Here is a 66,425-nt window from a genome sequence, read left to right on the forward strand (position 1 = left end):
CTCACTGCATTGTGGTGACCAGGAGAGAACCTCAGCATGGAGCCAATCAAAAGAGGGGTTGTGCCTCTGTATCCAAGGATAACCAATTACCATCAGAAATCTAGATGAGGAAATAACTTGAAATTGGATTATCTAGTGGTGAAGAGCCCCTACGGCCATGGACAACGGAACTGTCTCATGAGTCACATGGGCAGGCTGTAGAGGTCTCCCGTCAAGAGCCTCAGTGTCACGCAGCTGCAGCGGAATCGAGTGCTGTGGTACAAAGGCAGAATCAATGAACAGGCCTGCAGCCCCAGAGTCGAATAGAGCCTGTATCTCAATGGACGACTCAGCCCAAGAAAGGGTGACCGAAACCAGAGGCTTATCCTTCTGGATAACTGGGGACGAAAAACAAGCCACCTAAGGTCTGTCCATGACAGGACCTCAAGGTTCAGGCTTTCCCTGCACGGGTAGGACAAGACTTAAAAAAGTGACCTGCCTGGCCACATAAAAGGCACAATCTCTCCCTCCTCCTAAAGGCTCTCTCATCCGCAGAGAGATGTGCGAAGCCCAAGTGCATGGGTTCGTCTTCACCGACCGACTCGGTACCAGGAGGCATGGGAAGTGAGGGAGGCACAATTGGGACTGCAAAGCTTGGAGGCAATTGTACAGGAGGCTTCCACAAGCGCTCCTTAAAAGAAAGTCTCTCTGAGTCTGGAGTCAATGAGCTCAGTGGGTATATCTCAGACTGCTATCTCATCCTTGATGGAATCCGAGAGACCATGAGAAAAAGCAGCCACGAGGGCCTCGTTGTTCCAAGCAATCTCTGCTACCAGAGTACGGAACTCAATGGCGTAGTCGGCAAGAGTTCTCATTCTCTGTTTGATGGGCATGAGGCACTTGGCAGGATAAGCGGAGCATGCGGAAACATCAAATACCCTTTTAAAGGAGGCCACAAAGTCAGGGTAACTCAAGAAAACAGGTTATTGCATCTCCCATAGACGGTTTGCCAAGGCCAAGGCTCTCTCAGAAAGCAAAGATATCACAAAACCTACTTTGCTTCTGTCCGTGGGAAACGCCTGGGGCAGCATCTCAAAGTAAATCTCAACCTGGTTGAGAAACCCACTGCATTGAACTGGATAGCCCCCAAATCGCTGGGGAAACGGGGCAGAACCAGACATATCTCTTATAGAGGGAATACTCAAAGCGGGTGCCTGCACAGAGACTGGCGCAGCAGCAGGGACGGCCTGGAACTCAGGTTGTAGCGGAGCAGCCACAGTGGGGGATTCCAGGTGAGCCGTGCGACTTGGGAGTGTTTGTAACGCCATGGCAAACTGATCCATGCGGGGATCTTGCTCATCCAATCTGGAAAAAATATTACCAAGTGGATTGACTGTATCTTCTGAATTCATGGCCTTTGTCTACTGTCAGAAACCAGGAACCAGACTGAGACAGAAGAACAGTAAAATCACACTTGTTTATCAATAAAAAGGTAAATAGAGTGCGTGTAGTCAAAGCATAGCCAGAGTCCAGTAACCGGATCAGGTAGTCAGCCAAGCCAGAGTTCCGTAGCCAGATTGGGTAATCAGCCAAGCCAGAGTTCAGTAACCAAACCGGGTAATCAGCCAGGCCAGAAGTCAGGGATCCAAGTAGTGGAACAGCAAGCAGGATAAGGAGCCAGAAGGGATGTCAGCAAAGCCAGTCTTTAAACAGGAACGCAGGAGATGGTTTCTTGTGCTATGACCCAGGCAAAGCCAGGAATGAAGTGAGCTGGAGATCTTTAAAGCGGGAGTAAACCCAGTTTCAAAAAATACTTACATTCCCAGCATGCCAGAAATGCTAACTTTCACATTGGTTGTGCTCTCAACCAAATTTTCAGACATCCAATGGCTGGTTTCATAACTGATCACATGTGCAGCATTATGGCAGTTGAAGAATCATGACTGAAAATGATAGAAGGGTTTACTACCACTTTAAGTAGACGTGACTGACGAGCAGATCCACAACAGCTGGTTAACTGTGGGGAGAGATGAGAGCTGGCAATTAGCTGACAGCTGAGGGGCCAGCTCAGAGAAGGAAGGACTGAGCCAGCCCTGACACAGTTCACCTGAAACCCAGGCACATTATTCAAAACCCAGACTGTCTGGGTGAATATGGGATAGGTGGAAACCCTACTTCCTGTACTCTGTGACTCTGAGCTGCTATCAGTTGGAATTGTTCAATGCTATCTCTGTGGACTACAATACACAATCCTGTTATGTAGAAGAGGCAAAGGTCTTATGTCATCCTAACACACTCCCTGTCCTAGGGGAACACTGCTCAGGACGATTGTCACCCGGGGACAGTAATGATGTTAAAGCGGTAGTAATGTCCACTTTGTGATTTTCACCTACAGGTAATAAAGCTTACTTGTAGGTAAAATGAATATCTCCTAAACGTGCACCATTTAGGAGATATTTACTATTTTGGCAGCCGGTGACTTCACTGGCGCATGCTTTCTGAAGGAATAGCACATCTGTGCCGTTCCTTCAGAGTGCTGGGCTGTGGGGTGCCATTGTGGCCAATCAAGGTGCCGGAGCCTGCAATAGGGTTGCCACCTGTCCGGGATTCACCTGGACAGTCCAGGTTTTAAATCACGTGTCCAGGTTTCAAGTGGACTGAATCTTGGACACATTATTCAGACTGGGCTGTTTTCCCCAAGTAACCAAGATAGTCACACACAAATCAGTTTCCGGAGCTGCAGGTGGCTGTCTGTAGGCAGGTGCAGCATGAATGGCGGGCAAGGCGATGATGTCAGCAAGAGCAATTTGGCCATGCCCACTGTTCGCTGTGACACACTATGTGCACCGCAATACTACTCACCTTTGCGGCACCCAAAGGTGTCCCAGGCTTCTAAAGTGTTCAGGTTTGGCTTGAAGAAAAGGTGGCAACCCTAGCCTGCAAGCCCAGATGAAAGACTGGGTCAAGATGAAAGTCCTGTCAACGGTGACAACGCAATGGCTGGAGGGCTTTGTTCTAAGGTAAGTCTTTCATAATGTGCTAGTATGTAATGCATACTAGCACATTATGCATTGCCTTGCACTTTTTTTTTTTTTTTTTTAATGCTGTGCTTTGCTATCACTTTCAAGGCAGGGTAACCAGAATTGATAAACTGCAATACAATTCATACATTTTTCTTGTAGGGTTTAAATGTGCTCACACTTCTATGCTTTTCAACTGACTTAGAAAAAACATGCAGCTAAGGAAAGCTGACTTTATTCCAGAAAACAAGAAGCACTTTTAGCAGGTGGTAAATCATGGCATTCACCACATCTCTTTTAGCTGAAGTTTATTGTAACTACTACTAGGAGAGTCCCTGACAGGAAGAAATGTTTGCAACATGAACGTCATGTGACGACGTCATCCCCTTCCCGTCGTTATACACTCCCCATCATGTGACACAATTACCTCAGCCCAACCATTCCCGCCCCTCTCTGTCAGCCAATCCAGGCTGCTTATTGTAGGAGGCAGTACCGAGAGCTGACTGACCCGAGGCTGAGCCAATGGCATGACGAGCACCGGAGTCAGTGAAGTCATGTGGGCGGGCTGTGTCACAGAAGCCGGAAGTGTATTGTGTGTGTTTTGTTGTTGCAGGGAATGGTGGTGACAGCCTGTGTTGATGTAGGGGAGGAGGAGGGGCGTTGTGGGAAGGTGTAAGCTGTCACCTACACACAGGTGATTAGGCATGTGATGGGTGTAGAAGGAGGTACACCCCTGATGTACTGTGTGTGTGTAATGCAGGTTTCCTGGGCACGGGATGAGATCTAATCTGGTGATATCTGTCTCTTATCTCTGAATTCACAGCATCACACAGCCTGATTTTATCTGCACATGGCCAGAACATGCTGGAAAGCCCACAAGTGATCTACAAGTAGATTCATCTGATAGAGGACAGAATCTGCCCATCATCCAACATGCCCTGTACCTGTAGGAACTGGAGAAGATGGATCCGCCCGCTGGTGGTTGTGCTGTACATTGTGGGACTTCTGGTGGCCATTCCAATATGTGTGTGGGAATTGCAGAAAATGCAGGTGAGCCTAATACACTCTTTATAAAGTTTAAAGTCTATGTAAAGAGTAACTACTTGCTGACCATGTAATGCATATGCGTAGCAGCGAGGATGGCGGTCCTTAGGCTCCGTTCACACTTGCGTGGCTCCAAAGTCGCCCGATTTCCAGCACTACTTGATACGACTTTGAGAGCGACTTTGCACTCTCTGGAACTAACTTGCATCAAAGTAGTGCACTGCAGCACCTTTTCAAATTTGCACCGATCTGAATGGGTGCCATTGAAAACAATGGGCTGCCACTTTGTGTACAAAATCGCACAAGTGTAAATGGAGCTTTAGCACTACGTGCTGCACATATGCATCCATGGCTATAGAGGTTTCTGCTGAGAGCGTGCTCAGTAACACCAAGCTGTCAAAGACAACTCCCAGTCCATGGTAAGATCAGTAGCCAGTGGGACCAGCTTTCAATCATGTGACCACTGTGGTAGCGATCACGTGATTAGGCAGTCCTTCCTGCCCCACCCCCCGGTATTAAAGCCCAGTTAAAGATATGCCAGGGCTGGATGGGAAGGTGTTAAATCAACCTATAAAATAATATATCGCAACTTGCCAATCCTTAAGCCTAGGTTTGCACCCGCACCGCAGGTGTCAATCATATGCAATGTCTGTGCATTGCAAGTTCAGCCATACAGTTGTGTGGTTGAACTCACATTAGATCCGCAGAAAAAAAAAGTGCAGGGACCCCCCCCCCCCCTCCCAAACTGAAATTTAAGTCGTATGGATGTTCTCACCTATGCGATCCGATTACTGTGCGAATTCACAGTTTGCACTGCGATCTGTGAACCGATCTGGGGGTTTCAATAACTAAAGATGAGCTCTGGCGTGTTCGCATGCTCCACGTGCAGAGCCCGCCAGGAAGTTGGCGCAACGCTGCGCTAATCACAGACCGAGAGACATTGCCCTGATGCACTGCCTGTGATTAGCACAGTGATGCGCTCACTTCCTGGTGGGCTCTGCATGTGGAGCATGCGAACACGCTGGAGCTCATCCCTATCATTAACAATGTATTGACACCCACAGTGGTTCGCAGAGGGCAGTGTGACCTGCCTGCGGGAGAGATGCGGAAACCAGCATTGTAATCTAGACTGAAGCGTTATTGATCCCTAAGCCAAAAATATATTGCAGCCTACCAATCCTTTGATGTGGTGGCTGCAATTGTTTTCTTTTCTTTGTTTTTCTTTCTGTCTTCACCTGGTGATCTGGCCAGTAACACACCTCCTGTATTACTGAGATACAACTCTGTATGAATGAATGACCCCAGGAGGCACAGCAGGCAGCGGCATTGTCAGTCACGGGGGAGGGGAGTGTTAAATGTATTAGCAGGTTTTGAACCACTAACAAATTAAAGAAAAACTCCTTTTATAATCGCTTACAGCAAACCATTTTTTTCCCCGTTTGAGATAAAGGTTCTATATTAATAAATAAAAGCTGATCATTTTAATCACCCTTGGCAGTGTTAAGTGGGTTGTCTCATCCATGTATACTGATAAATCTGCTGGAGAGCTTGTGCTTTTGAAAAGCAACACACTTAGACCCCTTTCACACTAGGGTGCTTTGCAGGGGCTACAGAGCTAAAAATAGCTCCTGCAAAGCGCCCTGAAAGAGCCGCTCCTCACACTGGAGCGGTGCACTGGTAGGAAGCTAAAATAAATCCTGCTAGCAGCATCTTTGGAGGGTTGTGTATACCGCTCCTGCCCATTGAAATGAATGGGGCAGCGCGGCTGTACCGCCGGCAAAGCACCGCTGCTGCACCCTTTCTCGGCCACTAGCAGGGGGGTAAAATACAGCCGCTAAAACAATGGTAAAGCGGCGCTAAAAATAGCACCGTTTTACTGCCGACACCCGCGCGGCACCAGTGTGAAAGGGGCCTAACTGGCATGAACACCAGATAAAAATAGAAGAACGAAAATCTAAGGCCCCTTTCACACTGAAAGTTGGGCGATTTTTTCCAGCCGGGTTTTGCCATGATTTCAGGGAATGCCTGTGTAAACTTGAGGTCTGTGGACCTCAACTCGCATCAAAGTCGGACCAAAGTAGTACAGAGACTTGTTTGATGTTGGTATGACTTGAAGTCGCACATATATGAATGATTATCATTGGGAATCGTGGGCTACAACTTGTCATGCGACTTTTATGTCCAAAGTCGCACAAGTGTGAAAAGGGTCTAAAAGGGAAACTAATACAACCATCACAGCTAAGACTTGGCAAGGCCTCTTTGACACTTGTGCGACTTGTCCTGCGATTTGGGACTGCAAAGTTGCATGACAAGTCGTTCCTCATGATTTCCAATGAGTACCATTCATATGCGTGCGACTTCAAGTTGCAGCGTCTTCAACGTAGTCCCTGCACTAGTTTGGTCCAACTTTGATGCGACTTGAGATCCATAGATTACACAGGCAGTGCTTCAAGTCGCTGCAAAATCACATAAATTGCAGCAAAATCACACGACTTTTAGGTCCCACATTTTTTACTGATTCATGAACTCCAGCTAACACGTGTGTTTAAACAATTACAGCAACAGCCCGTTTGCGATGAATAAATAAAAGCTGATCATTGTAAGCACCCCTGTCAGTGTTAAATGGTTTCCTAAACCTTCTGACTGCCATTTTTACCAAACAGCCTGGCCTGTTAAAGTAAGTTGAAAAGTAATGAAATTAATGTCTGGATCACCAGGTGAAAAAGGCATAAAGAAAGGGAATGCAGCCACCAGATATAAAAACTGGTAAACTGCAAAATATTACATATTTGTCTGTCTGTTATGGATTGGGGGTGACCCCCCAAGCCGTTCTTTTAACATTTTGCTATTACCGGCAATGGTATTGTATTGCCAGAAACTTAAATGTGATTTGACTCCTTTTTTTTCCTTAGAAATGTCAGTTTTGCTGCAGTAGGTTCTATGCTTGGGTCGGATGCACCACTTTACAGGCAGACTTAGGGGACCCCCAGGCACTATATTTACCACTTACAGACTGCCCGCCGTCACTATGGCATTTTGAAGAGGAATATCATTGTTATGGCAGCAGCTAGCTGCCATAACCCCATTATCCTCTTCTTTAGCAAGCTGTCCTCTTTCAGATAAAAGTGATCTCTGCGGCGGATTCACCACGAGATCACTTTTATTACTGGTGGGAGAGGGGACTCCTGCCATGCTCCGGTCGTCTCCGCCACTTACCTGACCGGCCGGTAGCAGCGGAGATGATCAGGTCATTTCTCCTGCTTGACTGGCTGCCGAGTGAGGGGAAGATGGCCCCCACTCGGCTCCATAGCATTGACTGGTGGTCCTTTTTAACCCCAAATCTCATATTTAAGAGGTCCTGTGATGCTTTTTTTCTATTACAAGGGATGTTTACATTCCTTGTAATAGGAATAAAAGTTACCCATTATTTATTTATTTTTTATAAAAGGGCATTGTCAAAATAAAAATATAAAGCAAAATAAATATATAATTAAAAAAAAATTTGAAGTGCCCTGTCCCGACGAGCTTGCACGCAGAAGCAAATGCATATGCGGGAAAACAGTGTTCAAACCACACGTGAGGTATTGTCGCGATCCTGTAGAAATTTTTAAACGTCGCCTATGGAGATTTTTAAGGGTAAAAGTTTGTCGCCATTCCACAAGCAGGTGCAATTTTGATGCCTGACATGTTAGGTTTCAATTTACTCAGCGTAACATTATCTTTCATAATCTAAAAAAAAAAATTGGGCTAACTTTACTGTTGTCTTATTTTTTAATCAAAAAAAGTGTATTTTTTTCCAGAAAAAAAGTGCGCTTGTAAGACCACTGTGCAAATACGGTGTAACAGAAAGTACTGCAACAACCGCCATTTTATTCTCTAAGGTGTCAAAAAAAAAAAAAAAAAATATATATATATATATATATATATATATATATATATATATATAATGTTTGGGGGTTCTAAGTAATTTTCTAGCAAAAAATGTTTTTTTACCTTGTCTGAAAAATAGGGCCAGTCCTTAATGGTTAATGACATTTCATTTATATTATTTGCAATTTATGCATCAGTAAATCACTGCTCCTTTTAATTTTAGCCTGGGATTCTCCTTAAAATCCATACTAGTTCAGAAGGGCCTGGTATGGATTAGGGGGGAGGGGGGGCCCTTACTACCATATATTATTTTTTTTTTTTCTTCACTTTTTTCATTGCTGGTGTTCTGACAAGAAAGGTCCCCCCCCCCCCTATCCGTTAGTGTCTGCCCTGTACTGCTCAGGTGCAGCGGAGGACAAAGGAGACGCTGAAAGTCTCTGAACATGAACACTACATTGTGCCACACGCTCCCAATGCTCATGCAACTCTGCAAGGGGCAGATGTATACAGAAGATGGTCAGAGCTCATACAATGGTGGATTTCTCAAAGGGGCGGATGCCATCTTCTGTATGCATCTACCCCTTGCAGAGTTGTACGAGCATCGGGAGCGTGTGGCACAATGTAGTGTTAATTGCGCGTGCGCCGTGTACAGCTCATGAACAGCTGTTCATGTTCGGAGACTTTCATCGTCTCCTTTGTCCTCCGTACCGTGCAAGCGCTGCGCCTGCGCAGTACAGGGCGGACGCTATCCGATGGGGGACAGTTTTTTCGTCAGGGCACCGGCGAAGTTTTTTATTCAGCTGTCAGCGGGGAAGCCTATTGACAGCCAATGACTCATTGTTTGTTAGGGACACAGCGTCAGGTTTTCTGGGCCCACTTTTGCCAATAATATTGTATATCTATCTGTGATGGTCCGATGTCCATAAACCTTTAGGAAGTATATATAGTGTACATTCAGTTATTAAAATGTGTCTTAGTCCATGCATGACCTTAAATGAGAAACACTTTTTTATTCAGGGTGCACAAAAGTGCATTGTGGGTATTCTATATGCCTTATCTACTGTTATTGACTCCATCTCCCTTTTAATTCTCCAATATTGTGCCTGTATGGGCAACGAGTTATTTTGATATCTTATATTATTTGGTGTATATGTGATCCATTTTGCAGTATGGTACTTTAAACAGCAACTTCAGAAGTGGAATCAATTAATTTTTTTCTTAATACTATCCAGGGGCAATGGCATCACATGGTGCCAAACTGAAAACGTGCTCCCAGCTTACCCTGTATTTTATGTATTTGAATAAGCCTAACTAGGAAACTTCTGAGTGGGCCTTCCTCCTCAGGTTGCTATAAAAAAAACAAAAAAAAACATTGTGGTGTAAATTGTTATATGATGTATAGTGATTCAATTCTGTCAATGTGGGGAATAAACACAAGATAATGTTCTTTAAGATTGCTGAAAGTGTTAAATTCAAATAGATAAAGCAGTGCAGGCATTACTGATCTTTCAGTTTCCCTTATTGAATGGTAACAGCTCAGTATAGATTGGTGCCCCTTCACATAAGGATATAGAAGTGTGACAATTGGTGGATTTTATCTTTTTTTTTTTTTTTTTTTTTTTTTTTTTTTAACCATGTCTATGTTCTCTTATATCTACATAGTAAATATAAAGGAAGTTTTTTTTTGTAATATTCAACCAGCTGGCAACCTCTGTAAAAGTGATTACTGATAACTTACAAAGACAAATACACACATGTCCTTGAGAAATAACAATGCTTTAGTTCACCAAACTTGTTGAAACGTGAAATAAAGAAACTTATCAAATTAGGAGCAATATCTTTTACACAGTTACATAGTTGGGATGGAAAAAAGACACTAGTCCATCTAGTTCAGCAAATTAAAAAACAAAAAAACAAAATAGAAAACCCATATGTATATACTATCCTATGCCCACAGATGATCCAGATGAAGGCAAAACAAAACCCCAATAAAGCATGAGCCAATTTGCTCCAGTGGTATAAATAAATCCCTCCCCGATCTGTCATGAGGCAATCAGATATTCCCTGGATCAACTACCCCTGTCGTTGTTTTTACCTCTAAATATTATTTTCCTGTTATATTTTGTGCATTTAGGAATGCATCCAGCATTTTTTAAAACAATCTACTGAGCTGCCCAAAACCAGTTCTTGATAGTCTATTCCACATTTTCACAGCTCTTACTGTGAAGAAACAATTCCGTATTTGGAGATTAAATCCCTTATCTTCCAGACATAAAGAGTGCACCTTGTCCTCTGTAATGACCTGAAAGTGAAAAACTCACAGCAAGTTTTCTATATGGGCCAATTATGTATTTTGACACGTTGATCATATCCCCCCTTAATCTCCTCTCATTAAGAGAATAAATACAGTTCAGCTAATCCTTCCTCATAGCTGAGCTCCTCCATGCCTAATATAAGTTTGGTTGCTCTTCTCCTCACTATCTCCAGTTCCTCGATATCCTTTTTGTGAACTGGTGCTCAGAATTGAACTGCATATTCCAGATGAGATCTTACTAATGATTTGTACAGGGGCAAAATGATATCTCCTTCTCTAGATCTCTTTTAATACAAGAAAGTATTTTGTTGGCTTTAGAAACTGCAGTTTGGCATTACATGCTATTATTAAGTCTATGATGTACCAGAGCACCCAGATCCTTCTCCACCTAGTACAGTATGTATGATGCATGCATGTTTTTACCCCTAAGTGCATAACTTTACATTTATCAACATTAACTAGTTCCCGATTTTGGCCATGCTACACGTAGTTACCTAGTAGGTGAGGTTGAAAAAAGACACAAGTCCATAAAGTCCAACCTATGTGTGTGATTATATGTCAGTATTACATTGTATATCCCTGTATGTTGCGGTCGTTCAGGTGCTTATCTAATAGTTTTTTGAAACTATTGATGCTCCCCGCTGAGACCACCACCTGTGGATGGGAATTCCACATCCTTGCCGCTCTTACAGTAAAGAACCCTCTATGTAGTTTAAGGTTGAACCTCTGTTCTTCTAATTTTAATATGTGGCCACGAGTCTTGTTAAACTCCTTTCTGCAAAAAAGTTTCATCCCTATTGTGGGGTCAGCAGTATGGTATTTATAAATTGAAATCATATCCCCTCTCAAGCGTCTCTTCTCAAGAGAGAATAAGTTCAGTGCTCGCAACCTTTCCTCTTATTATTATTATTATTATTATTATTATTATTATTATTATTATACAGGTTTTATATAGCGCCAACAGTTTGCTCAGCGCTTTACAACATGAGGGCAGACATTAGTTACATTACAATTTGGTACAAGAGGAATCAGAGGGCCCTTTCCTCGTTAGAGCTTGCAATCTAAAAAGGAAGGGTCAATTGATACAAAAGGTAATAGCTGTGGGTCATGAGCTGATGTAAAACAGTGTTGGTTAGAAGCAGGATAGGCTTCTTTGAAGAGAAAGGTTTTCAGGGATCGTCTAAAGATGGATAGATTAGGGGACAGTCGGACAGATTGGGGTAGGGAGTTCCAAAGGATGGGAGGAGCTCTGGAGAAATCATGGAGGCGAGCATGGGAGGAGGTGACAAGGGAGCTAGAGAGCAGGAGGTCTTGGGGTGACTGAAGAGAGCGGCTTGGTTGGTATTTTGCGACTAGGTTTGTGATGTAACTAGGGGCAGAGTTATGGATGGCTTTGTAAATTATTGTTAGTACTTTGAATTTTATTCCTTGGGCGAGTGGATAAATAATATCATAATATCCTCCAGACCCTTTTATTAGCTTAGTTGCCCTTCTTTGTACTCGCTCCATTTCCAGTACATCCTTCCTGAGGGCTGGTGCCCAGAACTGGACAGCATACTCTAGGTGCAGCCGGACCAGAGTCTTGTAGAGCAGGAGAATTATCGTTTTATCTCTGGAGTTGATCCCTTTTTAATGCATGCCAATATTCTGTTTCCTTTGTTAGTAGCATTGCTGAGCCTATCATCTACTAGGACACACAGTCCTTTTCCATCCTAGATTCCCCCTTAGGTTTTCCCCCCAGTGTATAGATTGCATTCATATTTTTGCCACCCACATGTCCAAAAGAAGGTCATCACTGTACACAGGGCATGTGTAGCATGTCCAGTCCTTCTACCTTGCCCCCTCCCAGTACACAGCAATTTGGCTCTGATTTATCAAAGCTGCATTGCTGTATACTTAAAAAATAATAATAAAAAGAAAGCAGTTGGACAATGTTTATCAACAAGCTGAAATACAAATGTAACAATGTTATTTTGTATCTTTTCTGTTCGTTCATCTGCGGGTCAAAAGGAGCTGACATGCGTGATCCAGCACAGCAGGGCCACTCTGCTGCAGTACATTTTCAGTAGGCGGACCTTGAGTGGGTAATCTGCAAATTGGTGGTAATTCTTTAAGAATCTGTTGCTGCCATATTGACCAGGTTCTTAACCACTTCAGCCCCGGAAGGATTTGCCCCTAATGACCAGGCCATTTTTTTGCGACACGGCACTGCGTCACTTTAACTGACAATTGCACGGTTGTGCGCCGCTGTACCCAAACAACATTATTATTTTATTTTTTTTCCCCCACAACTACAGCTTTTTATTTTTTGCTCTATAAACAAGAAAAGTGACAATTTTGGGGAAAAAAGCTATATTTTTTACTTAATAAATATACCCTAAAAAATATAAAAAAAACGAATTTCTTCCTCACTTTAGACTGATTATATATTCTTCTACGTATTTTTGGTAAAAAAATAAAATTAAAATTGTAATTGTATAAACGTATATTGGTTTGTGCAAAAGTTATAGTGTCTACAAAATAGGGAATAGATTTATGGTGTTTTTATTATTTATTTTATTTTTTACTAGCAATGACGGTGATCTGCGATTTTTAGCAGAACTGCGACTTGCAGCAGACAGATCAGACACTTTTGACACATTTTTGGGGCCATTGACATGTATACAGCGATCGGTGCTATAAAAATGCACTGATTGATTACTGTGTAAATGTCACTGGCAGGGAAGGGTTTAACACTAGGGGGTGATCCAGGGGTTAAATGTTTTCCCTTGTGTGTGCTCTAACTGTATGAGAATGTCCCTGACTAGAGGAGGTGCTAGATCGCTGCTCCTAGCTAGTAGGAGCAGACGATGTGTCTCCTCACCTGTCAAAATGGGGATGTGTGTGTTTGCACACACAAACATCCCTGTTCTGGCTCTCGCACCCACGATTGCACGTTACCGGCAGACATCGCGCCCGCCAGCCACGTTCATCGGGTCCCCCGCCATGCAGTGCACCCGCTATAGCTGTTTAAAGGGCCGACCTACAGCTGCGACGATTTGCGCAGGAGAGCTGACCTGCCGCAGTAGAATGACGGCGGCTGGTCGACTAGTGGTTAAAGTGCCAGTAGTTAGAACTACCTAAATTCGTTGCCCCTGTCAGTAATGATACTGAAACTGGCACAAATGCTTGCCTGAATTAGATGCAGATAATTCTCAAGGAAACTACCACCAGAAATGTGTCTTTAATGCTTTATTGAATTTCACACAATATCTTATACTCTGGCATACATGTTTTATAATACAAACCATTCTGACAATTTCAGTGTGTTCAAAGATGAGAATGGAGGGCAGGACGTACGCTCGTGGGACTCCTACTGTTTTATGCCCGCAAAGCCATAGCTCTCAGTTGGCGCAAACCAACACCCCCTCCTCTCTGCCTGTGGAAACAACTCATCAACAATACCCTACCTCTGTATAAAGACACATACGCCAATAGAGGCTGCCCCAACAAGTATGTTAAAGTCTGGTCTAAATGGTTGGCAGATCCCTCCTCTGCTTCAGTGGTCCCCTAGTAGAACCTGCACAAAATGGCTCTCAAGTGGGTACCAACTGTTCACATTGAATATAACAGTTATTACACCCTCATATACAAATGTGGACTACAGTATCTAGAGACCCGGGGAGCTGCGCTGCTGTACAAACATTCACAATCTATGATATATACCTGCTATCCATGTATGACATAACTACATGAGGTCCCCACGGGAATCCCATTGTTGCCATGTAAGACCTCTGTATGTTTAATTGTCTGTCTGGTTTTTGTTTTGTTTTTTGTTTTTGTTTTTTGTTCTGTTTATCGCAAATCAATAAAAGGAGGTTTAAAAAAAAAAAAAGATGAGAATGGAGTGCAGTAACAGACAGTTGGAATTACTTTTTATAGATTTATTATTATTATTATTATTATTATTATTATTCAGATTTGTGTTCTATAGCATTCGTGTTTCCTGAGTTCCTAATATAAATGATTAGCTCTCACTGTTCATTGTGTGAGTGTATTACTTAAACGTTTTATACCTAGCTCGTCTTTTAAAGGAAAGAAAACAAAAGAGCAAAGAGACAAAGGAAATCATGAAAAATTTAGCCTAGATCCCCACCTGCTGACTAAAATAACAATATAAAATATTAAAGTGCACAAACAAAAGAAAAACACAATGATTTTTTAGCCTGGAATTGCCTGTTACTCTCAGCACGTACATCCTCTCTGAAAGGGAAGAGACAAGCACCTCTTGTAACTGAACAAGGCGGTCAGTAATGTATGAGCAAGCACTTCTTGTAACTAGATCAAGTATTAAAGTCTAAAATTAAGTGCACTTCACGTGTGTTGGTAGTAACTAAGAACATGGATGACATTGTGATTGTAAAAAAATGAATGTTTGCTTTGCTCTGTTCCAGGTCGGAGTTCACACCAAGGCATGGTTTATTGCTGGTATTTTCGTATTGATGACCATACCAATCTCACTTTGGGGAATCTTACAGCATTTAGTTCATTATACTCAGCCCGAACTACAGAAGCCAATTATAAGGTACTTTATAGTTTATTTGTCCGAGGTTGCAAACCAGTTGTAAACATGATGATGTTCTTAGTAGTTTCTTGTTTTTCTCTCTGTCAGAATTCTGTGGATGGTGCCCATTTTCAGTGTAGACAGTGTAAGTATTGTTTCATACTTTACCAGCTTTGTATTATCAGCAAATTCCACACATTGTTTTAAGTTAAGAATCATCAATGTTGATTGTTTGAATATGCACTGGGCAAAATTCTATAAAACTATTTTTTTTTCTTGTTTTATAGATATAGGCTTTTTTTGGTTTAACACTTTTTTACGATATGTTTCTCTTGGGCACTTTGCCTATGATTCTACCCAGGCTGAGTTAGTATGCATATAGTAAATGAACATCTTATGGCTTTTAACTTGGCCCTAAATCTAAGTACTGTACATGTAAAGTATGACATATGCTACTCCCGAAGGATTTAGTAAACTGTGCAATGCCTCAATTGAACTAAGCAAAAAAAGAGCAGATAATGGACAACTCAACCGAAATGCTTACCAGCCTATGTTAGCAAAAGAGTAGTTCGGAAACCTCTCCTGCTCTAGAATTGCTATTTAGATAGAAATTAAGTCTTATATACAAATCAATGGGGGTTATTTACTAAAGGAAAATCCACTTTGCACTGCAAGTGCACTTGGAAGTAAAGTCGCTGTAGATCCGAGGGGGACATGCAAGGAAAATAAAAAAACAGCATTTTAGCTTGCACATGATTGGATGATAAAACCAGCAAAGCTTCCCCTCATTTCAGATCTACCCCTTAGATTTAGAGCAACTGCACTTCCAAGTGCACTTGCAGTGCAAAGTGGATTTGCCTTTCCTAAATAACCCCCAATGGGTTCTAGTAGACATAAGTGGGTAAGTGCTAGTACTGTTCACTATGCAAAACCTTGTAAGGATAAGCAATGCCTCCAGTTCAGGGATTGTTGAAGACAGGCCATGTAGAGATGTGATAAATGGACCTTTCAATTATTTAAAGTGATCAGTGGCCATTCACTCCTTTTACAAAGGGAACAAAGCCAACAACATATATGTGTTGCATCTATTTGCAAGCATTTTAGAGAAAAGGGAAGCCACACAGATTAAAGCCAACATTAAAATTCTACAATTGAGCTTATTGTTCAAAGCAGAGTTCCACCCAAAAGTGGAACTTCCAGTTTAAGCACTTCTTACCCCCTGACATTCCACATTTAGCATGTCATTTTTTTTGGGGGAGGGGGGGGGGTGTGTACCATTTTTTTTTTAGTGGGACTTCCTGCATCCTATCTTCGGCCGCCTAGGTGACTCCTCCCCTCATCCTGGGTTGTTCCTCCCTGCCAGCAATCTTCTGGGGCACAACTCGGGTCCCAGAAGATCAGCTGGCCAATAGGAGAGCGCAGCATCGCCGTAAGCTGTCACGGCCGGGTGCCCACAGTTACCATGAAGGCGCCGAGGAGGGGGAGAGGAGCTAGCATCCAGGCGGCTACATCGCTGGACCGTGGGGCAGGTAAGTGTCGGTTTATTAAGTCAGCCGCTATGCTTTTTGTAGCTGCTGACTTTTAATAAAATAAAAAACAGATAGAACTCGGCTTTAGTCGTAAAGAATGGAGGTTCAGGTGATTTTGCAATTTGCACCAGATGGATTAATAAACTTCCATATCGGCTTTTGTCTTAAAGTGCAACTTCCCTGTTCTCTACAATGTTTGTATGTTGAACAGAGGGTGGATGAATTGGATATCCAGCACCTACAGCTGGGAATGCACAGGCACAGAAACTATGCCAGAGCATTTGGATTATTTGATGCATCCAATTTCTGACTGAATTCCAATTTCATGAACTGGTCATGCCACATGAAATAATTTCACCAGCTGCTGTTCTCAATGACGCATCTGCCTGACTTATCAAATCCTTAGACGTCAGGCAAGTGATAAGTGATTAAATTGTATTCTTATAGACTTCCCAGTCTGATCACACAAGTTTTTGTTTGAAATGTGTAATAAATAGGCTTGTAATTCGTCAATATTGTTTACAATAAGTTAATATTTTTTATTTGTCTACCAATGATACAACAGTGGGTTGCTCTTAAGTATCCTGACATTGCAATATATGTGGATACCTGTAGAGAATGCTATGAAGCCTACGTCATCTATAACTTCATGATCTTCCTCTTGAACTATTTAACAAATCGATGTCCGAATTTAGCATTGGTTCTTGAAGCTAAAGATCAGCAAAGACATCTACCTCCACTATGCTGCTGTCCTCCATGGCCTATGGGAGAGTAAGTAATCAAACCAGATAAATTGCTATCATCAGAAACGCATGCATCATTTTTTTAGGTTATTGCATGTATTGCCTTTGTAATGTTCATCTTTGAAAAGAAATTCTACAAACCACAGAAACAAAGTACCTGTCGTATTTAGATGACAAGGCATTAATATTGTTTGAAGACTACTGGACCACTTTTTTAAAAGGGTGAAATCTGTTTTCCATTCCAGTTGAATCAAAGCTTTGAGTTAAGAGGATGGGTTGGAATCTCTGTACTTCAAAATTTAAATGTAGATCTTCTTTCTTCTTCCAAGTTCTTTGGGTCCCTGGCACTGGCATGTTTACTAAGGGAAGTCGGCTGTGACTCCTTGCAGCTTCACAGCTGGTTTCCTACTGCACATGCGCAAGCCACACTGTGCTTTGTAAATGGTCCCACAGTCGTCTTGGACATGTGATGTGTCCCAGAAGGCTGCGTGCAAAAGGGGGGAGGGAGGGGAGAAGAACTTCCCCTTTTGGATGAAGTTCCGCTTTAACCATGTCTCATGTTTCATTGTACAGAAGCAGGACAAATAGAATAATGTCATGATAACGGCCTTCATAGATAAGGGTATAGCAGACTATACACACTATTACCAAAAGTTTTGGGACACCTGCCTTTACACGCAGATGAACTTTAATGGCATCCCAGGCTTAGTTCATAGGGTTCAATATTGAGTTGGCCCACCCTTTGCAGCTTTAAAGGCTTCAACTCTTCTGGGAAGGCTCTCCACAGGGCTTAGGAGTGTGTCTATGGGAATGTTTGACCATTCTTGCAGAAGCGCATTTGTGAGGTCAGGCACTGATGTGGACAAGAAAGCCTTGCTCGCAGTCTCCGCTGTAGTTCATCCCAAAGGTGTTTTATCAGGTTGAGGTCAGGACAGTCATGTTCCTCCACCCCTAACCCACTCATCCATGTCTTTATGGACCTTGTTTGTGCACTGGTGGGCAGTCTTGTTGGAACAGGAAGGGGTCATGCCCAGAGCATGAAACCATTCAAAATGTCTTTGTATGCTGATGCCTTGAGAGTTGCCTTCACTGGAACGAAGGGGCCAAACCCAACCCCTGAAAAACAACTCCGCACCATAACCCCCCCCCCCCCCCCCCTCCACCAAATGGTTTGGACCAATGCTCAAAGCAAGGTCCATAAAAACATGGATGAGCGAGTTTGCGGTGGAGGAACTTAACTGGCCTGGCATTTCTGCTTTAAGAGATAGTTGGAGGAGTTTAAGAAGGAAGTTTGTGTAAGTAATAAAGATGGTTACCTGGGTCCCAGCAATGGCGATAAAGACACCTCAACCCTTTGTGCAGCCTCCAGAGAGATTTCTACAGCAGCCTGAACCGCCTACATTTCCCTGGGATCTATGGTATGAACAATTTTCAATCTGCTTACTAGCATCTGGCCTGGATTGCGCCTCCTCTGAGAGACAGTGGCCTTGCTGCTTAAAGTAAACCCACTCTAAGGACTTTAAATAATCCGCTCTGTCTCCTAAGAACATTTCCCCCTGTGTTTGTTTTATTAAAAAAATATGAAGTTTATACCTCATTTCTGAGCTCTGATCGGCACTCACATGACCCGCCGGCTCTCTCATCTTACCGTCTTACAGATGCAGTGGGAGGGGTTGAGATTCCCCCACTGACGTCAGTCGGGAGGGGAGAGTTGCGCGTCAAGTGATCTCCGAGCTCTGCTCTACATGAGGTATAATGGGCATTTATTTATTTATATAAAACGCGCACACACAGGGGGACATATCCTTCGGAGACAGAGAGCATTATATAAAGTATTTACAGTTATTTCAGCAGTGCGGGGGAGTGGAAGACAGGAGAGGTGCGAATTACGGAGGCGCGTAAAATGACCACGGTGTTAGGGCTCAGCAGCCATGATTAACCTTGGTCAATTTACAAAGGGGAGGGTAGAAACTGGCAGGATCAGCCAGGTATTTCAAGTGATAGGGCCAAATTACACAGCGCAAGTGCTGTGCTGTATAACATACTTTAAGGGAACGGGATCCAAATTTATTTATTTTTTTTTCGTTTAATGAACGCTTTAGGTTCAGAAGGCTATAGGGTATTCGCAACTCTGGGAGCAGATTCTTCATGCACAGATACAGTACAAGCCCTGGAACAGTCATTGAACCAGTCACATGTGCATTAGTGGCCAGAGTTCATGTTTTCAGGGCAAGGGGGATCTATTTACCACTATGTTGCTGAGCTGAAAAAGTTAGCAGTACACTGCAGATTTGAACCATTGCATGATGAAATGATTAGAGACCAGCTTATTGAAAAGGCTACAAACCTAAAACTGAGGAAAAGACTGCTAACGGAGCCAGATACTTATTTTTCTGGGGCTGTGGATTTGGGGTGCCAGATGGAAATGACCGTGCCGTAAGCCAGCTTCTGTTCAAGTACAAAAACTGTCTGACGACACAACAAACGCTTGTTGTTTTAAAGAGGAAGTAAAGGCTATTGGGGGGGGGGGGGGGAGGGGGGAGGCAACCTGCAAGGCAAAGACATAATGAGCTAGTATGCATAGCATAGTAGACAGCGGTGCCTGTCTTTTTGTAAATATCTCCTAAACCGTATAGGTTTAAGAGATATTGCTTGGACCTACAGGTAAGCCTTAATCTAGGCTTACCTGTAGGTCAAAGTGGTTTGTAAGGGTTTACAACCACTTTAACTGTGGAGGTAACCACCATATGGGAGGCATAAGGCTGTGTCCTGTACAAGGCAAACACTGTAACAACCTAAACCATTTTGCTAAATATTGCTGGCAGACAAGGAGCCTGATGACATGCAGATTTATGCAATCAGAAAGGATCAGACAAATTTTAGGCTTTGTCACTGCATAATCGCTAATGTCAAAATTCGGCTGCTGTTAGACACTGGAGAAAAAGTTTCCGTTTTGGACTCAGAAACTTACAATGGTCATTTTCATAATTACCCACTCCAAGAGGCACTAACCACCCTGGCTGGCTACTATAATACCCACATTTCAGTGATGGGTAAGGTAACCTTACCTGTCACACACCAAAACAAGCATTTGAGCAGTTTTGCATTTTATATCACTGAGAGTGACTTCACCCTGTTAGGGCTAGACTTCTTTAATGCACTGGGATTTAACCACTTAAGGACCGAGCCTCTTTCTGAGATTTGTTGTTTACAGGTTAAAAACAGGGTTTTTTTGCTAGAAAATTACTTAGAGCCCCCAAATGAGTGTGTTTTTTTTTTTTTTTTTCCCCCAAAAAAAAGTGCGCTTGTAAGCCCACATACACACGGTCAGAGATTTTGGCAACCAAATCCGTCGGATTTTGCCCGTCGGATTTAGTCCGACGGCTTGTGTCCGAAACTGTTGCATACACACGCTCGGGCCAAGTTGTCTGATTTCGCAGGTAGCCAAGAACGCGGTGACATAAGCCGTGTACGGCGGGACTAGAAAAAGGAAGTTCAGCTCCACGTCCAGCACCCTTTGGGCTCCTTCTGCTGATCTCGTGTTTTAGTAGAAGTTTGGTGAAAGACGATTCGCGCTTTTCAGATTATTGATTCAGATCGCTACTGCTCTTCAGTTTCTGCTTGTCTTTGCGTATCTGATAATCAGTGCGTGCAGTCATTAAGTATTTGCTTCTCATTGTGGACTCTATCTTGGTATAGTACACTTTGAAAGGCATTTTTTATTGTCTGCTTTCTTCTGCTATTCAGGTCGTCCTTTCAGGCCTTGCTGTTTAGCGTTGCTTTCTGGTGTCCGTTCTGACCAGCCGACCGTTTTCAAAACATGTTTCGTCTACGTACTCATCGTACAGTTTGTGCTGTGCAGGGGTTCTTACTTTGACTTTGACACAAGCCCTTTGGCTTATGTCAAAGTCAAAGTAAGAACCCCTGCACAGCACAAACTGTATGATGAGTACGTAGATGAAACATGTTTGGACGACCAAGAATTGGTTGCGCCAGCGTCACCAGTTCTCCCACATGCCTTTTGCTCCGTGAGATCCGCGAGAATAATCATGATCATTTCTGGATTATTCTCAGGATGACGGACCCCGTTTTTCACTGTCTGCTGGCTTTGCTGTCACCTTATATCACCAGGCAGGATACCTGCATGCGGCAAGCCATCACTCCGGAGCAGAGGCTCATCGCCACGTTGCGCTACTTGGCGACAGTGAGAAGCCTTCAGGACCTCAAGTTCTCCACAGGCATCTCCCCCCAGGCTCTGGGGATCATTATTCCAGAGACCTGTTCTGCCATCATTCAGGTCCTGCTGAAGGATTATATTATGCTAAGTTTTAACCTTAAACATCACATTCTATGTATTTCATGATTGCTAATGTCTTGCATTTCTTTCCTCATTCCCTAATTACCATCATTGCAATATGCTCTAATTCATATGCTCTGCCCCTTTGTCCTCATGCAGATTTGCCTCACTAACTTCCCCACCATGCTCTTCTTGGCCCCTAAAACTATAGTCTAGTCACTTGACAATGTCTTTTGTCAGCTCCATGGTATTGCTTTCCCCTAAACACCCCCTAAAATCTCTACGAATGTGATGTGTGTGCTTCAATTCATGCAAAGTGACCTTTTTATTGTTTTTTTGGAGTTGTGCCAAACTCATTAGTAACCCCCCCTCTCCCCAAATGTTACCTCGGCTGATAGCAATCTTCTATCTGATGACTTGACCCAACCCAATACACACTCTAAATACCTTTTTCATGATAACATTTATGGAACAATTCACCAAAGCATGTAGTGTAAGGGCCTCAATACTTTCAAATGCTATTTTGATTTTTTTAACACATTCATTTTCTTGCTATGTAATAGCAGAATGTCAACATGTCCTTCCATTTAGTTATTATGACACTTCTTACCTGTCCGGTGGGCTGCCAATAGTGTAACTAAGGAGGGGCTTCCCAAAGTATCACACATTATTTAGGCATTCAGCTCTCAATCAAGTGGAGAGGGTTACCTGCCCTAAACATCCCCCCTCATTTTTTAGCAAGGGCCCATCAGATGGGGGGGATGGGGGGTATGACTCTCATAAGGGAACCTTATACTTTTAGGCTTTAAATACTCATTTTAAAAAATGTTATACTAATTTTGGCCAAAAATGTGGGTGTCTAATCTGCATGCAATGTTGATTTGTAAAATTACTAGTTTTTTTTCTTATGTCACTACACAGTGTCCTTCAACGCCACAGGAATGGCAGACTGTGGCCTCCCACATTGCCATTTTTCGTCAAAGTTGTGCTTTTTCACCAACAGTGCAAACCCAAGTTCAGAGTGAGATGAGGGGACAGTCTCTTCTTCAGATAATCTTATTATGTTGTGGGTCTGCTACACACACACCTTCTTTTTGTTAACTAATGTGTAGTGCGTTACTGATCTAAATCATGCTAATTTTCAGCACCATGGCAGGAAAATGGCATGATTGTCCAAATTTACACCTCACTGTGGGTGCTTTTTACTAAAGGCACATCCACTATGCACTACAAGTGCACTGCAAAAGTACACCTGAAACTGCACTTGGAGTGCAAAGTGGAGTTGCCTTTAGTAAATCGCACTCCTTCTCAGCACAAACTCAAATTTCACTACAAATACATTTTAAGCCCAATGAAAAAGGAAGCCACACATTGTTGAGAATTCAACTTTTTAATACAAGCACATTCACATGTGCGTTTAGTAAAGGTTTTTACAACAAACCAAGAGATTTTGGGGATTCCAAACCGAGTTTAATAATATTTATTTTTTAGTTGTTTTTTGTGTAAACAGGCATGTATCAAACCGTAAAATACAGAACACAGGAACTTACAAAGTTCAACTTGGAAAAGTGAAGACAATATCAGACCTGAGTATGTACAAACTGGGCTGATATTGCCTTCATCACATGGGGTGTGACCCCTGAATCCAAATTTGGAAGATGCAAACAGTGTGTCAACATGTGCTATCTCCCATCATGGGGGATCAATGTACATGCTTTGGGGCTGCAACCCCTTCATCTCAGACACTTTTCACAAAACATGTACATTGATCCCCCATGATGGGAGATAGCGCATGTTTACATACTCTGTGCATCTTCCAAATTTGGAATTATGCAAAATAAAACATTAAAAAAAAAAAAAAAAAAAAAAAAACCTATCTAGTTTTTTCGTTTTCACACTCTCCCCAAAACATCAATGATGTTCTTCATTTTATTTTTAACATCATTGATGTTTTGTTGTACAATTTCCAAATCCCTATTGCACCCCATTATCTCCCCGATCAAGATCTGGGCACTTTCACTGGTAAAACGGGAATCTTCCTCCACATCACCTAAAAAAAACAAAAAACAAACGCACCATGTAATCCAAATATGGTGATATACATTGATGAGCTTACCGGAAGCTGTGTTCTCCGACACTCACCTGTTGTGGTGACAATTTGGCCAACCTCCACGATCTCTCCTTCTTCCTCCTCCTCCTGCTCCTGCTCCTCTGTTTCTTCTTTTGGAAGTTGCCCTTCTTTGGGAGGGGTGTGGTCCCTGGTGTCCTCATGGTCCCTGGTGTCCTCATACTTGCCGAGTCTTCTCTCCCCTATGAGAATGTAAACAAAAATTAATTAGCACACAGAGGGCATAAATAGGAATATGAAACATTGCTTGGAAGTGTTGTACAATGTGTTTTTGGGCCGAGTTCCAAGGTGAGAACATTATTGGGGCCACTTTGTTAAGCTGGAATACTTCCCTGCAGAACGATGTTTCCTAAGAACGAACGAAACCATGACCTTGAAAGTGGCCATTTTAAAATGCACAACATGAAATCAAAGCACATGGAGCATGTATGCAAGCAAGAATAATCATATGAACACACAACAACTACTTACTTTTTTTAAGAACACGCTTGATCCTTAGGTACTGCTCATGCTCCCTCAGTTTCAGGTCTGACCAGCGTTTTCTCAGTTGATCCTTGGATCGGTGTACCCCAAAATTCTTCAGAAGACTCTTCACAACTTTATTCATGATCTTGGCCTTTCTGATATTTGGGTTTGGGTAAGGTCCATACTTCCCATCATAGTCGGTCCTGTTCAATATGTCGACCATCTCCAACATCTCTCCAAAAGACATATTTGAGGCCTTAAATCTTGTCTTCCTGGATCGGGACGTTTCAGGCTCCGGGCTTTCCTCACCCTCCTCCTCGTTAGTGGAACTATTATTGCGCACCTGCGTTCTCTCCGCCATGTGCTCTCCCCACTGTGCGGGAAGCGAAGGGGCGGGGAATAGTCTGGAAAGAACGTCAGGGGCGGGCAGAGTTTTACGCATGCGCACTGTATATAAAACGCCACACATGTGTATCGTCCGTACGATCTGGGAGGAGAGTGTGAGGCACGGACGTGGCGAACGTGGAAACGAAGGTAACATTTTTAACTTTGTGCTTCACTAGACTAGACTGCTTGTATCTAGGCCGCTGTTGGGACAAGATTAGGAGGGATTTTAATTGCATTATTAGTATTTGAGGGTTTGTCTTGTGTTGTGTCTTGCAGAAAAAATGGACCCATTCAACAATGCCAACTTTATGGGGCTATTCCTCGAGCTCTACATGGAGATGCCCTGCCTGTGGCAGTTCCACAACAAATTTTATTATGACAGATCAAAGAGGAACGCAGCACTGGAGAAACTGCTTGCTTTGGTGCAGATCAGGGTCCCCACCGTAGACATGACATATCTGAATCGCAAAATTGTGACCATGAAGCTTACATATTTCAGGGAGAGAAAGAAGCACCTGGAGTCCTTGAGAGCAGGAGACCCAGATGCTGTTTATTACCCCAGGATGGTGCACTTTGACAGGCTGCATTTTCTGGTAGACCAAGGGGTACCCAGGCCACCACTCTCCATGCTTCCTCCAAGGCATCCTTCACCCCCAGCTGAGGCTTCTGATGACCAACCTGGGCCTTCCAGGCAGCACCATGTGGTGGGGCCAAGCTTGAGACAGGTATTGCATTGTTGAACATATTTCTTGTGTTTCATTTAATGATGTTAACTAGATGTTCTTATTGATCAGTAAGTTGAGATTTTTCCAAGTGGTTTAGATCTCAATAGACAGTAGTGACCAAAAATTACTGGGACGGGAAAGAAAAATGCTGGTGTCAGAATGATAGTCTGTTCTATTTGGTAACAGTCAAATAGTAAAAGCCAGGAGCACAAAATGTTGTGATTGATGATCAAAAAACTAAAACTATGTCCCCTTTTCATACACAGGAAGACCTCAGTCGGGGGGAGGCTGTGGCAAGTGGCAGCCAGGAGGTCCACCAACGCCCTCCTCCTCCTCCTGCCCCAGCTAGAGGAGCCCAGCCACAGCCTGGAAGGATGCCTGGTGGGAAGTCCCAAAGGAAGACTAGAGAGTGATGGCCTGGGATGAGTCTGGTGTGCCAGAAGATGCAGCCTCTTCAAGATCACCATCCTGGGGACAGAAATGGCATCTGAATTTCCTGCTCTCTAGGACTTCGGGAGCAGACTTCTCTCCCTGAGATATGTACTCCTCAGGCCACCAATTTTTTTATATCTCATTTAGTCATGTCTGCCCTGGGGGCCAAAGGCTGCACCAAAGTTAAGAAGTTTCTCCAGTGCTGCGTTCCTAGTTTTATTTTGGAGCAAACTAAATAAATTTTATTTTTGTTTGATGAAATACTTGTGTAATGTGTTTTCCTTCAAAAAGTAGAGTTTATTTGTGAGCAGGCAGGTACATTTCCAAAATACAAAGTGAACTAAAGAACAAGGGGTACCAACACTAAACAAGTAGATTAAAAAAGAAAATATAAAAAATACAATAATGTTGTTGTAAGTTTACACCCAAAAAAAAAAAGTAAAAAAAAAAGGATAAATGACCAGTGTCATTAAAGGAGATTTTTAGGGAATCCCCCCCCCCCCCCCCCAAAAAAAACATCCAAAAAAAACAAACAAAAAAAAACATTGTGTAGCTGTGACTTAAACTAAAATTGTATTGCTGAAATGGTTAAAAAAGAGTAATGAAATCCGTTCGAGAGAAGTGTGTGTGACTATGAGCATCAAAAGAAGTTGGTTCTTGCAGCATTGTAAAGAACAAGAGAAAGCGCTTGATGAATGATTTTTTAACATTGCAGCGTGACGAATGTGCTATATCGCTTACGAGCAGTAGTTTTACCCGAACGAGCGCTTCCGTGTCGGAACTTGAATGTGAGCATGCGTGGCACTTGGTCCAATGAAAATGCTCTACACCTGATCGGATTAGGTCCGTCCAGCCCAGTTAGTCGGGAAATCTTTCCAACATGTTGGAAAATTGGGTCGGACAGAGATTCGGACGGAATCAGTCCGATGCATACCACACACAGTCGGATTATCTGACCACACGGTCCGACAAGACTCATTCCGACAGATTTTCCGACCGTGTGTACGCGGCATAAGACCGCTACGTAAATACGGTGTGTCAAAGTATTGACCGCCATTTTATTCTCTAGGGTGTTCGAAAAAAAATTATAATTTTTTTTTATTACATTTTTTTTTTTTTATATTGTAAAAGATAATGTTATGCCGAGTAAATTGCTACCCAACATGTCACTCTTCAAAATTGTGCCCACTCGTGGAATGGGGACAAACTTTTACCCTTAAAAATCTCCATAGGCGACATTTAATTGAACTAGAATTATTGCTCTCACTCTACCAATCGCGGCGATAATTCATATGTGTGGTTTGAACACCGTTTTCATATGTGGACGCTACTCACGTATGCGTTCACTTCTGCACGCAAGCTCGTTGGGACAGGGCGCGTTTTTAAAAATGTTTTATTTTAGCTTTCATTTTTTTATTTTTACACTGTACTTTAAAAAAAGTGTCACTTTTATTCCTATTACAAAGAATGTAAACATCCCTTGTGATAGGGAAAAAAAAGCATGGAAGGACCTCCTAAATATGAGATCTGCGGTCAAAAAGACCTCAGATCTCATCTTTACACTAAAATGCAAAAAATAAATAAAAATGGCCCTTTTAAGAGCTATGGGTGGAAGTGACATTTTGACATCGCCTCCTCCCTGCAATGACATGGAGACGGGTGGGAGCCATCTTCTCCTCACTCATCTACATGTCGCACAAGGAGCAACATCAGATTGCCTCTGCCGACGGCTCCGGTAAGTGGCCGAGGGCACGGGAGTGCGACGGTGGGGGCCCTCTCCCACTGCTGATTAAAAATGATCTTGCGGCAAATCCACCACAGAGATCACTTTTATCTTGAAGTGGTCCGCCCACTGAATCAGAGGATACCGGAGTTATGGCAGCTAGCTGCTGCAATATCAATGGTATTCCTCTTCAAAGTCCCGACGTATAACGACGGTGGGCGGTCTGGAAGTGGTTAAAGTTCTTGATCAGACACAAAGAAAAGAAAGATACCCACAGACCTTTACTGGACTTGGTTGCATTCACAAACTTCATAATCCAGCACTGAATCCTCCGATATCTCCAGTGATGTAGACATGTATGAGTGTGTTTGGGGAGGAGGAACTTGATTGGCCTGTACAGAGTCCTGACCTCAACCCGATAGAACACCTTTGAGATGAATTGGAGCAAAGACTGCGAGCCCGGCCTTCTCATCCACATCAGAGCCTGACCTCACAAATGCGCTTCTAGATGAATGGTCAAACATTCCTTAACCTTGTGGACAGCCTTCCCAGAAGAGTCGAAGCATTTATAGCTGCAAAGGGGGTCAACTCAATATTGGACCCTACGAACTAAGACTGGGATGCCATTAAAGTTCATGTTTAAAGAATGGGAAAATTGTGGCTTAAGTCGTTTCACCCATATATATGAAGAGCGGATGTTAAAATCATTCCAGGAGCTTAGGGAAGAATATGATATCCCAACTTGGTCTTTTTATAAATATCTGCAGATTAGACATTCTTTGGGGACGCAGCTTAAAACACAACTATTAGAATGGAGCAAAGTTCCTCTCCTCTGTAAGATAATAGATGCAGACACTTCAAAGGAATTCATCTCTGGGATATATTTGCAACTATGTAAGAAGGCAATAGCTGGGATGGAAGAGCTCCCAGGTAAGAAGAGGTGGGAGGAATATATAGGGGCTATAACAGAGGAAGGTAAATTGGAGGCAAATATTGGAACTGGGCCCACTGGTGTCAATGTCCCCCTCTCAGATAGTGTCACATTTATTTTTGTTACACGGAGTGCATCATACCCCTCAGAGGTTGTTTTTATTCGTTCGAAGACCGGATGCCAAATGCCCTAGATGCCAGGCTGCATGAGGAGATCCCCTACATATGGTCTGGAGATGCCCAAATTTACATCGGTACTGGGGAGAAGTTTTGGGCACCATGAACTCAGTTTTTGGGACGTCTCTAGACCTATAGACAAGGATATGCGTGTTGGGTTGTGTTGAAAAAAAGTGTGCCCTTGGTAACACACAGATAGCAGTACTTGGATAATTGTAAAGAAAATTTATTGCACAGAGATGGCAGTTGGTGATGCCCCCAACATGCGGACAATGAGTAAAAGTCATAAAAGAATCAATAATGATAGAAAAGTTTATATATACATTAAAAGGGGCAACTTAAAAAAATGTGAAAAAGATTTAGAGACTCTGGTTGGATGCAAAGGGAGAGCCCCCTTAGAGAAAGAGAGGAGAATTTAGAAGGACCATAACCTTTTAATCAAAGGGAAGAGGTATATTTAAGATATAAGGGGAAGGTAACAACAAATGGGTTAATAGATGAGGTGTGATGTATTAATAAGGAGAAACAAACCATGGGAATTTTATGAGTGAGTCCGAGAAGTAAGGGTTACTGGAGAATGAGTGACGTACCAACGAAGAAGATAATAATGCCATAAATGGGGATTATGGGTGATTAGGAAGGATTTTTTTTTTTTTTATAGAAGTTTGGGTGGGAGGAACTAGGGTAATATAGTAATTGGAATAAGTATGTATTATAAAGTTAAAGCTGCATTAGTAATATATTCCCTTTAGAGAAAGGGGTGGGGAAGGGTTGAAAGGGTAAATGTTATTTTATGGTTTGTATGTAAATGATTTATTTTAAATAAGTAAGTAAAAAAAAAAAGTTCATGTGCGTGTAAAGGCAGGCGTCCAAATACTTTTGACAATATAGTGTATGTGTGAATAACAAAGATGGTGATCTGTTAACAGTCTGTCTACACTACTGAGACACAACAATAATGACAGCTTAAAAGACCATGAAAGAATTTGGCAGCTTCCCCAGATCCCCAAAAAACAGGCCTGAGAGGAGCGTAGACCCATTTTATTGGGGGTATGGTGGATTTGGTGGAACATTTTTTAACTGTTATAACCTGTCTCTAGATGAATTTTCATTTCAGCAACTAAAAATGGTACTCAGTATGGCCCCCACGTGCTTGTATGAATGCCTGACAACGTTGGGGCATGCTCCTAATGAGACGATGGATGGTGTCATGGGGTATTTTCTCCTAGATCTCGACCAGGGCATCACTGAGCTTCTAAACAGACTGAGGTGCAACCTGGCGGCGTCAGATGGACCGAAACATAATGTCCCAGAGGTGTTCTATTGGATTTAGGTCAGGCAAGCGTGGGGGCCATTCAATGGTATTGAATCCTTCATCCTTCAGGAACTGGCTGCATACTCTCTCCTCATGAGGCCAGGCATTGTCGTGCACCAGCGTAGGGTCTAACAATGGGTCCAAGGATTTCATCCTGATACCTAATGGCACTCAGGGTTCCATTGTCTAACCTGTAGAAGTTTGTGCGTCCCTCTATGAATATGCCTCCCCAGACCATTACTCACCCACCACCAAACCGGTCATGCTGAACTATGTTACAGGCAGCATAACATTCTCCACGGCTTCTCCTGACCATTTCACATCTGTCACATGTGCTCTGGGTAAACCTGCTCTCATCTGTGAAGAGCACAGGGCTCCAGTGGTAGACCTGGCAATTCTGATGTTCAATGGCAAATACCAATCGAGCTCCATGATGCTAGGCAGTGAGCACAGGGCCCACTAGAGGAAGGCAGGCCCTTAGTTTCTGATTGTTCGGTCAGAGACATTCACACCAGTGGCCTGCTGGAGGTCATTTTGTAGGGCTCTGACAGTGCTCATCCTATTCCTCCTTGCAGAAAGGAGCATATACCGGTCCTGCTGATGTTTTAAGTACCTTCTAGGGCCCTGTTTGGCTGTCCTAGCATAACTGCCTGTCTCCTGGAATCTCCTCCGTGCTCTTGAAACCGTGCTAGAAGACAGCAAATCTTCTGGCAATGGCATGTATTGACGTGCCATTCTGGAGGAGTTGGACTGCCTGTGCATCTATAGGGTCCAGGTATTGCCTCATGCTACCAGTAGTGACATTGACCCTAGCCAAATGCAAAATTAGTGAAAAACAGTCAGAAAAGAGGAATAGGGGAAAAAAATTCAATGGCCTCCACCTGTAAAACCATTCCTGTTTTGGAGGTTGTCTCATTGTTGCCCATCTAGTGTACCTGTTGTTAATTTAATTAACACCAAAGCAGCTGAAACTGATTAACAACCTATGCTACATAACTGATCAGATTGATATCCCAAGAGTTTAATGGACTTCATGCCATACTCTGATTTAAAAATGTGTTTACTTTTTATTTTGTTTTGAGCTGTGTATGTATGTGTGTGTGTGTGTGTGTGTGTGTGTGTGTGTGTGTGTGTGTATTTACAGTAGCTCACAAAAATGAGTACACTTTTCACATTTTTGTAAATATTTTATTATCTTTTCATGTGACAACACTGAAGAAATGACAGTTTGCTACAATGCAAAGTAGCGAGCGTACAGCTTGTATAACGATGTCCCCTCAAAATAACTCAACACACAGTCATTAACTACTTCAGCCCCGGAACAATTTAACCCCTTCCTGATCAGGCCATTTTTTGCGATACGCCACTGTGTTGCTTTAACAATCTTGCGATGCTGTACCCATACAAAACTGATGTTCTTTTTTTTCCCCACAACTAGAGTTTTCTTTTGGTGTTATTTGATCACCTCTGCGGTTTTTATTTTTTGCGCTGTAAACATAAAAAGAGCGAATTTTTTTTTTGAAAAAAAACAATATTTTTTGCTATAATAAATATGTCAATCTTATTTTTTATTTTTTCTTCAGTTTAGGCTGATATGAATTCTTCTGCATATTTTTGGTAAAAAGAAATTGCAATAAGCGTATATTGATTGGTTTGCGCAAAAGTTATAGCGCCTACAAAATTGATATTGATTTATGGTATTTTTATTATTATTTATTTATTTTTAGTAGTAATGGCAGTGATCTGCGATAAAAAAAATTTTTATTGGGACTGCGACATTGTGGCGGACAGATCGGACACTTTTGACACTTTTTTGAAACCATTGACATTTATACGGTGATCAGTGCTATAAATAGCCATTGATTACTGTATATATGTCACTGGCAGGGAATGAGGTTAACACTAGGAGGCGATCAAGGGTTTAAATGTGTTCCTTCACTGGGTTTTCTAACTGGGGGGGGGGGGGAATAGGACTGACTGGGGGAGGAGACCGATTGGTGTTCCTATATACTGAGAACACACGACCTGTCTCCTTTCCCCTGACAGAACATGGATTTGTATGTTTACACACACACAGATCCACATTCCTGCTCTGTCAGGAGCAATCACGGGTTCCTGGCGGACATCGTGCCTGCTGGGCATGAGCATCTGCTTCACAGAGAAGCAGCAGGCACATGCCTCCTTATACCCCTTTTAAAGCAGCTGCTGTACAGCTACGGCGACTTGCGTAGGGCAGCCATTCTGCCGCTGTCAAACAATGGTGGCGACGGACAGTTGGCAAGTGGTTAGTGTCCAAACCGCTGGCAACGAAAGTGAGTACACCCCTAAGTGAAAATGTAAAAATTGGGCCCAATTAGCAATTTTCCCTCTCTGGTGTCATGTGACTCGTTAGTGTTGCAAGGTCTCAAGTGTGAATGGGGAACAGGTGTGTTAAATTTGGTGTTATCGCTCTCATGCTCATACTGGTCACTGGAAGTTCAACATGGCGCCTCATAGCAAAGAACTCTTTGAGAATATGAAAAAAAAGAATTGAAATCCGTGATGACATCATGGAGGAGTAGAAGAGGATTCCAGTGGCAACCTGTGAAGCTCTGGTGAATTCCATGCCCAAGAGGGTTAAGGCAGTGCTGGAAAATAATGGTGGCCACACACAATATTGACACTTTGGGCCAAATTTGGAAATTTTCACTTGGGGTGTACTCACTTTTGTTGCCAGTGGTTTAGACATTAACCGCTTGCGGACCAGCCGCTGCAGTTTTACTGCGGCAGGTTGGCTTCGCTGCGTGAAATAACATTATTGTACGTGATCTCGCAAGGCCTGTATAGCAGGCGCACCCGCCACGAGGTCTGTGAGTCAGATTCTATGTCCGCGGGGATACCCACGATCATCTCATGGAGAGGAAGAATGGGGAGATACTAATGTAAACAAGCATCTCCCCGTTCTGCCTAGTGACACTGTCACTGATCACTGCTCCCTGTGATCGGAAGCATTGATCAGTGATGTGTCACATGTAGCCCCTCCCCCCACAGTTAGAATTACTCCCTAGGACACACTTAACTCCTACAGTGCCACCTAGCGTTAACCCCTTCACTGCCAGTCACATTTACACAGTAAGCTGCATTTTTAATCACACTGATCATTGTATAAATGTGAATGGTGCCAAAATAGCGCCAAAAGTGTCCAATGTGTCCGCAGTCATGATAAAAAAAAAAAAAAAAAATATATATATATATATATATATATATATATATATATATATATATAGCATAAAACCATCCCCTATTTTGTAGACGCTATAACTTTTGCACAAACCAATCAATAAACGCTTATTGCGATTTTAACAAAAATATGTAGAAGAATACGTAGCTACCTAAATTGAGGGAAAATTTTTTTTTTATATATTTTTTGGGGGGATATTTATTATAGCAAAAAGTAAACAAAAGTGTATTTTTTTTCAAAATTGTCGCTCCTTTTATTTTGCTTATAGCGCAAAAAAAAACACAGAGGTGATCAAATACCACCAAAAGAAAGCTCTATTTGTGGCGAAGAAAAAAGACCTAAAACGACCACGCAATTGTCAGTTAAATCGACGCAGTGCCGAATTGCAAAATGTGTGTGTGTGTGTGTGTGTGTGTGTGTGTGTGTGTTTTTATTTATATATATATATATATATATATATATATATATATATATATAAAAACAGGACTTCTGACCAACTGACTGATATGTGAATTCTCTTTCAGGGTGTTACTGTTTAGATGCAAATTGGGTGTTCTGCAGTATACAGTGGTTCGGCCCGTCACCACTATAATTGCTTTGTGAGTATGCCAGATTTCTTTTTTTTTTTGTGTGTTGAATGATCCTGGGAGCTGTTGAGAAGCATTAACCTGCTTATGCTTTCCCTTAAGGCAGGGGTGTCCAAACTTTCTAAACAAGGGGCCAGTTTATTGTCCTTTAGACTCTGGTGTGGCCATTCGAGCAAGAAAGGTCCCGACGTCAGTGGGTAAAAAAACAATGCCCTATCTTTTGGAGTCATTAAGAGGAATTGTGCCCCATCTTTGGTGTCATTGGGAGGGATTGTGCCCTTTTACTGGGGTGGGAGTGTATGCCTCATTGCTGGTTCCAGTGGATGAAATCATACCCCAAGGGCCAATAAAAGCAAGCAAATTTTGGAGACCACTGCTTTAAGGAATTAGTTTAGTTTTAGTTTAGATCCATGCTATCAAAACAAAACTTGACTTGGTATCAACTTCTTGCAGTTCCTGCTGGGACATTAAAGAGGGAAGGGCAGCACTAGAAGCCATTCCGGAATTCCTTTAGCAAATATGCTGACAAGGAGAAAACTGACAATAAAAGAGCAGTGTGAACAGAGAATGAACTGCATCATTCAGCTGCTGCTCTTTCATTGTCCAATCATGAGCTTGTCACAGTGTGCATTATAACATGCAAAAAATTTAGATAGAACTCACTTCATCTGGCTGGAGGATGTCCAGCATCATTGAGTACTTTCCTCCCCACACTTCCTTTCCCTGGCTATTGTTTTGAGTGTAATGCTGCTGATTTTGGATTTAACTATAAAAATGTGGCAGTCTGTTCTCCCTTTTATGCTCGCAGCACATGTAGTCATTTCTAATGAGAACTTCTGAGCACCAAAACTAGTGAACACTTTGGCAGCCTCCGGTGGAGGCTATACTGTTTTCTGGAGAGCAGAGATACCAGGTTCCATTTCGTTTTTGATGGTGAGGCCAAGGGGATTTGAAATATTGACTTTCTTTTAAACTAAATGTAAATTTATCTTGTGTTTTTCATTGCTTAGATGTAAAAATAATGTGTTATGGTGTATTAAATATTGAGATAAAGTTCTTTACTCTTCTGTTATGTTTCAGGATTTGTCAGTTGTCTGGCATCTATGGGGAAGGAGACTTTAGCTTAAAAAATGCATGGACATACTTGGTTATAATCAACAATGCGTCGCAAGTGGTGAGTCATTTATGCCTATAAATGGCTTTTTGAATGTAAAGTAGCATTTTCTTCATTCTTTTGGCTATTTTATGTAAGTGATACTGTAGATAAAATGTAAAAAGCTTGCAAGTGGGGAGCTGGTCTGTGCCAGCCCTCTATATGGCTTAGTATGTTTGTTTGTTTTTTGGGGGTTATAATCTACCTGAGGATATCAATGTAATTTCAAAATGATATATGACATTTGTGCTTTGCTTTGTAACATCTGATGCATGTTGCCGTATTTATTTTTTTCTTGTGCCTTTTTGACACGCATTAAACATATGTTTTGAATTTTTTTTTTTTAAATCACTACTTGTTGCCCCTTAAAGCGGGAGTCCACCGGGACTCCGCGTTTTTTTTTTTTTTTTAAAAGCCAGCAGCTACAAATACTGCAGCTGCTGACTTTTAAATAGTGACACTTACCTGTCCAGCGCGCCCGCGATGTCGGCACCCGAAGCCGATCGCTCGCTCGTCTGGCGGGTCCTGCCGCCGCCATCTTGGGTATGGGAATCAGGAAATGGAGCCTTTCGGCTTCATTTCCCGGTTCCCTACTGCGCATGCGCGAGCCGCGCGGCGCAATCCGGACGGTCCCCGCTGCCTCTGGGAGCTGTGTGTTTCTCAGCAGGCAGCGGGGCACTTGCTGAAGGGGGCGGGCGCTTGCGGAAAGGGGCGTAACGTAGGCCCCTTTCCACAGAGAGCTAGCCCGGAAGTGGGTGCAGTTACCTGGATTATCCAGGTAACTGCACCCCCCTCCCCCCTGAAAGGTGCCGATTGTGGCGCCGGAGGGGGGGGGATTCCGATGAGCGGAGGTCCATTTTAGGGTGGACCTCCGCTTTAAGAGGCTAGCAGTGGGAACTGAGTCCTGTATTATTTTACCATATTTCTACATGAATAAGTCAGAAGTAACATGCTTAGTTATTAAAACGTAACTCCAAGAAAACAACAAAATAAACACATGCATTACATATAAGGGAGCTGTTTTACCTGCCAAAGACTTTGTATTTCTGTCCATCCAGCCCTATTATTTTTAACAAGCCTGCCCCATAGAGACCTGCCAGACTGGCAGGGCCGGTGATCTGCTTTTTCTGTGGTTAAATATCCCTTACAGCATTTGTGCCTCCCGCAGCCTGTGACTGGGCATTGAAGGTCAAACCGCAAACTGATGAGCTCAACATTGTCACTCTGATTTCTTTTCTCCTATCATAACATGCTTACAGCAGCAAAACTGGTTGGTTTCTTATGCTGCTTCTCAGTCCCCTAGTCCCTGAATTCGAGGGACTGTCCCTGATTTGGAACAATGTCTCTCTGTCCCTCATTCGTCCCTCATTTTGGTCTGATCTATATAGTTGTATATAAAATGCACGTTTTATCTATGAAAAGGTGTTTTTCAGCGCTAAACCTTTCATCTGATTTCTAAATTGCTGCATTTGTAAATTCCAAAAGCCAATATAAAGGAATAGTAGTGGTATAAAAAAAGCACTTGGGGTTTAACCAATCTTGTTTTTTTGTTTTTGTTTTAACCATTCTCCTTTAAGGGGGCATGGCAACGGGTGTGTTCTTAGCCCCTGTACACACGGTCGGAGATTTCCATAACCAAATCCGTCTGATTTTGTCCGTCGGATCTTGTCCGAAACTGTTGCATACACACGGTCGGACAAAGTTGGCGAAAAATCCGATCTTTCAGAACGTGATGACGTAATTTCGTTACGATGGGACTACATTCAGGCTAGTAGCCAATAGCTTTGATGTAGGAATTTGATCTGAGCATGCGTGGCACTTGGTCCGATCAAAATTCTCTACAGATGATCGGATCATGCCGATCAGCCCAGTTGGTCGGGAAATATTTCCAACATGTTGGAAATTGGGTCCGACGGATATTCTGACGGAATCAGTCCGATGCATACCACACACAGTCGGATTATCCGACGACACGGTCCGATAGGACACATTCCGACGGATTCTCCGACCGTGTGTACAAGGGCTAAGCCTGCATACTTTTGCTGATAGGTGTCCCTCATTCCTATCTCAAAAAGTTGGGAGGTATGCCCTAGTTGTACATGCCTCTACTGTACAGTGAGTGCAGCAAGCTAATGCCAGGTCAAATTACCTGCTTGCATTTAAAGCAATATGTTTTTAATGATGTATTAAATGATACAGAGCAGTATTAGATTTGATGTCTTTGAAGGATAGGTTCACCTTTTACCAAAAAATAAATAAAATGCACATTTTTTTTATTATTTGCAGGAAGAAAAATTTGCAATTATTTAGTCTTTTTTTTTTGTTTGTTTTTATTTTTGTTTCTGGAGCTTCTAAAGCATTGCACCAGCAACACAGGTCTCCTACAGGGCTGTCAGTGTATCTGTGTGCCTGTACATCGTACGGGCAAGCGGATACAATCTGACAGGAAGACTCAATGAACTACCACAGTGCTGTGGTAGTTCATCGAAAACAACAATCTGACAGCCACAAAGGCGTTACTAGCTGTTACAACAGGGGATCAGGGGGTGCGGGGGCTGGTCTGTGTGTAACATGTTACAACCTGAATATTGGTGTAACAACATGTTACACCCTGAATATTGGTGTAACAACATGTTACACCCTGAATATTGGAGTAACAACATGTTACCCCCTGAATGTTGGTGTAACAACATGTTACACCCTGAATATTGGAGTAACAACATGTTACACCCTGAATATTGGAGTAACAACATGTTACCCCCTGAATGTTGGTGTAACAACATGTTACACCCTGGATATTGGTGTAACAACATGTTACAACCTGAATATTGGTGTAACATGTTACGAAAGGTGAACTTGTCCTTTTTACTCTCACTTGACTATTTAGAAAATAGCTGGAATTGTATATTGCACTGGAAAACACAGGAGCAATACTAAATACCAGGAATACATTTAAGTGTGTGTTATATATGAGTGGAAATGTGTCAGCTGGCATAGTTATCTTGGCTCTGAGATCTCCATCGTGATGTCACACTTGTGACAGTGGTACATACAGGAAAGCTGTATCTATAGCTTTATATTCAGATTTTTCTATTGCATTTTGTGTTAACGCATTTGCTGAATTTCTTTTCCAGTTTGCTATGTACTGTCTTGTCCTATTCTATATAGTACTGAAAGACGAGCTGAACCCTATCCATCCAGTGGGCAAATTTCTGTGTGTAAAACTGGTCGTGTTTGTGTCATTCTGGTGAGTCCCTTAAGTGAACTAGTACAACAGACTTTTCATAATTCTCTTACAACTTGCCCTGCTAGTTGCCTGTATTGCCTGTTCCCAGTCCCACGTCTATATACTGCTGAAAATGGAAATGGGTACATCTTGAGGCATACCAGTATTTAAAGTTGTATTAAAATGTAATATTTTGTAGCTTAAAAACCTTTAAATGCAGTGACTGCATTCATTTTCTTTTTTTAGTCTTTTTATTCTTTATTTTTGCCTGGTGATCCAGCCAGTAAGGCTGCTTTCACACTGGGGCGGTATTCAGGCATTACAGCGCTAAAAATAGCGCCTGTGTAACGCCTGAAAAAAACCGGCCCCTTTAACTCCAGTGTGAAAGCCGGAGGGCTTTCACACTGGAGCGATGCGCTGGCAGGACGGTGAAAAAAGTCCTGCTAGCCGCATCTTTGCAGCGGTGAAGGAGCAGTGTATTCACCGCTCCTAAACCGCTCCTACCCATTGAAATCAATGGGACACCGCGGCAATATCGCCGGCAAAGCGCCGCTGCAGCGGCGCTTTGCGGGCGGGTTTAACCCCTTTTCGCCCGCTAGCGGGGGTTAAAACCACCCCGCTAGCGCCCGCACACCGCCGCTAAAACGACGGTAAAGCGCCGCTAAAAATAGCGGCACTTTACCGCCGACGCCGCTCCCGCTGCAGTGTGAAAGCAGCCTAATACACTTTCTGTCCTAGAGTGTCTCCACTCTGGATGAAGGGGCAACTGAGACAACTTTTGAACAGCAGCATTTTCAGCATGCGGAAAGCGGATTGTTAGATGCACTAACAGATTTAGATAAACTTCGACTAACATTTAAAGCGAAGTACTGCTGACATTTTATAAGTAGTTACAGTTTACAGTTTATGTAAAACCTTTATCCCAAAAGGAAAACAAATGCATAAAAGCTGCCCATTGTAAGAATTCCTGTCAGTGTTAAATTGTTTGTCTCAACCCTCTAACTGCCAGTTTTACTGGACTGCTTGGTCTATTAAAGGAAGTTAAAAAATAGTATTTTACTGGCTGGATCACTGGCTGAAAATAAGGGGAAGGGGGGATAATTCTAATGCTTAGTCAACGAGATTAAGCTCTGCTGATTTCATCATCCTATCATGTGCAAGCAAAAATGCATTTTTTTTTCCTTGCGCAGGATTGGGTATTGTTTGCAAAATTGCATTTTACTATATTTGCTAAGCTCTGGGGAAAATTCCTTTGCAAAGTGGATAGCGTGTTTGCCTTTAGTAAAGGAAACCCATGATCATGTACATTCTGTGCAATTTTTGGCTGTGTTCACAAATGCCAAACACAATAGACCCCTACAGTGAGTTTTCACCTTGTGACTAGCTACAAATTTATTGTGTTGCCGTCTTATCGATTAATGGGGGGACCATCTCTGCCTAGGCAAAGTCACAGTTGTGGAGCTCAAGGGCAGTTTTGGAAGAAAAAATATATATATATATTTTTTTCTTAAATTATATTGTTTCTATATGTTGTCATTTGTCAGTAGTTTATTCATGAAGACTTGTAAAGTACAGTGACCAGGCGTCCCCGAAACCATTCTGTCTCCAGATTTGTCCCCAGATTGCAGGGGCGGCACCAGGTGCAGGGATGATCCTGGGTGGGTGCTGAGGTGGGGGGTCGGTCTGGGGTGGCACACACTGGGAGGTGTCAAGCTGGCGTCGCCTGCTGTGACAGCTTTAATTTGAATTGCCAGGTGCCCGCCATCTCACAAGTCCCGCCTCCTAGTTTGTCTCCTTTTGATAGACTGCACATTTGTCCAATGCTGGGACATGTACTGTCCATCATAGGTAGAAGTCGACCCAGGAGGCGGGACTTGTGTTACGGCGGGCACACAGTGATTTAAATTAAAGCTGTTACAGGTGAGGCTGCATACATGGCCGCAGGCGAGGTTGCATACATGACCGCAGGCGAGGCTGCATTGCTGGGTACTGGTGAGGCTAGATATACTGGCACAGATGAAGCTGCATACATGGGCACTGGTGAGGCTAGATACGCTTGCACAGATGAAGCTGCTTACATGGGCACTGGTAAGGCTAGATACACTCGCACAAATGAGGCTGCACACATGGGCACTGGTGAGGCTGCACACTTTGGCATTTTCCTAATCGTACATCATGGGACACAGAGCCATAGTAATTACTGGGGTTTGTGGGTTATAGGCCACCTCTAAGTGATGGTTGGACGCTGGCAAACCCTAAGACAGGAGGTTTATTCCATATATAACCCCTCCCACTTCTGGGAGTACCTCAGTTTTTTTGCCATGTCTTAGGTCTTGGTCACAAGTAAAGATGTGCTGTGCTCCACTGGAGCAATCCTTGCTGGGGTCAGCTATGCAGCCGGATCCAGCCAGGTCTCCTCCTCGCCATTCCCCCCCTCCCCCCCCCACATACATGCCGATCCCGTTGGATCGGAGGCCCCTGCGGGAAAGACGCTCTTTGAAAAAGGAGGATGCGGGGCTTAGCACTGCATTGGCGTGCAGCAAGCTCCATTTTTTGCTGGCTGCAGCTATCGGAGGGACACAAGAGCAAAAAGGGGGCATGTAAGAGGTTGGTGACACAGGCATACCCTTGGCACATTTACTAAAAGCATCAGGCTGAGCATTAAATAGTAGCAGAAGTTGTGGGACTATTTGCTCAAGCGGTGGATGCCATTTCTTCTGGTAGTACCTCTGCATTTGTGCATCAGGCTATGGTCAGAAGGGGGGTAGAAACCCAAAAAAGGGGCTCAAGGGGGGACTCCTTCAAGCTCAAAAAAGCCTAAAATCATCTCTAAAATGGCATCCTCCCCTTAGAGATCTGAAGTGGCTGGTCAGAGTGAGCCGTCAGGGACATCAGGTGTTGCAACTGTTTCCAACACTGCAGCCCCTGTCTATGTTACTGAAGAAGTTTTTTCCTCAACCATATTAGGATTGGAAGAGGTTAGCGGCTTTAATCGTATCCCAGAGTGGAACTAAGCGAGATAGGTCCCCTTCCGTTACCCAGGACCTTCAAACTGAGAAAACGGGGGCGGGAGATGAGTTTTTCTCAGGGGATCGGGAAGAGGCTGATGACTCCTCTTCTGAGGGGTCAAATGCAGAAGGATCAGGTTCACAATCTGAAAGATTGGTACAATCTCTTACTGAATTGGTCCGCTACGCATTTATGCTACCCTTAACTGAGTCGGTTGATAAGCCTACTTCTTGTTTGGGTTCGCTAAAGCCTCCCCAAGCTGTGCATGCCTTTCCTATCCATTCTTTGCTGGAAAAGCTTATGTATTCTGATGAGCATTTTTATCCTCCTAAAAAAAAATTCAACAATTTATCCTATGGAGGATAAGTTTAATAAAAAAAATGGGAGATACCAGTAATTGACGCTGCTATATCCTCTGTGAATAAAAGTTTGACTTGTTCGGTTGACAATGCTCAAATGCTTAGGGATCCAATGGATAAGAAGTTGGAATTCCTATTAAAAAACACTTTCTCTTTGGCAGGTTCAGTAACTCAGCCTGTGCTGGCAGCAATTGGTGTATGTCAATCATTGAGAGACCAGTTTAAACAGGTGCTCAAGATTATTCCTGATCAGCAGGCCCAAGATTTGGCCGAGCTACCAGGGGTGTTAGGTTTTGCAATAGACTCTATGCGAGATTGTATTCTCCAGGCCTCGTGCCTTACGCTTGGGCTGGTGCATATGTGTAGAATACTATGGTTGAAAAATTGGTCAGCCGAAGCGCCCTGCATAAAGCTCCCGACTAGTTTTCCTTTTTGTGGTGAACGGCTGTTTGGGGATGATCTGGATAAGTATATCCAAAGAATTTCTAATAGAAAAAGTACCCTTTTGCCAATTAAGAAAAGGAGTAAGCGTATTTCATTTAAGCGAGCCTCTTCTCCAGTGTCAGGAGCATCAGCCTCTAGGCTTGACGGCCTCCACTGTCAAATTCAAGACGTAAACCTCAAGGTCAACCCCAGGGACAAAAGAAGTCCTCGGGAAGGAAACCTACAAAACCAAAATACTAAAGCCTTTTTATGAAGGGGCGCTCCCGCTTGCCCGAGTGGGGGAAGACTTCTGCAGTTTTCAGGGGTCTGGCAGGAAGAGTGTCAAGACAAATGGGTGGCTTCCTCAAATACTTCAGGGTACAAACTAGAGTTCTGAGAGTCCCTGTCTCCTAGTTTTCTCAGATCGTTCCCAGGGAACCAGAGAAAAAGAAGTGTGTGGGGCAGCAGAGTGGTGTAGTGGTTAGCACTCTCACCTAGCAGTAAAAAGGGTCGCTGGTTCGAATCCCAACCACGACACTACCTGCCTGGAATTTGCATGTTCTCCCTGTGCCTGCGTGGGTTTCCTCTGGGTACTCGTTTCCTCCCACACTCCAAAGACATGCTGGAGTGGCTTCTGTCCAAAATTGACCCTAGTATATTAATGTGAGTTGGGGACCTTGGATTGTGGGCTCCTTGGGTGTGGGGACCAGTGTGTGTGTGTGTGTGTGTGTGTGTGTGTGTGTGTGTGCGCGTGGTGCACTGTGTAAATTGACAGCGATATATGGGTACTTTAAATAAATAATATCTAATGGAGGAGCAGCTTGATGAGACTCAATGTACAGGGATAGGGACAATTGAGGACACTCACTCAGGTTGAACTGGATGGATTGGATGTCTTTATTCAACCTTACTAACTATGTAACTATGCAAGTCTCTACTAGCTACTGCTCTTCGAGTATTTACAAAGATTCTGGCCCTTCCTCTAGCCAGATTAAGGGCTCAAGGTATAACGATTTTAGCATACCTAGACGATCTGCTCTTGATAGACCAGTTGGTAACCTGCTTAGACCAAAATATGGTCACCACAGACAACTACCTGGAATACCTAGGTTGAATTCTCAACCTAGAGAAATCTTCCTTAAAACCATCAAGGAGATGAGAATACTTGGGTCTGATCATAGCTACAACCTAGAAGAGGGTATTCTTACCCCAAGTGAAGATCAGTGCCATAAAGGAGCTGATTCAGGTAGTCAAGGCTAAGAAGAATCCTTCTATTTGACGTTACATGAGGTTGTTGGGAAAAATGGTGGGTTCATTCGAGGCCGTTCCTTACACTGTTTCATTTGAGACTGCTGCAAAACAGTATCCTATCAGCTTGGAAAAAGGTCCAAGCTCTAGATTTCCCAATGTGTTTGTCTCCAAAGGTGCGTCAGAGCCTCCGTTGATAACCAAGAATTTGCAGAAAGGAAATTTCTTCCTACCAGTTACCTGGAAAGTGGTAACAGATGCAAGCCTTTCGGGTTAGGGAGCAGTCCTGGAAGAGGCGACTGTCCAAGGGAAATGGTCCAGGTCAGAAATGACTTTGCTCATCATTATTCTGGAGATTTGGGCAGTGCGCTTGGCCCTGAGGGCCTGGACATTCAGATTACGTAATTGTCCTGTGCGGATCCAATCCGACAATGCCACAGCAGTGGCCTATATCAATCACCAAGGGAGCACGAGAAGTCGCGCGGCCCAGAGAGAGGTGAATCATATCCTAATTTGGGCAGAAAACAATGTACCTTGCCTGTTGGCAGTCTTCATTCCGGGAATAGAGTATTGGCAGGCGGACTACTTGAGTCGCCAGCAGTTGTTCCCGGGAGAATGGTCTCTTCACCCCGATATCTTCCTGGCAATATGTCAGATAGGGGATTCCGGACGTAGAGCTGTTTGCGTCCAGGTTCAACAAAAAGATCAACAACATTGTGTCAAGAACAAAAGATCCGCTAGCTTGGGGAGCAGATGCCTTGGTATTCCCGTGGAATTAGTTTTCACTGATTTATGCATTCACTCCTGTTCTGCTTCCATGACTTCTTTGCAGGATCAAGCAGGAAGGGAAGTCAGTGATTCTTGTGGCCCAGGAGGTCTTGGTTTGCAGAGATCATAAAGATGGCGGTAGGCAACCCATGGACTACCACCATGTCCAGACCTTCTCTTGCAAGGTCCAGTATTCCATCCTACCTTATAAACGCCAAATTTAACGGATTGGCTATTGAGACCCATTATGAAGAATCATGGGCTGTCAGGTTCAGTGGTTTCTACCTTGGCTAATGCAAGGAAGCCGGCCTCCAGAGTCATATATTATAGAGTCTAGAAGGCATATGTCTCCTGGTATAAATCCAAGGGTTGGCACCCCAGGAAGTATGTCATAAGTAGAATTCTTGACTTTCTACAAATTGGGTTAGAAATGATGTTGGCCTTGAGTACTATCAAGGGCCAGGTCTCGGCCTTATCGGTATTATTTTAGCAACCACTTGCTTCACATTCTTTGGTTCGTAGCTTTATTCAGGGGATAACGCGGCTTAATTCTCCGGGTAGGTCACCCCTGAACCCTTGAGACTTGAATTTTAGTTCTGTCGGCATTACAGAAACAGCCTTTTGAGCCAATACGAGATATTCCCTTGGTCCTTTTGACAAGGAAACTCGTTTTTTCTGGTAGCCATATCTTCTGCAAAAAGGGTATCCGAGTTGGCTGCTCTTTCTTGTAAAGAGCCATATTTAATTATTCATAAGGATAAGGTAGTATTGCATCCTCATCCTAACTTTCTACCGAAGGTAGTGTCAAGTTTTCATTTAAGCCAAAATATTGTTCTACCTTCATTTTTTCCTGAACCCAGTTCTATGGAAGAAAAGTCACAACATTCTCTTGATGTGGTGAGAGCAGTCAAAGTCTACTTGAAGGCGACTGCTCAGATTCGAAAAACAAATGTTTTGTTTGTATTTCCTGAAGGTCCTAAAAGAGGACAGGCAGCATCAAAATCTACTATTTCCAAATGGATTCGACAAGTAATTGTACAAGCTTATGGTTTAAAGGGGAAGATTCCACCTTTTCAAATCAAAACCCACTCCACAAGGGCTGTTAGTGCTTCGTGGGCAGTGCATCACCAAGCCTCCATGACTCAAATCTGCAAGGACGCAACTTGGTCTTCAGTCCATACATTTACCAGATTCTATCAGGTAGATGTAAAAAGTCATGAGGATATTGCCTTTGGGTGAAGTGTGCTGCAGGCTGTTGTATAAGTCCTCTGATCTCATGGTGCCCTCATTTTGTTGTGTCTCCCTCCCTCCCTCCCTTCAGTTGGCATTGCTCTGGGACATCCCACACAGTAATTACTATGGCTCTGTGTCCTGTGATGTACGATTAAGAAAATAGGATTTTTATAACCGCTTACCTGTAAAATCCTTTTCTTTGAAGTACATCACAGGACACAGAGGTCCCTCCCTTCTTTCTGGTATACACATGTATTGCTTTGCTACAAAAATTGATGTACTCCCAGTAGTGGGAGGAGTTATATAGGGAGTGGACTTCCTGTCTTCGGGTGTGCCAGTGCCCAGCACCTGAAGGTGCCCTATAACCCACATAGTAATTACTATGGCTCTGTGTCCCGTGATGTACTTAAAAAAAAAAAAAAAAAAAAAAAAAAAAAGGATTTACAGGTAAACTGTTATAAAAATCCTATTATTTGCCTGCATGTGGATTATTTTATTTGTAATTTTATACAAATTCTGTTCTTTTAATGTATATATGTGGGAATATGCAGTTGAACCTGAAATTGTAACCTTAGGTCTTCCTTTTCAAATACTGACAACCTTGTACCCTAGTGGTAGTAGGTGATGAATGAGAAGCCCAATGATACTAATCTGTGTAGCAGATACCATTGATCTCTAACAATCTCTGTGTGATATGACCAAAAACCCAAGATCACATGAACTATTGCCTAAGTATATAACACCTTTCCTGCTGTGGAAACCCAGAGCTGTAATCTATACAGCAAGCATATATACAGGGATTTAAATTTATAATAAAGTATCACTAGAGGTCCTCTTTAAGAGCCTTGTTAACAAGTATATATCCTGTTCTCTTCTACCAGCCTTTACTACAATTATGTGGATGAATTATTGCAGGTTTAGCATTTGTACAAAGTCACCTGTTATTATTCATAAAAATAAACTCCAGCCAGTATATTGTGTATACTATTTGTTGCATCATATAAAGTGATAAATTGTTTGTTTTGTTTGTTTGTTTTTTTCGTTTTTTTTTTTTTTTTTTTTTATCAGGCAAGCAGTATTGATTGCACTCATGGTTAAAGTTGGTATTATTTCTGATCAACATACATGGGACTGGAAGTCTGTCAAGGATGTTGCAACAGGACTGCAGGTACATCTCTGGTTTTGTCGGTGCATTCTTTGGGTGAAAATCCAAGTTAGGTTATTGCATTTCCCTATTGTTCTATCAGTACAAATAGAAGCTTGATGCTGTGCCTCTGTCATTTTGCTATGGCCATACTATATCAAAATGTAGGTATTTTTTGGGTGAAAAATAAGTCTTTAGATGACTAGATCATTACACAAGGTACAACCATCATCTAATGTAGCGATTCCCAGCTAAGTGCCCCACAACTCACTTGTTGCTTTTGGCACCTTTTGCTGTTACTTGTTGCAGCTTTTACATGTGTTTTGACTGCTAGGTGTATTTTTCTTTTTCAATTTTTATTTGCTTTAAAATTCACCTCCTCAACTAAAAAACAAAACACCCATTTGCTCAAATAGCTAGCACTCTAGGGGTAACAAATTATTGTTAAACAGAACAAATTGCTCATCTATGTCTTGTGAACTGGTCCAAATCATTTGGTGGAGGGGGGATTATTGTGTGGGGTTATTTTTCAAGGGTTGGGCTTAGCCCCCTTAGTTCCAGTGAAGAGAACTCTTAAGGCGTCAGCATACTAAGGCATTTTGCACAATTTCATGCTCCCAACTTTGTGTTGCACAATTTGGGGATGGCCCCTGCCTGTTCCAACATGACTGCCCACCAATGCACAAACAAGGTCCATAAAGACAGATGAGCGGGTTAGGGGTGGAGGAACATGACTGGTCTGCACAGAGTCCTGACCTCAACCCGATCAAATACCTTTGGTATGAATTAGAGTGGAGACTGCGAGTCAGGCCTTCTCGTCCAACATCAGTGCCTGACCTCACAAATGCACTTCTGGAAGAATGTCAGACATTCCTATAGACACACTCCTAAACCTTATATATAGCTCTAGGCTTGTTATGTTACACTGGGGTTGATTTATTAAACTGGAGAGTGCAGAATCTGGTGCAGCTCTGCATAGAAACCAATCAGCTTCCAAGTTTTATTGCCAAAGTTTAAGTAAACAAAATGTAGTTTAGAAGCTGATGTGTGCCATGCACAGCTGCACCAGGTTCTGAGTGCTCCAGTTTTAATAAATCTGTGTAGTACTAGAAATTGTCAGCAGAGGGGCTTCTCATTTTAACAAAACAAAGCTGACATGGCCAAAAAGACACAATGTTTGACAAAAAGTGGAAGGATAGATGATTTAATAATGCTGAGAAATTGAACACATAGCGGATAGGTTACAGTTGGAAAATGTCAGACTTGTGGTGTTCTGTGCAATTTCAATAGCAGATTTGAATATGAATGCACAATACAGGGCAGCATGGAGCAATTATTATCTAAAGTCTGCAGAATACTCTCCTTTCCTGTGATTCGACTGTTATTTCCTTTGCCGACCGCAGACATCTTCTGGGTGCCGGGTGCTCGGCCTCTTGATTGGTCAGCAGTGATGACATGACTCCCATGCTTATACACAGTGTACATTCGGTAGAAGATTGCAAATGGGCAAGTAAGTGTGTTTTATTGTAGGAGAGACATAGGGGTTGACTTAATAAAGTTGAAGAGTACAAAATCTGGTGCAGCTGTTCATGGTAGCCAGCCAGCTTCTAACTTCAGCTTGTTCAATTAAGCTTTGACCAAAAAAACAAAACTTTCAGCTGATTGGTTTCTGTGCAGAGCTGCACCAGATTTTGCACTCCAACTTTAGTAAATCAACCCCATAGTATGTTTCTTCTGCAGTAAAGAGATGCCTGGTTGCAGTGTTTTTGTATTGTGGGTTTAGTTTCGCTTTAAAGAGACTTTGACATTGGAAAAACCCCCATATAAAATGCAGGTAATTTGAGGTGCCTAGACCTACTTACAACAGCCTCTCAAAACCTCCTATGACAGTCAGTTCTGGTAGGAAAAGCTTTAATACTACCCGAAAGTTGGTCACCAAGGTTCTTCCATAAAAATGTGTGGCAGCCTTACTGCCTTTTTAGAAATTGCACTGCATAGGAAGCACCATAAGCATTCAAAACTCCCTTTCCCTGGAATCTTAAAGCATCTCCATCCATACACATAGCTAAAGAAATACCTAGTATACCTAGGTATGGGACACATGATCCTATGTCCTGCCTCCCCACAATCCATGGGTTTGGTCAAGTGCTAAGTTTTGGCATTAAGAAAACCTGTAAAAAATTAATATTTTAAGACTAAGTTAAAAAGGTAAACCTATTAATGCTTGAGTTTTCATGCTTGGTATGGTTCAACGCTTTTTATATAGTGTGGTTTACAAGCTGGAAATATTTGTTAATCTCCCGTTGGTCCTGGAAACCTCTTAGCCCTTGTACATATGGTCGGAGATTCCGACAACCAAATCCGTCGGATTTTGTCCGAAACTGTTGCATACACACGGTCGGACAAAGTTGTCGGAAAATCCGACGTGATGGCGTTATTTCGTTACGACGGGACTACGTTCAGGCTAGTAGCCAATAGCTTTGGTGTAGGAATTTGATCTGAGCATGCGTGGCACTTTCTCCGACCGGAATTCTCTACACATGATCGGAGTATGTCCGATCGGAGCATTTTGTAGGAAAATTTTACCAACAAGTTGGAAAACTTGGTCCGTCGGATACTCCGACGGAAACAGTCCGATGTAGACCACACACAGTCGGAATATCCGACAAAACGGTCCGATCGGACACATTCCGTCGGAATCTCCGACCGTGTGTACAAGGGCTTAGAACTCGATTTAAGAAACATGAACCTGTTGATTTGGGAAAACATACATGTATTGGAATTTTAATGAGGACAAATCACATTTTTTGACTCCTTCTTCTTTGTTTCAGGATTTTGTTATTTGTGTTGAAATGTTCTTGGCTGCCATAGCTCATCACTTAAGCTTTTCATACAAGCCATACGTACAGGAGGCAGAGGAAGGCTCATGTTTTGACTCATTTCTTGCCATGTGGGATGTATCGGATTTACGGGCAGACATATCTGAGCAAGTACGCAATGTTGGTAAGGGAATTTCTGCTTTGTTATACATCATGGAAAACTGGGCTGGTACTTCTTTAAGCAAGGACAAATATTGTAAACAATATTTTTTTTTCCCCACATACCTTTATTTATATTTTTCTCTACCAAGCTGCCCTAAAATATGACAGTGGCAAAGGTTGAGCCTAAGGGGCATATTTTTAAAGGAATGAAATTCTGATCTTGTAAATCTTGTCCGTGGGCTATTTCTATGTATAGTTTGTAATTATTCATGTAAAGTGCCTGGAAAAAATATTCATACTCCTTGAAATTTTCCACATTTTTTTACAACCAAAAACATAAATGTATTTTGTTGGGGTTCTATGTGATGGACCAACACAAAGTGGCACATAATTGTGAAGTGGAAGGAAAATGATAAATGGTTTTCAATTTTTTTTTTAAATAAATAGGGTTGACCGATACCACTTTCTTAAGACCGAGTACAAATACTGATACTTTTTTCAAGTACTCACCAATACCAATTACCGATACTTTTTTTTTTTTTAATATGTGGCAGTTTTAAGAGCACAATACAGGTTAGGTGGCACTGATATGCACTGATTAAGCAGCACTGATAGGATTAGGTGGCACTGATATGCAGCACTCATGAGCACTGACAGATGGCATTGATAGGTGGCTGGCACTGATGGCATTGATAGGGGCTGGCACTGATAGATGGCACTGACGTGTGGCTGGCACTGATGGGTGGCATCTATGGGCACCGATGGGTAGGCACTGAAATGCCATGAGAGGAAAGGCTGCTTGCGATGCCCATCTTGGTACTCCTTTCACTCGGCCGCATAAAAGCAGCACCGGCCATCTTGTTACACCCAGTCCAAACTATATGGGCTGGGTGTAACAACATGTGTGCTGCTGGCTTACTGTGGCCGAGTGCAGGGTGTACCAAGAAGGGATGTTGGGATGTCTAAACGCTGACGTCGACACAAGCATCACTTCCGTTGTTCCACCCGCTGACTTCCGGTTGCGCAAGGTCGCCTAATCTGATGAAACACCGCCTCTCCCAGGTATCGGATCAGGCATCAGGAGCATTTTTGCGAGAACAAGTACTCGCACAAATGCTTGGTATCGGTATCAGGACAACCCTATAAATATCTGAAAAGTGTGGCGTGCATTTGTATTCAGCCCCCTTTTACTCTGATACCAATAACTACAATCTAGTGGAATAAATTGCCTTCAGAAGTCAACTAATTAGTAAATAGAGTCCACCTGTGTGTAATTTAATCTCATTATAAATACAGCTGTTCTGTGAAGCCCTCAGAGGTTTGTTGGAGAACCTTAGTGAACAAACAGCATCATGAAGGCCAAGGAACACACCAGGCAGGTCACGGATAAAGTTGTGGGACGTTTAAAGCAGGATTAGGTTTTATAATAAAAAATATCCCAAGCTTTGAACATCTCACTAAGCACTGTTGAATCCATCATCCGAAAATGCAAAGAGTATAGGACAACTGCAAACCCACTGAGACATGGCCCTCCACCTAAATTGACAGGCTGGGCAAGCACAGCATTAATCAGAGAAGCAGTCAAGAGTCCCATGGTAACTCTGGAGGAGCTGCAGTGATTCACAGCTCACGTGGGAGAATCTGTCCACAGGACAACTATTTATTTATTTATTTTTTCCAAAAAAGTTTTTCTTAAACAATTTACATATACAACATAGACTTGCATGTTTCTTTAGAGCAATACAGTTATCACATGTGGAAAATTAGTATACACCCTAGATACAAAACAAATTTCCTACGTTGTCATGCTGCAAGCAGAGTACAGATGGCAATACCTGCTTAGAGTCTACTTGACAGATCTATTGTTAGTAGTAGGTGACATCCCTGGAGGACCTAGGCCTTTGGTCACATGCAGTAGGGCAAGGTGTTGTTCACGTCTACCTTCCAGTCAATGAAACTGGGGGGGGGGGGGGGGGCGATGGCCTCATCCATTGCTTAGCAATAGTTTTCCTGGCTGAAAATAGCGTTTCATGTAGGAATATCCTTGTGATCCTATTGATTTCTGAATCCGGGAATATCCCCAGTATACATTGCTTTGGGTCTAGAGTAAGTGGAGAGGCCATAGAATTGTGTAGGAAGTCCACGACCTGTTTCCAGAATCCCTGTGTAAGAGGGCATGCCCACATGAGATGGAAGAATGTGCCTGTCTCTTGGTGGCACAGGGAGCAGGTGGTAAGTATCCCCTCTTATATTTAGCTACTCTAAGAGGGGTGAGGTAGGCACGGTGCAGGATAAATATTTGGGAGGGTCTATCAGATAGTTTGGGGGATACAGCTTTACAAGAATCCAGGGCCTCACTACATTCCTCATCCTCTAAGTGATCCACCTCCCTCTCCCAGCATGATTTAAGGTTCTACGCTAATTTGGTGGAAGATGGGGTAATGAACATATTATAGAAGGTGAAGATTAGCTTTTGGGAGTTTGTGCTTTTAACTACTGCCATGATAGAATTGAAGGAAGGGGGGGGATTGAGGTTGCATGTTATGACGTACCTGTAAGAATATGAAAAACATAAAGTTTGGCAGCACGAATTCACTGCAAAGGGTGTCAGTATTTCAGTTCCCCATCCGAAAGTAGGTGGTGCAGATCGTAAATCCCTCAGGAGCCCCAGCTCTCCGGGTCAGGAATCCGTAAGAATTCAGGAAGTAGCCCATTGTACCAAATAGGGGTGAAGTCATTAATTGTAGGAATCCCCAGTTTATTGGTGATACAATAAGGTCTTGCTATCAGGTCTGGCACCCCCAGAACCCGTCACAATTGTGCATAGAGGGTCTGAGGTCCGTTTTGCCCAATGTGGGCACAAAAAAGTGCCAGATGTCTCTCTGTCTGTCATATCTAATTGGTATAGTTGGGATAACTGGGAAGCAATATAATAGGAAGAAGTTGAAATCTGGAAGGGCCGTTCTGCTCAGGGTCAGTAGGATTCTTGAGAATCCGCCAGGCGAGTTTGTGTCGATTAGTTCCTCAGACAAATGGTTTGAGAAGAGCCTCCAGGGTCTTAAAGTACTTCAAAAGTAAATAGGCCGGGGTGTGCCAAAGAATGCACAATATTTTAGGTTGCAGTATCATTTTAATTAGATTAATGCGTCCCCAGACACCCAGAGGTAAGCGAGCCCAAGTCTGTATTTTGGATTTAATTAGGGTAAAGAGAGGTTCCACACTGAGGGAGATGTATCTAGGGATCCTAGATACATGTACTCCTAGGTATTTAATGAGAGACACTCTTTGTGATGGGAGACAGGCCTGGATCTCAGATGGTGGGAAGCTATCCAGAGGTAGAATTTACGACTTTTCCCAGTTGATCTTAAGCCCAGAGAATGATCCAAATTGTTCTAATGTCCATAATGCATTTTGGAGAGAGGGACCTGAGTCAGCCCAGTACAACAAAGTGTCATCAGCATACATACTGATTTTTTTCAGTCAAGGCACCTACACAGAGACCGTGGATCTCTGGGTTCTCCTTTATAGAAATAGCAAGGGATTCCGCTGCCAATGCATATAGCAATGGGGATAACGGACAGCCCTGTCTCGTACCTCTTGCTAGGCAAAACGCTGGGCAGGGCCATCCATTGGCCACCACCTCAGCCTGCGGATCCTGATACAATAATCGGATCCACTTGATAATCTTAGGCCCAAATCCATAGCACTCCAAGCATTTCCACAAATACCTCCACTCCGAGTCAAATGCTTTAGCCGTATCTAAAGTCACTACCGCCCGTGAACCAACCCCCTCATGTAGGGCTTGCAGGTTAATGTACAGTCTTCTTAGATTAAACGAGGTGTTATGCCCTGGCATAAAACCTGCATGGTCTGCATCTACCAAGGTCAAGATAACTTGGTTGAGGCAGAGAACAAGAAGCTTAGCTAGGTCCTTGATATCGACCTGTAAAAGGGAAATAGGGCGGTAAGAGGCGGGTTGTCCCGTGTCTTTTCCTGGCTTGGGTATCAAACTATATTCGCCTCTGTCATAGAGGGAGGTAATTCAAAGGATTCAAAGGCATAGTTATAAAGAGTTAGCAGTTTAGGGGTAAGTATCTCGCAGTACTGTAAATAAAATTCGATGGGTAGGCCATCTGAGCCCGAGGACTTGGATCTGGTGAAGTTAGCAAGTGCCTCTGTAATTTCGTCTGTCGCGAGAGGAGCCTCTAACAGTGCTATTTGATCATCAAGTTGCGGGAAGGTGATTCCTTCAAGAAAGATTCATTGAATCCCCATCTCCTGTGGTTGTAGATGCGTATAATTCTGTAAAGAAGACTCTAAATTTAGCAGTTACTCTTACCGGTTTCAGTAATCTGTTCTCCCCCGTCACCATGAAGTGATATAACCAGCAGTCTATCCTCACTGTGTACTAAGTATGCTAGTAATTTGCCTGCACGCTCGCCGTGCTCAAATAGTTTTTGTTTGGAAAAAAATAGTTTTCGCCTAGCCATCTCATACTGTAATGCCATGTACACACGGCAGGGCTTTTCGACAGCAAAGGTCAGATGGAACGAATCTTTCAAATCTTTCAGACGGACTCAAGTCCGGTCGAAAAATCCTTTTGTCTGTACGCTAGTCCGATGAACGAAAACTGATGCTAGGGCAGCTATTGGCTACTGGCTATGAACTTCCTTATTCTAGCTCGGTCGTACGTCATCACGGACGAATCCTTCGGACTTTGGTATGATTGTGTGTGGCCAAATCTGTTCGTTTAGAAAGTTTGTCGGGAAGACCGCCGAACTAGTCTGCCGAAAGTCCGGACTTGTGTACACGGCACCCTAATTTGCAGCTGGAGCAAGTCGGCTTGGGCTGGTGTAGGGTCATGTGCATAGGACTGGTCAGTAGAGGATAAAACCACTATCGCCTTATCAGTGGCAGCAGCAGAGTCAGCCTTCAACCTATTTAATGTGGGAAATCAGAGTAGAGCGAACATGTATCTTAAGATTCCCACACCGCAGAGTGGGTACTTCTGATGCCACTTGTCAATTATATTAATAGTAGATGTCAATTTAGAGAATTTTGTTTAATGCGCAGCCCCTGAGGAGTTCTATCTAGGCTGGAATCCATTGTGGTATTAAAGTCTCCCATCCAAATGGCCTGTACCGAAGGATCGCGAGCCATGAATGCAAACCCTTCTGTAAGGACAGCAGCACAAAATGGTGGTGGAATGTAGCAGGCTAATAAGAGAAAAAGTTCCCCATACAGTTTGACAGACAGACAATATCGCCCCTGGGGATCAGAGGAGACATCACACAACTCAAAATGTATTGACTTGGCTTTAAGAACAGGAACTCCCCTTGCATGGGATGTGTGGGTCGAATGAAAGGCCCACCCAACCCATGAACGGCAGAGAGCTAGCTATAATCGCCCCTCTACATGGGTCTCAATGAGCACCACTACATCTGCACGTTGCTCCTTAAAGAAGTAGAGGGTTGCCAACCGTTTAATCCTATCACACAAGCCCCTCACATTTCAGGTAAGAAATTTTATAGACTCCATGTCAAAAAATTTGTGTAATCAAATAGCAGATCATTATACCACCACCACCCCACCATTTGCAAGTTATAAGGGTCCCCACAGCGGGCGCCAGGTGTCAACAGTAGGAGAATTCACCTCTACATATCATCTTAAACTGTACCTTATTGTCTGTATTGCCATCTAGTAATAAAATAAAACTCGCCACCCCCCACCCGGCCCTACACCCACCCCAACTGGCGCAGGCATATTCCCAAAACATGGTAGAACAATCAACTAGGAAAAGAAACGATTATCCAGGAGCAAAAAAAACTAGAGTGTAATGAGCAGATAGAACATACAAATTTGCTGTTTGAAGTTCCTCAAAAGAAAGCGGCCATTCTTGATGTCCCATACCAGGTGTGGGACTTGCAGAGGCTGATGAGTATAGTCCAGCAACCATCCTGGCCATCATAACCATATCTCCTAGTTGAGGGGGGAGCAAATATTCGCTGCACTTTACATGCAGTTTGTAGGACTACTTTGGCTCCAAAAATAATAGGATCTGTGGCACAGAGAAATCGAAGAGACATGACAAAGGGGACTCGAAGGTAGAGTGTCATGTCATGAGGGTGGGACTCCTCTGGGCAAAGCTTCTGGGTCCTCTGGGGAGGTGTTCGTATTAACATAACATGTAACATGTCAACATGGTGGAACCTCCTCCAAGCAATGAGGAAGTGCCGGAGTTAATGCTCAGCCAGGTTTCAGTGGGTATGTATCCTGGTATGAAGTAACGGTCAGGAAGGAATCCATCAGGCAGGGCATCACACCACAGCACAATGCAATCATGGCCATCTGATTGTCTAGCTCGGAGTCACAGTGTGGAAAGCAGGTAGGTTGAAAATCTAGAGCCATGTGCCAGCCATTTAATCCACTGCCCTTTCAGAAACCCTGCACCTCTCCAGCCAGGCTATAACTTCCTCAGGATCCTCAAAGAAAAGGACTTGGCCGTTATTTTCCATTCTAACGCTTGCAGGAAACAACAAGGAATATTTAAAGTGTTTGATTCTCAGGTGTCTTTTAGCTTCCATGCAGCTCTGATGGCGATGCTGTACCTCCACTGAAAAATACGGGAAAATGGCCACTTTACCATTCCCAAATAGAATATTGCCCTTCTCTCTGGCAAGGCGCAGGGCAGCATCCCGGTCCTTATAGTTAAGGAACTTCCCTATGAACGTGCTGGGAGGGGGCTCCCTGGGGATGGGGTCTTGCAGGCATGCGGTGTGCTCTCTCCACTGCAAGGGTTGGGGAGAAGGCCTCACGGCCATGGGTAGTAATGAGCAACTGCTCCAAGAACGTGGTTGGGTCCTTACCTTCCGCCTCTCAGGGAGACGGATGAAGTGGAGGTTACATCTCCTAAATCTATTTTCCATGTCATCCTGCTATGTGAGAAGCTGGTTAATCTGCAGCTGCATATGGTCAGCTCCTCTGCAGTGGCGGGATGACATTTTCCACAGCACCTAGGTGGTTCTCAGCCATCTCCACGTGGTCACAGAGCTTCTGGAAGGCTTGTCGGATTAATGAGATATCTACCTTCACCTCCTCGATTTGAGCAGCGAGGGAGGTTCGGCAAAAAGTAATCACCTCAAGGAGCCTGTCTGTGTTCCCAGCTGAGTCCTTCTCTTGTGCAGCGTTGCCATCTTCCTCAGGGCTGTCCTTGTCCTGTTGGCTCTATTGGTCGAATTTGGCTGTCGCAGCTTTCTGAGTTTTCGATTGAGGCATGTCTGTGCAGGATGAAGGGTCCTTCACAGGTGATCCAAGTGCAGTCAGGTTGCCACAGGGTCACAGGATTAGCTTAATTGCAGGAGTAATGGACGGAGCTCCATGCACTCCACAAATCTGGCCTTTATGGAAGAGTGGCAAGACGCAAACCATTGTTGAAAGCCATAAAAAGTCCAGTTTACAGTTTGGGAGAAGCCATGTGAGGGACGCAGCAAACATGTGGAAGAAGGTGCTGTGGTCAGATGAGACCAAAATTTAGCTTTTTGGCCTAAAGGCAAACCGCTATGTGTGGCGGAAAACTAACACTGCCCATCACCCTGAACACGCCATCCCCACTGTGAAACGTGGTGGCAGTATCATGTTGTGGGGATGCTTTTCTTCAGCAGGGACAGGGAAGCAGATCAGAGTTGATGGGAAGATGGATGGAGCCAAATACAGGGCAATCTGAGAAGAAAACCTGTTAGAGTCTGCAAAAGACTTGAGACTGGGGCGAAGATTCACCTTCCAGCAGGACAACGACCCTAAACATACAGCCAAAACTACAATGAAATGGTTTAGATCTATTTTTAGATTTAGAATGGCCCAGTCATAGTCCAGACCTAGATCCAATTGAGAATCTGTGGCAAGACTTGAAAATTGCTGTTCACAGAAGCTCTCCATCCAATCTGACAGAACTTGAGCTATTTTTCAAAGAATAATGGGCAAAAAAAGTCACTCTTTAGATGTGCAAAGCTAGTAGACATACCCAAAAAGACTTGCAGCTGTAATTGCAGTGAAAGGTGGTTCTACAAAGTATGGACTCAGGGAGACTAAATAAAAATGCACACTGCACTTTTCAGATATTTATTTGTAAAAAAAAAAATTGAAAACCATTTTATCATTTTCCTTCCACTTCACAATTATGTGCCACTTTGTGTTGGTCTATCACATAAAATACATTTACGTTTTTGGTTGTAACGTGACAAAATGTGGAGAATTTCAAGGGGTGTGAATACTTTTTTAAGGCACTGCACATTCGGGCAGCCATATTTTCTATTTATAATGCTGTCTCTGCTTCCTGCTTGGTTGTACTGCATAATTGTTTGCCTTACTTATCCATTTACGTCAATGCCTGGCTACTGGACAATTCATGAGTGATTGAAAACTGCTGCCACTAAAGGCCTGTTGTGATAGTCTAGGAAGAAGCACTTTTTAATTCATGGCAAGAAAGATAAATTTTTTCCATTTAAAATACATAATCTTAACATGGAAAAGTGGAGGATTATTCCTAGATTTTCAATACACAATCCTGTGCAGGATTTGTGCAGACATTAGGCACAACACCTTTCTCCACACTTCAGTAAATTCTGTTGTGGCTGTAGTGGAAAGCTGCACCACCACACGTTGAGGACGTATGCATTGTAAATAAAAAAAACAATAGTTTAAACAGGCACCATAATGTGATCAGATGAAACTGGCACGTGACACAAACCTAATGTGTTTCTCCAAAGCTTTTAAATTTACAACTGTAGAAAACAGCATGACAAGCAATGCTGTGGTGCTTTTTCACTGATGCAGCCTAATCATTAGGCTAATTTTTAGGCTGATTCAGTAAAATGTATTCTTTGCACTTTTTTGGAGATCCATATATGGCTTATATAATTTGGGAACATTCATGAGAAGGATGGAGGTGAGCTGAGTTCCCTAGCGGTAGCCAAATTTTTGCACTACTATATGAACTTTAATGATGGGGCCAATTTTCTTTAGTCCATCTCACACAGTGATCTCCTGCTGGTTTTCTGAAGAAAGCTACATGCTGCTTGGTCTATGTGTTGCCATCCTAAAGTATGTGTTATCCCTGTGTGATTCTGGCTTTGAGATGTGGACTTTGTAACAATTGTAAGAAAATATGAGGTTTATAACTAGGGTGGCATTTGGTTCATGAGTTACCGTATATACTCGAGTATAGGCCGACCCGAATATAAGCCGAGGCCCCCAATTTACCCCAAAAAAACTGGGAAACTTATTGACTCGTGTATAAGCCGAGGGTGAGACATGCCTGTCCATCCATGTGTGTCCGTCCATCCCTGTGTGTCCGTCCATCCCTGTGTGTCCGTCCATCCCTGTGTGTGTGTCCGTCCATCCCTGTGTGTGTGTCCGTCCATCCCTGTGTGTGTGTCCATCCATCCCTGTGTGTGTGTCCATCCATCCCTGTGTGTGTGTCCGTCCATCCATCCCTGTGTGTGTGTCCGTCCATGCCTGTGTGTGTGTCCATCCATGCCTGTGTGTGTGTCCATCCATGCCTGTGTGTGTGTCCGTGCAGCCTTGTGTGTCCAGCCTACCTGTGTCCCGAGCCTCCGTCCCGTCCCGAGCCGAGCCTCCATCCCGTCCCGAGCCTCCGTCCTTCTGCCATGCCAGGATCGCCGCTCTTCGTCGGCGCCTCGGAGGCCATTTCACTGTTCAAAAGCCGCGCCTCCGTCTGTGATAGGCGGAACACTCAATTTCCCAGCAGTCTGTGTTCCGCCTATCACGGACATCCTCTCATCCTCGTCCGTAGTATGAGGATGAGCGGATGTCCGTGATAGGCGGACCACTGACTGCTGGGAAATTGAGTGTTCCGCCTATCACAGACGGAGGCGCGGCTTTTGAATAGTAGAATGGCCGCCGTCTGTCTGCTCGACACGCTGATCGGGCAGGCAGACGGCGATGACTCGAGTATAAGCCGAGGGGGACACTTTCAGCCTCAAAAAAGAGGCTGAAAATCTCAGCTTATACTCGAGTATATACGGTAGTTGGATTTTGATGGCCCTGTTGCATAGATAATATGCTGTCCTCATATTTTGACCTTGGAAACCACTGGAGTGGCTAACAGTAAGTTACATCCCTCTACAAAATGTGATATTTACACCTAAATGTATTCTATTCTGCTTTGTAGGAAGGACAGTCTTGGGCAGACCAAGAAAGATGTTTTTTCCTGATGACCTTGAGCAAAATGAGCACACCAGCTTGCTTTCTTCGTCTACTCAGGATCCCATATCTGCAGAACCTTCTGTGCCACCATCTCCATCTGGACATTATCAAGGGTTTGGTCAGACAATAACACCGCAAACCACACCCACCTCTGCCACCATTCCTGAGGAACTCTACAGCACAGACTCTCCAGAGCAGGATGTAAATGTGCCAGTGTCAGAGCCTGATGAGGTGGAGGTAACGCATGACAGTAGCAAGCGATCACTCTCTTAATTCTCCAGCAAAGGATACCATGCCAAATTTTCGCAAGACTTGAATACTTGATTTTGGTGCCCATATGGACCTCTGCTGCTGTTTGAATTGAAGGTCTGGATAACAGCCTCTTTGGCATAATTGTTCGATTAATTACCTCTTCTATGTTTGATTTTGTGTTTTGTTACAGTTGTGCATCCATACAGTGGAAGATTTGACTTTGTTACAATATCTGCGATAACCATTACTACAAATGCAAGTATGCAAATGAAAGTGGGCTTTCTTCAGGTGTTTTTTTTTCGGTGTAACTGTACTAAAAAATCAATTCCAGTTAGTTACTACTGTCTGCCTGCTATGAACATACAATCAGTCTTAATGTTTTTAATGAAAGAAAAAACATTTGGGGATCGTAGGAATTAACAGTTATGGAGGTGTTCATGCCTTTTTTTTTTTTATCAAAATGCAAAGTGAGCAAACAGAAGAAAAATCCAAATCAAATCAATATTTGGTGTGATTACCCTTTGATTTCAAACCAGCATAAATTCCTCTAGGTACACCCAGTGCATGTGCACACAGTTTTTGAAGGAACTCGGCAGGCAGGTTGTTCCAAACATCTTGGAAAATGAACCACAGTTCTTCTGTGGATGTAGGCTGCCTCAAATCTGTCTCTTCATGTAATGCCTGACAGACTTTGATGTTTAGATTAGGGCTATGTGGGGGCCAAATCCTCACTTCCAAGAATCCTTGTTCTTGTTTATGCTGAAGATAGTTCTTATTGACATTGACTGTATATTAGGGGTTGTTGTACTGCTGCAGAGTAAATTTTGTGGACAATCGCACGCCTCCCTGATGGTATTACATGATGGATAAATATCTTCCTGTATTTCTTAGCAATGAGGACACCATTGATCAGGAAATGTTGAGGACTGTAGACTCAGTGGTCAGCCAAGGAAACTTAATGCAGCAGATGAAAGACGCATCATACTTACTTCCCTTCGACATCAGAAGATGTCCAGTAGTGCTATCCGCAAAGAACTGGTGAAAACCAGTGGGATCCAGGTACACCCATCTACTGTCTGGAGAAGTATAGCCAGATATGGCCTTCATGGAAGAATTGCAGTCAAAAAGCCATACCCCCTATGTGGAAACAAGGCTATGTGACTCAAATATGTATAGAAAAATGGCAGCAGGTGGATTGATGAGTCAAAATTTGAAATATTTGGCTGTAGCAGGAGGCAGTTTGGGTGCAGAGAGAGTGGTACAATGAGTGTCTGCAGGCAACACTGAAGAATTGTGAAGGTTCCTTGCAAGTTTGGAGCTGCATTTTGCAAATGGAGTTGGAGATTTGGTCAGGAGCAATGGTGCCCTTAATGCTGAGAAATACAGGCAGATATTTATACATCATGCCATACCATCAGGGAGGCATGTAATTTGGCCCCAAAGATATTCTGCAGCAGAACAGTGACCCCAAACACACAGCCAATATCATTAAGAACTGTCTTTAGCATAAAGAAGAACAAGGAGTCCTGGAAGTGATGGTTTGGCCCCCACAGAGCTCTGTTCTCAACACTGAGTCTGGGATTACACGAAAAGGATTTGAGGCTGCCTACATTCACAGAAGAACTGTGGTTAGTTCTCCAAGATGTTTGGAACAACCGACCTGCATGTGCACACCTGCTATCCTCGTCTCTTAAAGGGGACGTATAGGTGCGCCCATTTGTCCACTGCTGCCATTGTGTCGACGTATATCGGGGTGTAGCAGTCGGCAAGTGGTTAAAGAATTTATGCTGTTTTGAAGGCAAAAGGAAAATATTGATTTGGATTTCTCTTCTGTTAATTTACTTTCCATTTTGTTAATTGATAAAAAAAAAAACTATTACTTCTATTTCTGATGGTAATTTTTATCTTACAGCATTTTCCCACACCTGTCTAAAACTTTTGCGCAGTACTATATATTTTTTTTTTTATCAACAGTATAATTTTCCTTGTCTTTCCAGTCTCTAATTTTGGCCTGTGGCTTTTATTATGCCAAAGTTTTTCTTTTTTCGATTTCATTTTGAATGGAATTCCCCTTCTGATGCCACCCTTTAAACAGCTCTTTGCTCTTAAGGCATCCAAGAACTGCTATAGCAGATTTTACTGGCAGCGTTACCTTCTGCTGAATGTGGAACTGCATAAGGTACTCCATGAGTAAAAATTTATTTGAATGGGCAGAATTTAACATTCACATAATGTAAACTGTGGAAATGGGCATCCATCTTCTGCTTACTGGCGTTATTGTAGGGTTGCGTCTGTGTTACTATACAGGCAGATAAAGGTAATTAATACCCTGTAATAAATCAAAACTGTCTTTTAGCATCCATAGTTTAATATAGGATTTTTTTTTTTTTTTTTAAATGCTCAGTGATCTTTAACATTAAATATCCTGCATGATATATCTACAACAATACTAGACATATCGCATACAATCCACTCTGTGCCAACTGTACTACACGTTTTAAACATTTAAAAGGATGTAGATATATTAACAGATAAGGACGTGTATTGAGCTGCAGATATTTTACATGAGTGCTAAGCCTTAGTGTTCTGTATAGATAGACAAAAAAACTTTTATGGGTGTCTGCAGCATATTTGTATCCAAATACAGTAATCTGATTACAGAATAACATTGAAAGAGGGTCCCATGCAAACTTAGATAGTTTAATGGGTTACTGCTAATAAACGCAGAATACAGTTGCAACCGGAAAGCCAGTATCTTAAAGTCTTTCCAAACACTAAAACAAAAAGTGCTGTTACACTGTTTTACTGTATTACACCTTACTAGTCCTTAGATGGTGGCTGCATTTTTTTTATTTTTTTTTTCCACCCTCAGATGATCCTACAAATTTTATACAGTACTTCCTGTCCCTGGGGGGCTACAATTACACCTCCACCGCATGAAGGCAGCCATGGTTGCCACCTAGGCAGAACTTTAAACGTGTCTGCCTTTGCTCACCTCCATTACAGGGGACATAATTGGATTGGTAGTTTACCCAAATAGGATAAACCTTATCACAGAAAGAGACAAGGACATTGCATTCAAGCAAGCTCAACTGGTATTTTCTGTACTTTGCTAAAAATGTTCTTGGCCTAAAAAAAGAAATAAAGAAAACAAATGCAGCCACTGCACCCAAGGACTGGTAAGCTGCAATATATTTCAGTTTTGTTCTTCAGTTTAGCTGTGCTTAAAGTAGAAATAAACCCTCCTATCCTTTACAGCCAAGGAAGCTGCTTTCTTGGCCTTTGTTTGATCTGCAGTTGCCATGGTGCTGCAAATGTGGCCAGCCATTTGGCTTGACAGTTCCGTTGACATAAGCACACTAGTTGTGATAGGTAACATTAAAGGCATCCCTTGAATGTAATTGTTTTAGGAAATCATAAAATTAGTGAGTTGAGTTCCACTTTAAGAATGTTGGGGATGCTCAGTTTTGTCTGTGCCTGCAATTTTCTGCTCTCTCCTGCAGAGGGCAGTGTGCGTATTTACTGAGGAAATCCTAAGATTTTTTTTTAAAGAGATTGGTAACACTGATGCCAAGGAAGTACCCTGTGTTTTTCTGGTAAAGCAGCAACCATTGGTTGTCTACAGGATACCAAATACTATTTGACTTCATTTTATACAGGTCAGGACCCTGTCATTGTGTTAAATAAATAGGAGACCCAGTCTCTTAAAGAAGAAGGTTTTCACTTAATTCTCTGAGTTCCATTTTTGTTCTCCAGAAGGGCTCTGGGCACTACTGGTATCCTACACTTCCAGGTGTGTCAGATACTTTCTCCCCCTGAGCGTTCCTACAACATACAGTAGCAATGTACTGTAGTGGTCGGTAGAAACCAAGCGCTCAGCAGGCAACATGCTATCCATCCCACCCAGAAGAGTTGTTTAGCAGTAAATTAACGTACGGAACTCTTAAAGAGAGCAAAGATGTAAAACACCACACACAAGAAAGGTAAGTATAAACCTTTTTTCTTTTACACTCTAGCTCTTTCAGTATTTTAACAAGCCAAAGGGTCGATTTAATTACCAATAGCAACCACAAAGCCTTTTCAAAACTGTGGACCCCTTTCACAGTTTCCCAGACAGGATTCTCATCATCATGGTATTATATTATCATATCTAGGATGAGTATGAGTGTACATGCAAAGTGATCTCCCAGACGTGATTAAAACGATTCTGTATTTTTCACGCTTCAAAATGCCCTCACATATTGACCACAATAAAAATGCATGTAATAATGGCTAAACTGGCTTCTTGCAATGCTCATATGTCATGTGCTGTCTAAAAGACTGTGAAAGGGATCTTGTGCCATGGAAAGCATTGTGGTTTGCCTTTTTGATTGCGTGTTACCTGACCTTTTAGGCCTCATGCACACTGGACATTTTTAATGCTGCTTCTACAGGCATCTATCTTTTTTTTTTCTGCCTCTAAATGACCCTTCATGTTAGCCTGTGTCTCCATTCACACACAGTTGTTTAGAGGCAGACAAAAATAAAACGCCACTGCTAGCGCATCCAGGAGCAGGAGTATTTTGGTAGAAGACCACTTGACGCATGTAAATGTGCATTAATGCTAGGTGCGTTTAGCGCTTGCATGTTCATTTATTTCAATGGCCAATTAAATTAATTAATGCCAAAGTACTTGACACGCCTAAACTGTTTACCAGGGTTAAGCATTTTATCTACCAAAGTGTGCACGATGCCTAATAATGCAATTATGCAAGTCAAATAAAATCTGTTGCGCATGGCAGTATTTCCTTTCTGAGTTTCACATTCATTAGCCATGAGTTATATTGCCACCCAAGAGAGGCTTGGACACTCAGGCCAAAAACTGAAGACCAGCCCTTGGAGCACTGTCTTCTTAGTCTTTCTTTGATCTACAGTTGCCATGGTGCTGCAATTGTGATCAGCTGTGACATCAGCCATTTGATGGTTTAACTATGTGGTTGAGAGCTGACATAAGCACCCTAGCGGTTAACTATATTATAACCCATTTTTTGAGCTTATTACCTTTTCTTTGCCTCTACTGTTGCACAGGGCGACGATCCTTGTGGCAATTATTTCTTAAAATCCCCTTCATGAAGTCTGTTGATGGACACCACCCCTTTACCTCTTGTGGTGCTTATCGCTTTTGTGTGGGAAGGCTGACTAGAGATGGGGCAATATGTCTGATCCTCCTATAGGCGGCGGTATTACCCAGAGTTCATGAATATGAAACAATGTGTTCCTCAATGGACTTCAAGAAAGGTATTTTATGGTAAGTCCATGAAGATGATCCTCACAACCAATATTGCCTAAAAAAAATCTTGCTTTTATTCAGACAACTACAGTGTACAATACGCAGGTACAGTCAGATGACACATTTCAGCTTACATGGCTTTAATCATAACTCATGATTAAAGCCATGTAGGCTGAAAATCGTCAACTGACTAAGTGCATATTTTACACTGTGGTTTCTTAACCACTTTCAGACCGGACCATTTTGCTGGTAAATGACCAGAGGTCTTTTTACACTTTGGCACTGCGCTGCTTTAACTGGTAATTGCGCGGTCATGCAATGTTGTACCCAAACAAAATTTGCGTCCTTTTCTTCCCACAAATAGAGCTTTCTTTTGATGGTATTTGATTGCCTCTGCGATTTTTATTTTTTGCGATATAAACGTAAAAAGACCGCAAATTTTGAAAAAAAATGATATTTTCTACTTTTTGTTATTAGAAAAATCCAATAAACTCAATTTTAGTCATACATTTAGGCCAAAATGTATTCAGCCACATGTCTTTGGTAAAAAAAAAGTCAATAATTGTATATTTATTGGTTTGCGCAAAAGTTGTCACATCTACAAACTAAGGTACGTTTTCTGCAATTTACGCAGCTTTTAGTTTACGACTGCCTATCTCATTTCTTGAGGTGCTAAAATGGCAGGGCAGTACAAAACCCCCCCAAATGACCCCATTTTGGAAAGTAGACCCCCTAAGGAAATTGATAAGAGGCATGTTGAGCCCATTGAATATTTTATTTTTTTGCCTCAAGCGATTGAATAATGACAAAAAAAAAATTTTTTTTTTTTTTTACACAAAGTTGTCACTAAATGATATATTGCTCACACATGCTATGGGCGTATGTGAAATAACACCCCAAAATAAATTCTGCTGCTTCTCCTGAGTACGGGGATACCACATATGTGGGACTTTTTGGGAGCCTAGCCGCGTACGGGGCCCCGAAAACCAAGCACCGCCTTCAGGCTTTCTAAGGGCGTAAATTTTTGAGTTCACTTCTCACTACCTATTACAGTTTTGAAGGCCATAAAATGCCAAGATGGCACAAAACCCCCACAAATGACCCCATTTTAGAAAGTAGACACCCCAAGCTATTTGCTGAGAGGCATGTTGAGTTCATGGAATATTTTATATTTTGCCACAAGTTGCGGGAAAATTACAAACTTTTTTTTTTTTTTTTCACAAAGTTGTCACTTAATGATATATTGCTCACACATGCCATGGGCATATGTGAAATGACACCCCAAAATAAATTCTGCTGCTTCTCCTGAGTACGGGGATACCACATATGTGGGACTTTTTGGGAGCCTAGCCGCGTACGGGGCCCCGAAAACCAAGCACCGCCTTCAGGCTTTCTAAGGGCGTAAATTTTTGAGTTCACTTCTCACTACCTATTACAGTTTTGAAGGCCATAAAATGCCAAGATGGCACAAAACCCCCACAAATGACCCCATTTTAGAAAGTAGACACCCCAAGCTATTTGCTGAGAGGCATGTTGAGTCCATGGAATATTTTATATTTTGCCACAAGTTGCGGGAAAATTACAAACTTTTTTTTTTTTTTACAAAGTTGTCACTAAATGATATATTGCTCACGCATGCCATGGGCATATGTGAAATGACACCCCAAAATACATTCTGCTGCTTCTCCTGAGTACGGGGATACCACAT

General features: G+C 42.8%; 1 protein-coding gene across 3 annotated transcripts; it reads left to right on the top strand.

Moving 5' to 3' along the window:
* Positions 1 to 3,572: 3,572 nt before the first annotated feature.
* On the top strand, positions 3,573 to 59,721 carry TMEM184C (transmembrane protein 184C). 3 transcript variants are annotated; one of them, XM_077477003.1, is made up of 11 exons: positions 3,573 to 3,693; positions 3,823 to 4,049; positions 14,661 to 14,791; positions 14,879 to 14,915; positions 16,865 to 17,070; positions 33,366 to 33,440; positions 34,509 to 34,602; positions 37,716 to 37,828; positions 45,916 to 46,015; positions 48,823 to 48,994; positions 59,162 to 59,721. In XM_077477003.1, the coding sequence occupies exons 2-11, from the start codon at positions 3,933 to 3,935 to the stop codon at positions 59,467 to 59,469; spliced, it is 1,353 nt and encodes a 450-aa protein (XP_077333129.1). In that variant the 5' UTR covers positions 3,573 to 3,693; positions 3,823 to 3,932; the 3' UTR covers positions 59,470 to 59,721. The 3 variants fall into 3 exon arrangements, with proteins under 3 accessions (XP_077333129.1, XP_077333130.1, XP_077333131.1); XM_077477004.1 differs by having other exon boundaries at positions 3,586 to 3,724; XM_077477005.1 differs by having other exon boundaries at positions 3,588 to 3,669.
* Positions 59,722 to 66,425: the final 6,704 nt, after the last annotated feature.

This window comes from Lithobates pipiens, unplaced genomic scaffold (assembly GCF_037356315.1).
Source record: "Lithobates pipiens isolate NorthernLeopardFrog02 unplaced genomic scaffold, aLitPip1_a1.2 Scaffold_13, whole genome shotgun sequence".
Taxonomy (NCBI): Eukaryota; Metazoa; Chordata; class Amphibia; order Anura; family Ranidae; genus Lithobates; species Lithobates pipiens.

Bases quoted from the DNA above. Each gene is read 5' to 3' on its own strand.
- TMEM184C (XM_077477003.1), top strand. From the start codon at position 3,933: ATGCCCTGTACCTGTAGGAACTGGAGAAGATGGATCCGCCCGCTGGTG. The intron at 33,441-34,508 runs GTGAGTATGCCA...GTTATGTTTCAG, and splicing joins GTCACCACTATAATTGCTTT to GATTTGTCAGTTGTCTGGCA. The intron at 37,829-45,915 runs GTGAGTCCCTTA...TTTTTTTATCAG, and splicing joins GTCGTGTTTGTGTCATTCTG to GCAAGCAGTATTGATTGCAC.